The sequence below is a fragment of the Saccostrea cucullata genome, unplaced genomic scaffold (genome assembly GCF_032062105.1).
Source record: "Saccostrea cucullata isolate Sc308-1 unplaced genomic scaffold, CSIRO_AGI_Scuc_v1 ctg4085, whole genome shotgun sequence".
NCBI lineage: Eukaryota > Metazoa > Mollusca > Bivalvia > Ostreida > Ostreidae > Saccostrea > Saccostrea cuccullata.
Window position 1 is genome coordinate 1 of NW_026921411.1, and position 72,089 is coordinate 72,089.

Below are 72,089 nucleotides of genomic sequence, written 5' to 3' on the forward strand. Positions count from 1 at the left end.
ATTTCATCTTTCTTAACTGAATTAGTCAATGAAAATAAATTCAAAAAGGGAGATAATTTTAACTCATGAAAATAGAAAATTAGAAAATAAAAACAGTGAACTCACCACTCTTAGTGCAGATTTGACATGGTTGGGTAAATCAGCATGTTCTATTATTGTTTTGACATTGTACATAGAAACCCCATATCTGCAACAGAGATGAAAAAATCAGTTCACAATTCTCCAATAAATAAAGGTCTTGTCATAAGGAATAGCCAGATGAAATAAGAAAGCATTCACATCAGCTGTTTAAAAGTTCTAAATAACCAAGGTTTAAGTTTGTGTTGAAAAAAATTGACACTGAGATCAAAAACTACCTGGGTATATTGCCCCCCCCCCCCCCCATCTCCAAATATTGGGGCAAGAAATTCAACTTACTGGTATGTGTTGCATGTTTAAACTTATCAAAGAAAAATAATAACAGTTGACAAAATATTATTTTTCCAAACTGACAGTAATTATTTGTTTATCTAAGGAGTACATTACAATAACCCCTTCCCTTCCTGCCCCTTTTTGAGTTTCTGACCTTTGTTCTGAGGGGGAGATGTTGGAGTGTCCATCTGCCCCTTTCAGGACCTCATAGGCTGCTCTGATTCCCACCCTCCTTCTTAAAAGGTCAGACTGCATGGAGGTCTACAATAAAGAGTAATAAATAAGAACACTGTGAGTTATGTCTTCAAGATTGCGAAATTCTATGTGATGTATTTACTGACACTTTAAATTTTAATCCTTTCAACTTTGTTTACTATACAAAAGTAAAAAGGGATACAAATATTTTAAAGTTAAATAAGATTTTTCAGAATTTTAATTTGGAATTACATCTAATTGCCTTTTGAGGGCTTTTATTTTAGATTTACCTGGAAATACCCTCGGAACTGATTGTAAATGACAGCGAGAAGCATGTTCATAAAACAGTAGTTCCCTAAAAAGTCAGGAAAAGTGGATATGTCAGAATTTAAAATATTTAATGTATGCATTTAAAATACGATACATATGATACATACATGTATTTTTAAAGAGCAGTATTATAAGAAAAAAATGAACATTTACATGTGCATGTCTGAAATAAAAGTGATTCTTACCAATTAGGAGAAATAATATGAAATACAAAGAGTAAAATCTGTTTTGTTGGTAAACAGGCATCATTACTGTAAGGGAGAAAAAAGAGAAAAACTTTAATATACAATTTTCCTTTATCAATTCAAAATTTCTGATAAATTAGATATGTGTCACAAAAAATATTTCTAAGCTCACCATCAGGATTGTTGGCTGTTGTTAGTAGAACCAGGAGATTCATAAAGGAGTCCAGTAAACTACGGAAATATTTATCTCCCTCTCCTATCTTTAAAATATATCAAAATGTTAATAAATATGGCAGATGTTAATAAGCAAGACAATGCGGTTATTAGAATATAACTATCATTTGTAATACACAATTATCATAGTTTAGTCTGAGAAATGTCTACATTATAGTGGATTATGGTGCAAAGTGTTGAGCAAAATAATGTATGAAATTTAGTTTAATTACCACATTTGTTGAATTAGAGGGAGAGGGAGTGGTAATGTTAGACAGGAGGGCAGATAGTCCACCATCAGTGACATTGCGCATCTCATCATAGGGCTGAAAAAGTCAAAAATAGGAACATACATATCTACTTCATAAAGATGAAATGAGAGGTCCTTAATATAGTGGAGAAAATGGTGGTAGATCTTTAAAATGTCATTAGAGTAGGAAGTATATTTTACCTTAGGATTAGGAAATAATAACATTCCAATCAGAGAAAATATAAAGAGATGTAACCCCAGCAACAGGAGGACACTGAAAATAAACATATTATTTATTGTGACATGAATTATCTCCCTTTGGACTGTGCATGAGGCTAGGTCATTGATATATAGACCCTGACAACAGTAATTTGACATTTATAAGCCTTGATAGTTGTTACATGTAAATGATGATAAGTTACCTTATAACCTCAGGCAGCGTCCTCTGAAGACATTTGACAGTTTTCTTCATGATGCTGGAGTAGTTGATAACAAAAAATGGACGGATTATTCTACGAAATCTCGTAGCCTATAAGAGATACCAAGAATTATGAATCATTCTTCAATAACTTACTGTAAAATCACATTTTTTCGTTGTATCCAATTTTCATGGTTTGAGTAAAAACTCTTAATTTGTGAGGATTTAAATTCGTGGATGAAGACTTGTTGAATAATATGTTTTACTTTTCGTGAAGCACATGAATTCGTGGGTCTATTCATACCTCCAAAATTACAAAAATTAAACCTCCATGAAAATTTGTGATTTCACAGTATCTCAAATGAAGATAAATAATATTGGCCACTTTTACATGCTGTTCAACCCATATTTATTGTATACTTTTTATATCATGAATAAAATACTTTTTAAAATAAACTAATAACTTATGAAAATTTTTATCACTCATATAACATGACTACAATTTCTTTTACATGTATTACAAAATTTATAACATTATTTCAGACCTCACATTATTACAGACCTCATTACATAATGTACATTGTTTACAGAACTCATTATATTGATTACAGACCTCATTACATTTTATGACCCTCATTACATTGATTACAGAACTCATTACATTGATTAAAGACTTCGTTACATTATTATGACCCTCATTACATTGATTACGGACCTCATTACATTGATTACAGAACTCATTACATTGATTAAAGACTTCGTTACATTATTATGACCCTCATTACATTGATTATGGATCTCATTACATTGATTACAGACTTCGTTACATTATTATGACCCTCATTACATTGATTACGGACCTCATTACATTGATTACGGATCTCATTACATTGATTACAGACCTCATTACATTGATTTCAGAACTCAATACATTAATTACAGACCTCATTACATTTGAAGCTGATGCTGACACACCAGTCTATGAGGGAAATCCCCAGGACAAACACTGTAGCTACCATCCACTTCTTCTTACGGAACTGAGTGAAGCCAATCAACCAGTACTGAAAAATATTGTCATCAAATTACATCGACTGTGGTTAACCAAATACAGTTCATAAGTTTTAAAGCAACATTAAAAACAAAAAAACCCTTTGATAATGCTTTAAAAGGACAAAAAATAAACATTCTTCAAAATTATTGTGTGATTTTTTTTTTCCTATTTAGATTTCAATATCATATGTAATGTAAAATCAAGTTTCCCCAGTACAAGCTCAAAATAAAGATGACTAAGACTATCATTTCTTGTTTAAAAATGACTACTTTTAGAAATTGAGAATATACTTTTATGATGACATCCGTGACAAAGAAGAGTAGACAGATGAGTTCTATTCCCTCCGTGACTCCGCAGGGAACTTCCACTCTGTCTCCACGATTACGGATGTCTGACGTCCAGGTCAAAGAGGACGGGAACTCAAAGAATGCCAGGAAAAGGAGCACAAAAATAAAGGCATAACGGCTCCTGAAATATTCATGTTTGGAACTTATATGGAAAAACAGACTTGCAGACTTTTTTTCCTTTCATTTGTGTTATCTTTTGTGGAAAAATAATTCTTTTGTTAATTTGACAAAGTTCAATTTTAAAGTTGAGTTTGCTTGAGAGTGACATGAAAGATATAATCTCTACGGAATGACATGAAAGAAAAGTCTACCTTTGTAGAAAGTTTGAATGGTAGAGTCTGTAGATCTGCAGAGCTCTCTTGTCCACACGATGACAGATCTCCCGATACTGAAATATCCACACACTCAAATTAGTGTTTGTAAACAAAGAAATGAACTAAGACAGTAAAATTAGTGATTTTTTTTTTTAGTGAAGAGATGCAATGAATTAATCTCTCCAATTTGGAGATACTCTTTACTCACCCTAGCAGCATCTTCTATGAACACTGTGGCTTGTAAGAGATGAGTCCTTTCTGCAATCAGAAATTTCAAGATTATAATTGCACATATGCCTCCTTACATATTGATTAATCTAAATGTAACAGACCTTTGCACAAATGAAAATTTCCCTGCTTTTCCTTTATCTCTTTTATAAATTTTCTTTAAAATTCATTTGAGATGAATACAATAATTTACATAACCATATACATCTTTAATCAGAACTTGGTATGTGCAATAAATAGTCATCATGATTCATCGTATCTTAAAAATTTACAAACAAGAAGTAATTACAACAGTATATTTTGCCAATGTGAGTATAAATGTTACAGTGTGCATAACATAATTATGGGATGATGTTTGTGATATATAGTGATAATGTTATTTGAGGACAGACTTTAAATGATGGGGAATTACATTAACTTTGAGAAGTGCATTGCTTCATATCAATGAAACATTAATTGTACCTTATTTGTTCGGGAAAAGTGGGTGGGGGTAATACAGAGATCATGTTCCTGCTCAGGAATAATATTTATAGTAATTTGACAGTTTTAGTGAAGTCAATCAAAATAGAACAGGTGGATAAAGCATCCAACTATACCTGGGTGTGAGGGGTAAACTTCTAAAACTACATTACTGGGATTTACTGATATTCATTCTTTACCAGATATTTCTTTACAGAAAGACAGTTTTCTATCGTTGTTCACACATTGGTTAGTATGTGAGGAATTAATGGAATGAGCGATGTTTTTGCATTTTTCAGATGCATCCCGCACTAGAGAAGTAGAGAATGAGAAATCAAACTGTCCCTCTACACCTTCTGTGTGAACGTCACCTGGTGTCCCAGGGGGGATATTCCCGTAAATATCGGGATCTCCATCCATGTCTTCCGGCGGACTGATGCTGTCTTTGTAACTCATGATCAGCTAAACTGAATTGTACATCGGAGACTCCCTAATCCTGATTTTTCAAGCATTGTTTTCAATTATCAGCTGTTTACCATCTTTCTTTCATGTGATCTACCGGAAGTGCAAGAAAAAAAAGAGTTATCTTTCTTTTATTTATTAGACGCGTTCGATTTCTTAGGTTAACAGCTGGTTAACGTCGCGTTCGTTACAGTAACGTCAAACGCACGCTTAGTGTACGTTGTGTGGTTGTATTTTATTCCGTAATGTTGTCTTAAGTGCGTATTGAAAAAATAGTTTGAATCTGAACATTCAAGAAACATTTGTTAAAAACGCCATTTTGGTGATTAAACTTTGATTTATAATAAATTCTATTCTATTCTATAAAAATGATTTTTTTTAATCACGCTCTCTGTAATAGAATTAAAAGCCCCCCCCCTCCGGGGATTGCAAATAGTTCATGGCTTTTTCATGGCGGTGAAGGTCAAATTATTCATTTCCTAGACGACGGAGGACAATTTACTTATATTCTTCATCAATGAAAAAACTGACAAGAAAAACAGGAAAATTGCCAAATTCTTAATTATTTTTCGTCCTTTGTTTGTAGGGGTGCATGTGTGTGTGTGTGGGGGGGGGGGGGCAAATATGAACTATTTGCCCCCCCCCCCCCCCCCCACACACACACATGCACACATGTACATTGATTTTTCGTCCTGGGGTGTGAGGGTAGTAGGGCCAGCCAAGGACAGATTATTTATCGTCAGTTTAATGCGAATTAATTATTTCATCAGTTTCAAGGACATATTATAATTATGTCCACCCCCCCCCCCGGTCAATCAAATTGTCGTCCCCTTATCAAGTCAATATATTTGTTAAAAAACCTTTAAGTGAGAAAATAGTAAATACGATGCATGTATGGTTAAGGGACCAACGTTAACCAGGTTGAAGCTAGCAGCCAATAACAGCAGCCACTAAGCCCGTAGAAGCTAGCAGCCCATAAGGAAATTCATCAAAGAACTGAGAGTACTGAGAGGCAGTACTGTTTTTAATACTTTATTTTAGATAATTAAGGGTTAATGATTGGATAATTAATGCGAAAATTAATTATATAATAAATCAGACACTCGGAGGCAGTAAGGCTCACCTGAAAAAAATGTTCTTTTTTTGAAACTGAAAAAAAAAATAGAAATAAATTACCCAATCATCTTAGTCCACTTCATCAAACAAGCACTAAGACAGTCATGTTTAACTACTTCAAGAAGAATGCCTTTTCAACTCTTTCAGGGACCTCAAGAACATGACAGGGCCAATAAGCTAACCTGAAAATTGGTTACTCTATCGATTGTAAACTGAAAAATTACACAAGTGTAAGCTACGTTGAAGTATGTTTCGAACATTATAATCCGGGCAACTTTAAGGGTCTATAAGACTATTAATAACCGTTATCAGTAATAAGTGGTGGTGGTGCCACCAAGTGGTTCCAAGAGCATTTTTAATATAAGAGGCAGGTATTATACCCATGATTTATAAAGTGCCCACCATATCGTAACTAGGGCAAGGTAGAAGGGCCCCAGGACTTTTGTTTCCTGCTATAAGAACGGGTTTGTAGTGGTACCACCAGGTGGTGCCAAGTGCGTAGAGTATATTTCAAGCAATCAATTGTCATCAATTATTGGCCACTTGAACAAACTATCACTGGGGATGGATTAAGGGCCTTAGGAAGTATCCCTTGTCAACCTTTCAAAGGGTCCCAGGGACCACAAAGGGCTAGTAGGCAAACCTGGACGTTGGCTTTTACATTATATCCCGAAAAAACCCATTAGAGAACAGCTTTTCTTTGAAGTGTCAACCAATGATTATTGGGGCAAGGTAGAGGGCTTTTACGGATATCATTTCCCACTTTCAAAATGGGGCTGTAGTGGTACCACCAAGTGGTGCCAAGTGGCTGGGGCATATTTCAAGCATTCATTTGCCATGTATTATTGTGCACCTGGACAAACTATCACTGGTATGGGTTCAGGATCTTAGGGGGAATATCCTTTGACAGAGTTCTGTAGAGTCCCAGGGTCTGGAAAGGGCCAGCAAGCTTACCTGAACTTTGCTGTTTTTTTTATAATTGCATATTGAAAACAGAAAAAAGTCATATATTATACCCCTTATCTTTCAAGTGTTCACCAAATGATTATTGGGGCAAGGTAGAGGGGTTCTAGGGCTATCATTTCCCACCTTCAAAATGGGGCTGTAGTGGCACCACCAAGTGGTGCCAAGTGGCTGGGGCATATTTCAAGCATTCATTTGTCCTCCATTTCTGGGAATCTGAACCATCTTTCACTGGGGATGGGTTAAGGGTCTTAGGGGGTATCCCCTGACAAAGTTTCAAAAAGTCCCAGGGGCTGGGTAGGGTCGGTTAGCTAACCTGAACTTTGATATTTTTCATCATTGTATATTGTGAAACGGGAATAGGTCAGCTATTATACGCCTTATCTTTGAAGTGTTCACCAAATGATTATTGGGGCAAGGTAGAGGGGCCCTAGGACTATCATTTCCCACCTTCAAAATGGGGCTGTAGTGGCACCACCAAGTCGTGCCAAGTGCGTGGGGCATATTTCAAGCATTCATTTGTCCTCCATTTCTGTGAACCTGAACCATCATTCACTGGGGATGGTTTAAGGGTCTTAGGGGGTATATCCTGTCAAAAATTCAAAGGGTCTCAGGGGCTGGGAAAGGCCGGTCAGCTAACCTGAACTTTGATGTTTTTTCATCATTGCATATTGTGAAACGGGAAAAGGTCAGCTATTATACGCCTTATCTTTGAAGTGTTCACCAAATGATTATTGGGGTAAGGTAGAGGGGTCCTAGGGCTATCATTTCCCATTTTCAGAATGGGGCTGTAGTGGCACCACCAAGTGGTGCCAAGTGCGTGGGACATATTTCAAGCATTCATTTGTCCTCCATTTCTGGGAACCTGAACCATCTTTCACTGGGGATGGGTTAAGGGTCTTAGGGGGTATCTCCTGTCAAAGTTTCAAAGGGTCCCAAGGGCTGGGAAAGGCCGGTCAGCTAACCTGAACTTTGATGTTTTTTCATCATTGCATATTGTGAAACGGGAAAAAGTCAGCTATTATACGCCTTATCTTTGAAGTGTTCACCAAATGATTATTGGGGCAAGGTAGAGGGGTCCTAGGGCTATCATTTCCCACCTTCAAAATGGGGCTGAAGTGGCACCACCAAGTGGTGCCAAGTGCGTGGGGCATATTTCAAGCATTCATTTGTCCTCCATTTCTGGGAACCTGAACCATCTTTCACTGGGGATGGGTTAAGGGTCCTAGGGGGTATATCCTGTCAAAGTTTCAAAGGGTCCCAGGGGTTGGGAAAGGCCGGTCAGCTAACCTGAACTTTGATGTTTTTTCATCATTGCATATTGTGAAACGGGAAAAGGTCAGCTATCATACGCCTTATCTTTGAAGTGTTCACCAAATGATTATTGGGGCAAGGTAGAGAGGTCCTAGGGCTATCATTTCCCATCTTCAAAATGGGGTTGTAGTGGCACCACGATATGGTGCCAAGTGCGTGGGGCATATTTGAAGCATTCATTTGTCCTCCATTTCTGGGAACCTGAACCATCTTTCACTGGGGATGGGATAAGGGTCTTAGGAGGTATCTCCTGTCAAAGTTTCAAAGGGTCCCAGGGGCTGGGAAAGGCCGGTCAGCTAACCTGAACTTTGATGTTTTTTTCATCATTGCATATTGTGGAGCGGGAAAAGGTCAGCTATCATACGCCTTATCTTTGAAGTGTTCACCAAATGATTATTGGGGCAAGGTAGAGGAGCCCTAGGGCTATCATTTCAGATTTTCAGAATGGGGCTGTAGTGGCACCACTTGGTGGTGCCAATTGTGTGGGGCATATTTCCAGCATTCATATTTTATTCATTGTCGGCCTCCAGAACAAACTAACACTGGGGATGGGTAAGGGGCCTTAGGGGGTATCCCTTGACAGATTTCTGCAGGGTCCTAGGGGCTGGAAGGGTCCAGTTAGCTAACCTGAACTTTGATGTTCTTCATCATTGTACATTGGGAAAGGGGAAAAGGGCAGTTATTATACGCCTTATCCTTGAATTGTTCATCAAATGATTATTGGGACAAGGTAGAGGGGTCCTAGGGCTATCATTTCCCACTTTCAGAATGGGGCTGTAGTGGCACCACCAAGTGGTGCCAAGTGCGTGGGGCATATCTCAAGCATTCATTTGTCCTGCATTATTGGGCACGTGAACCAACTATCACCGGGGATGGGTTAAGGGTCCTAGGGGGTACCCCCTGTCAACGTTTCCATATGTCCCAGGGGCTGGGAAGGGCCTGTTATCTAACCTGAACTTTGAGGTTTTTCATCATTGTACATGTATATTGTGAAACGGAAAAAGGTCAGCTATTATACGCCTTATCTTTGAAGTTTTTACCAAATGATTACTGGGGCGATGTAGAGGGGCCCTAGGGCTATCATTTCCCACTTTCAAAATGGGGCTGTAGTGGTACCCCTAAGTGGTGCCAAGTGTGTGGGTATATTTCAAGCATTCATTTGTGCTGCTTTATTGGGCACCTAAACCAACTATCACCGAGGATGGGTTAAGGGTCTTAGAGGGTATCCCCTGTCAACGTTTCAAAATGTCCCAGGGGCTGGGATGGGCCGGTTAGCTAACCTGAACTTTGAGGTTTTTCATCATTGTATATTGTGAAACGGGAAAAGGTCAGCTATTATAGGCTTATTCTTATCTTATGTCACCTATAACTTCAACATTATCTGTCAAACTGAACGCGACATGTGTCGCAAATTTGTAAACAAAGTATAGACACGGCAGTTCTATTGTATCCTAGGCTTTCAATTATTAACTCGATCGTTCAAAGTTGAAACCAATCGAAATAATTTGTTTATACAGAAAATCTGCAATCTTATTATACACCAATCGTGTTTCTCAAAACTATTTAGTACGGATTACTGTCTTGTTCAGCCAGGAAGTTTGAACTCGTGACGTAGTGTCTAGAATGTATGCCTTTCAAGCAGAGTTCGATACCGGCTGGGTGCATTTTATATTTTTTTTTAATTATGCCCCCGGAAATGAAGTTTTGGGGGTATATAGGGGTGTCCGTCTGTCTGTCTCTCTGTCTCTCTGTTTGTCCGTCCGCAAAAACTTTATCCTTGTTCATAACTTTTGATTTAGTAGAGCTATGATATTCATATTCCACATGTGTATTTCTAGAGGAAAGACCTTATTTTGGGTACCACCAAATTTGACCTTTTGACCTTGATCTTGAGGTTTGACCCACTTTTACACAAAAATTTTGAATTTTTACTTTGGCCATATCTTTTGAACAGTATATACCAGGACATTTATACTTTACCTTTGTATTTTTTGTGGCAAGGCCTTTCATTGGATACCACAAAGCTTGACTTTTTGACCTAGACCTTGGATATTTACGTACTTATGAAAAAACTTTAAGCTTGGCTATAACTTTTGAACAGAAAGTGCTAGGGATTTCATACTTCACATATGTAATTCTTGTGAGAAAACGCTTCACTGGATTCCAAGAACCTTGATCCCTTGACCTTGGAGTTTGACCTACTTTAAAAATACAACTTTGAACATAATTTTTGAAGGGTTAGTACTAGGGCTTTCATACTTCACATATTTAATTCTTGTGAAAAGACCTCTCATTTGATACCAAAAACCTTGACATTTTGACCTTGACCCACTTTTACACAAAATTGCAATTTTTTACTTTTGGCCCTAAGTTTAAAACGTAGATACTGGGAATTTCATTTTTCAATTATAACTTTTTTTTGGTAGGACCTTTCATTTAAAACCAAGAATTTTGACCTTGACCTTTGAGATTTCCGGACGTATGAAAAAACGTCAACCTTGGAAATAACTTTCCAAGAGGAAGGGCTAGGGTTTTCATACTTTACATATGTAATTCTTGTTACAAGACCTTTCATTCAATACCAATAACCTTGACCTTCTGACCTTGATCTTGGAGTTTAACGTACATAAATATCTTTTTAACATTGGCCATAACTTTTGAATGGTGAGGGCTAGGGCTTCCATACTTCGAATATGTTATCTTTGTGGAAAGACCTTTCATTGGATACCAATAAACTTGACCTTCTGACCTTGATCTTGAAGATTTTTGTACTTATGAAAAAAATTAAGCCTGACCATAACTTGGGAACAAATGGTGACAGGACTTTCATGTTTTGCAATTTTATTTCCAGTTAGAAGACACTACTTTAGGTACCAATATATTAACTTTGCATCCCAGAAAAGTTTAATCTTCACTATATTGCCATACGGGGGAATCAGTGTTTCACAATCACATCTCTTTTTTTTTTGCTTGAGATTTTTTCACTTTAATGTTAGATATTTGTATACATCTTATGTTATATGATATTATTTACAAGTTCACATCAAGTTTAACGTTTGAAAAATCTCATCACCTCTAAAAAATGCAAAGTTTCGATGTTAAAAGTATGAGACCATCACAGAATCTTTATTACATATTGCCATTTTGCACCTCTTATTATGCCCCCTAAACGAAGTTTTGGGGGGGATATAGTTTTTGTCGTGTCCGTCCGTTCGTTCGGCTAGCTGTTTGTCTGTTTGTCCGCAAAAATTAAACCTTGTCCTTAATTTTTTTATTTAATGGAGCTATGACTTTCTTATTTCACGTGTGTACTCCTTGTGACAAGACCTTTCTTTGTGTACCACCAAATCTATCGTTTTGACCTTCGAGTTAAACACACTTTAACACAAAAATTCTATTTTTTTTACTTTGATCATATCTTTTGAACAGTAGGTACCAGGACATTTAAATGTGTATACTTCACAAATGCATTTTTTGTTGAAAGACCTTTTATTGGATACCAACAACCTTGACCCTTTGGCCTTGGAGATTTCTGTACTTGTTCAAAAGTCTTGTGACCTTGACTGTGACCTATATGCTAAATATATTTTTTTCTGCAAACTTTTACATTCGCCATAAATTTTGAACCATAAAAGATAGAGACTTCATATTTGGTACGCATACACCACTGGATAAGCTCTTTTAAATGCTACCATGGCCAATGACCTTGTGACCTTGACTGTGACCTACAGTGTATACGCTAAATACAGTTTTTTGTCGGCAATTTTAACCTTCGCCATAACTTTTGAACGAAGAAAGATAGAGACTTAATATTTGGAATATATACTTCACTAATGAAGCACATTCACATGCCACCAAGGCCAATGACCTTGTGACCTTGACTGTGTCCTATATGCTAAAAATAACTAGTTTGGAACATGAGAGATAAAAACTTCATATTTGGTATGCATGCTTCACTATTCAAGTTCTTTGTGACCTTGACTTTGATCTATATGCTATAAATATGTTTTTTTTTAACTTTGTTGTTTCCGGGCGCATAGTGTTTCAAAAAACGTATCTTGTTCATAAAGTACAAAAATCTCCATGGTCAAGGTCCAAAGGTCAAGGTAACTAGTATCCAATATAAGATCTTGTCACATAGAATACATATGTAAAGGATGGAAGTTTTGGCCTTTATCGTTCAAAAGTTATGGACAAGGCTAAAAAAAATTTGAAGTTGGTCAAACTCCAAGGTCATGGTCAGAAGGTCAATTTTGGTGGTACACAAAGAAAAGTCTTGTCACACGGAGTACACTCGTGAAATATGAAAGTCATAGCCCCATTAAATCAAAAGTTAAGGACAAGGTTAAAGTTTTTACGGACAAACAGACAGAGATGCAAACGGACGGACACAACATAAACTATATACCCCCAAAACTTAGTTTAAGGGGGCATAATGACGTGCAAACTGGCAATATGTGATAAAGATTCTGTGACGGTCTCATATTTTTAACATCGAAACTTTGCACTTTTTAGAGGTAATAAGATTTTCAAACGTTAAACTTATGATGTGAACTTGTAAATAATATTACCGGTATAATATAAAATGTATACATGTGCATATATTTTACATTAGAGTGAAAAAAAAAATCTTATGCAAAAATAAAAGAGAATACTAGCAATCATGATGTAAACTTGTAAATAATATTTAATATAATATTTATACATAAGCAAATGTTTCCCATTGAAGTGAAAAAATTCTTATGCACAAAAGAAAAAGAAAATACTGGTAATCTTATTGTTCCTGTGGCCTTTCAACCTTTAAAAGGACATTTGTGTTGAAGGAATAAGAAAAATGATGAAAAACATCAAAGTTCAGGTTAGCTAACTGGACCCTTCCAGCCCCTAGGACCCTGCAGAAATCTGTCAAGGGATACCCCCTAAGGCCCCTTACCCATCCCCAGTGTTAGTTTGTTCTGGAGGCCGACAATGAATAAAATATGAATGCTGGAAATATGCCCCAGGCACTTGGCACCACCAAGTGGTGCCACTACAGCCCCATTTTGAAAGTGGGAAATGATAGCCCTAGGGCCCCTCTACCTTGCCCCAGTAATCATTTGATGAACACTTCAAGGATAAGGCGTATAATAACTGCCCTTTTCCCGTTTCCCAACGTACAATGATGAAAAACATCAAAGTTCAGGTTAGCTAACTGGACCCTTCCAGCCCCTAGGACCCTGCAGAAATCTGTCAAGGGATACCCCCTAAGGCCCCTTACCCATCCCCAGTGTTAGTTTGTTCTGGAGGCCGACAATGAATAAAATATGAATGCTGGAAATATGCCCCAGGCACTTGGCACCACCAAGTGGTGCCACTACAGCCCCATTCTACTTGGTAGTGCCACTAGAGCCCTATTCTGAAAGTGGAAAATGATAGCCCAAGGGCCCCTCTACCTTGCCCTATTAATCATTTGGTGATCACTTTAAAGATAAGGCTTTTAATAGCTGATCTTTAATGGCGTTTTTGGTATATAATGCAAAACAGCCAAAGTTCAGAGTAGATAAATGGCCCTTTCCGGTCCCTGGGACCTCTTGAAACGTTGACAAGGGATTCTTCCTAAGACCCTTAACTCTTCCCCAATGAAAGTTAGTTAGTTCAAGTGTCCAATAATTGATGACGAATGATTGCTTGAAATATGCCCCTGCACTTGGCACCACCTGGTGGTACCGCTAAAGACCCTTCTGATAGCAGGAAATAATAATCCTTGGGCCGTTCTATCTTGCCCTAGTAATGTTGATCACTTTATAAATCATGGGTATAATACCTGCCTGTAATATCAAAAATGCTTTTGGAACCACTTGGTGGCACCACCACCACTTATTACTGATAGTGGTAATTTATAGTCTTATAGATTCATTAAGTTGTCCCAGTAATAATGTTCGAAACAAACTTCAACATCGTTTACACTTGTGCCATACCGGTATTTCGGTTTACAATCATTATATTAATCAAATTTCAGGTTAGCTAATTGGCCCTGACTTAATCTTAAGGTCCCTGAAGGAGTTGAAAAGGGATTCTTCCTGAAGGAGTTAACCATTTCTTAGTGCTTGTTTGTTCAATTGGATAAATATGATAAAGTAATTTATTTCTTATTTTTCAGTTTTAAAAAGAATAATTTTTTTGTTCAGGTGAGCCTTACTGCCTCTGAGTATCTGATTTATTATGTAATTAATTGTTGCATTAATTTTCTAATCATTAACCATTAATTATCTGAAATAAAGTATTTTAAAAACAGTACTGCGTCTGAGTACTCTCAGTTCTTTGATGAATTTCCTTATTGGCTGCTAGCTTCTACGCGCTTAGTGGCTGCTGTTATTGGCTGCTAGCTTCAGCCTGGTCCAACGTTAACCTTGAAAATTTTCAGAGATTGTCCACCTTGGCTGTACAACATATGACAATGCATGAATATGTCAATATATCAATGATGAAAATAAAAATTGGGTGGGGCGTTTAAAACCAACCAACGTTCAAAATTCATTTCTACCCAAATTTTTCATATTCTGACGACCTCTTTTAATCACATTTATTTTTAAATGAAAGCTACAATTTAAAGTTACTAGTATATTTTTCACTTTTCATACACCCAATACTCTTACAATTCGTTCACCCTTATCGCCAATAGGATGTAACATGGTCAATGTACAAGGTATACATACTCAATGAATACACATAAATTCGGTAGCGTATGCGGACATTGCATGAATGATCCTTGCACTAAACAGTGATACATAAATCTGGTCAGGTCCTGTACTATGGCGGATGTCCGACTTGTCACTACAGGAGTGAGGAGGCAGGGTCATTAACAGAACAGCATCCTCAGGTGCCACGTTGGTTACGAACCCAAACTTCTCTGAATTCCTTCCCTGTTTTATAGAAATTAAATTCAAGTAAGTGTGGATTTTTTTTTGGGGGGGGGGGGGTATTATTCAAAACAGCTGACAATTTGGTGCTGAGGATTATTAATCTGTTTTATTTCGATATTTTATGTTTCAGGAATTTAAACTTCAAAATGGGTTGCAACCAATCTAAGAATCAGGAGCCGACCACAGGGGAACTCTCCCAGACAACTGTACCATGCGAGGAAATCAAAGCTCTGGCCGAAAAGGTGTCGTATTTTGTTTTTTTTAATATAAATTTTCTCTAGATACTCTTACTCTGTTAGCGGTGTTCGGAACTTAAATTACATGTAGAACAAACTTGCAATCATTATCATTTTGATTCATTATTTGATATATTGTCGTCGTTTAAGGCGCGTACTTTATTATGATTCGAATGAAGATTTTATTCTTTTAATTGTAGTTTAAAGCTGATGTGGAAAAAGAACTTGGAAAGGAACTAGATACCTTTGACGCCGTCTCTTTCAGAAAACAAGTCGTAGCAGCGAATGTATATTTCATTAAGGTATGTTTTAAGTCTACAATCATCCGTTACAGGGGGGGGGGGGGTGTTAAGAAAAGATGAAATCAGCCTATCCAGATTAATTTTTAACCTGTATACACTAGTTTAATATTTATTTTGAGGGTTTGTACATACCATATATGATTGGAAAAATTTTTGTACCGTTTTACCAATATTACATACCTTTATATTCTTATATACATGGAAAAGGGAACATGTTAATTTCAAAGAGTGACCTGACACGGAAGTGCTTTCTTTTTATCCTTAAAATGACCATTCTGGCTGATTTTGGGTCATTGCCTAAAATTTTGTTCATATGGATCTTAAGAAGGATATTTCCTAAACAGACTTCTTAATTCCTTCTTGTTTAGATAATTGGGTAGAAGTTCCGTATGTCAATACAAGCTTAGCTTCCTTTACGAGTTGTAGCTAAGGATGCCAACCTCCCTTAAACCGTGCACATATCCTAGATTGAGAGGATGCAATTACGAAGTTGCAAGTTACTCTAATTAAATTTCAGCATACCTTGCAACTTGCAAGACAGATTTTTAAGTGAAAGGCCTGGTAACTTGATAATTTTATTAAGGAATAAACGGTCATTATTCCAGCAAGAGTTATCTCACTTATCAGAGGGGCAATGGGCCTTAATTTAGCTTAGTTAATCTCTGAGGCACATCTGTATTGATTATAGTTTTATTTGCTATCAGTAAAAGCAATATATTAATAAATAGCGTTTACTGGTCATTAAGATTAAGTGAAAGACAAAAAAGCTGTGGAGATAACGATGTACAGTAATCGATCTCAAAAACTTACTAACAACGCAAATCTGTAAACAAGGTCAAAACAGTATGGACCTCCGGAAATTCCAGATTTAGGATCAGGTGCCTCGGAGGGTTAAGCAGCCCCTGTTGTCCAATCACATTACAGTTTTGAAACATAACTATAATGCCAGAACTTTTACATTTTTAGGTTAAAGTCGGGGATGATTACGCACATATACGAATTTACGATCCCATTCCAAAAGCATCGGACAAAACAGCGTCTGAGAAAGGAGAGGGTTCCGAAGAGAGCAAAGGAGAGGACTCGGAGGAAAAGACAGAGACTGCTACAGAGACTCCAGGATCGTCAAAGGAAGAGGAGCAGAAACCAACAGCCAAGTTTGAGGGCGTGCAGAAAGGCAAGACACTGGAGGACGACATTGTTGAATTTCAAGAGCCTAGTCCTTGTGAAGAGGTCCAAGCAGCCGTAGAAGAAGCACCAGAACCACCCAAAGAGGAGCCGGAAAAGGAAGAACCCAAAGAGGAGCCGAAGGAAGAGGAGCCCAAAAAGGAAGAACCCGAGTCAAAGGAAGAAGGTGGTGGCCTCCTGGATACGGTGAAAGCAGGAGCTTCGAGCGTGCAAGTAAGGTTTTTTTTGACGTATCCAACGTAACTTTGCCCTCTAGTGTAAAATATGATCATATTTGTAAATTGGCATTCAATATCACAAACGATTTTGAGCACAAAAAGATTGACTTTTTTGTAGTTGAAACAAACAATTTACTGTAATAAAACTTGAACAATATTAGTCGATCGTCATTGTAAAAAAAATAATTCAGATAATCTACATATTTAATTTTTTTTAGGAGGAAGGAAGCAGTCTCTTAGATACGGCGAAGGCGGGGGCTGCGAGCGTGGGAGTGAGTTTTTGATGTGCGGCATATGTTACTTTGCCCTCTAGTTCAAAGTGTGACCTTATTTGTAAATTGACATTGAATACGAAATTTTCATTCATGTCACAAAAACTTACAGAAAAACCTTGTTAATTGTGCTCATTATACAAACAAAAAACAACAACAACAACAACAAAAACAAAGTTAAAGAACCTGCAATTACTATAGTTTACATTTGTTATATTAGAAACATTGTACATATACACGTGCGTAGTTTGTGAATTTCACATTATTTTTATGCATATACAAGAGATATTTTATACAAGATATTTTATTTACCAATCAAGGGCCCCGAGGAGAATTTCAACATACACAAATGTACAATTTAAACATTCTTTTCTTTTTTTTAACAACATATTTTTTTAACAGTTATATAAATGACCAGGTTACATAATGATATTGTTCTCAGTGTCAATGATCATACATAATACAACTGTCCAGAAGAAACAATACAAAAATGTGATGCTGTACATGTATAAATTTAAATGGCTTAAAGCATGCATAAACATGATGATAGAATCTAGGTAATTATACATTGGTTCTTTTACCATTTTCAGAAATAAATTTTCCAAGTAAGCATAAAATTTCTTTATTTTCATTATTCAATATCCATATAAGTTTTTCAGCAAGTGTCAAAGAAGAGAAGTTTGGGTTGATTTTTGATATTGTTTCCATATGTTCTTCCCTAACAAAAAAAAAACTATAGTTAACTATAGTTTACTATAGTATACTATAGTAAATCAAAGTGTCAAAGTTTTCGTTAAAGTTTTCAAAGTATCAAAGTTTTCGCCAAAGTTTTTCAAAGTGTCAAAGTTTTCGATAAAGTTTTTCAAAGTGGCAAAGTTTTTGATTAAATTTTGAAAGTGTCAAAGTTTTCGATAAACTTTTTCAAAGTGTCAAAGTTTTTGAGAAATTTTTTCCAAAGAGTCAAAATTTGTCAAAGTATCAAAGTTTACGATAAAAATTTTCATAGTGCCAAAGTTTTCGATAAAGATTTTTAAAGTGACAAAATTTTGGATAAACATTTTCAAAGTATCAAAGTTTTCGATAAAGTTTTTCAAAGTGTCAAAGTTTTCGCCAAAGATTTTCAAAGTGTCAAAGTTTTCGCCGAAGTTTCTCAAAGTGTCAAAGTTTTCGCCGAAGTTTTTCAAAGTGTCAAAGTTTTCGCCGAAGTTTTTCAAAGTGTCAAAGTTTTTGCCAAAGTTTTTCAAAGTGTCAAAGTTTTCGCCGAAGTTTCTCAAAGTGTCAAAGTTTTCGCCGAAGTTTTTCAAAGTGTCAAAGTTTTCGCCGAAGTTTTTCAAAGTGTCAAAGTTTTTGCCAAAGTTTTTCAAAGTGTCAAAGTTTTCGCCAAAGTTTTTCAAAGTGGCAAAGTTTTCGACAAATTTTTTTAAGTGGCAGAGTTTTCACCAAATTATATCAAAGTTTTCGATTAAATTTTTGAAAGTGTCAAAGTGTTCGATAAACTTTTTCAAAGTGCCAAAGTTTTTGAGAATTTTTTTCCAAAGAGTCAAAAATTTGTCAAAGTATCAAAGTTTATAATAAAAATTTTCAAAGTGTCAAGGTTTTCGATAAAGTTTTTTAAAATGACAAAGTTTTGGATAAACATTTTCAAAGTATCAAAGTTTTCGATAAAGTTTTTCAAAGTGTCAAAGTTTTCGCCAAAGTTTTTCAAAGTGTCAAAGTTTTCGCAAAAATTTCTCAAAGTGTCAAAGTTTTCGCCAAAGTTTTTCAAAGTGTCAAAGTTTTCGCCAAAGTTTTTCAAAGTGTCATAGTTTTCGATAAAGTTTTTGAAGGTGTCAAAGTTTTCACCAAATTATATCAAAGTTTTTGATTAAATTTTGAAAGTGTCAAAGTTTCGATAAAGTTTTTGAAAGTGTCAAAGTTTTCGATAAACTTTTTCAAAGTGTCAAAGTTTTTGAGAATTTTTTTCCAAAGAGTCAAAAATTTGTCAAAGTATCAAAGTTTACGATAAAAATTTTCAAAGTGTCAAAGTTTTCGATAAAGTTTTTCAAAGTGTCAAAGTTTTCGCCAAAGTTTTTCAAAGTGTCAAAGTTTTCGCCGAAGTTTTTCAAAATTTTTGTAAAATGTATAACAAACATCATTATATTATTATAAACTTTATTCACACATCATTATATTATTATAAACTTTATTCACACAGTGTAGTCCGATTCCGCAATGGTTATTTTGCCTAAAAAACCGTTTTCGAGTTTGTTATTTATAATGCGCATTACTTTTCCACTATATTCCTTTGAGGAAAGTGAGATTGAAATCAAAAGTGAACTCGCCTAAGTTTTATGGTCCCCAGGCCAGAACCCCTGACCCAGGGGCCATAAAATTCACAATTTTTGTTGAGGCATTCTCGTTCATTATAACTATGTACTTAGTTTGTTTGTTTAATCCCCAGGAGCAGAGAAGATCATCAAAGAATTAATGCATTTTCACAATATATTAGTAATCAATAGAGCCCCGCCCTAACACCAGAACCCCTGCCCCAAGGGCCATGAAATTCACAATTTTGGAAGAGACAGTCTTATCCAACATACATGTAACTTTGTACTTGGTTAGTTTATTTAATGCCAAGGAGCAGAGAAAAAGATTTTCAAATAACTAATGAATTTTTACTATATACTCTATTTAGCCCCGCCCTAGCACTAGAACCCCTGACCCTGGGGCCATGAATTTCACAATTTTGGTAGAAGACTCAATGCTGATTACAATCATGCCAACAGTTTGACTGCTTGATGGAAGGTTTTTAAAGATTGCACGATTTTTAGTGGTTTTGGCCACACCCCTCAGGCCCCTGGGGCATAGGGACCATGAAATTAATAATTTTTGTTCCGCTTTACCCACAAATGCTTTGTTTTAAATTTGGTTGAAATTGGTTGAGCAGTTGCAGAGAAGAAGCTAAAATGTTCGAATGTTAACGCACGACGGACAAAAACGGATAGCAATAGTTTACTCAAAAAAATCAAGGTTCGAAATTCATTTCTATCCAAATTATTCATGTTCATATCCCTTTGTAATCAGATTTATTTCAAAATTAAAGCTATCATTTTAAGCTATGTTTTCACGTTCTACACATCCATTGTTTGCTACAATTCGTTCACCCTAATCGCCAAATAGTATGTACAACATGGTCAATGTACAAGGTATACATACTACAATGAATACATATAACTTCGATACTGTATGCGGACATTGAATGATCCTTGCACTGTAATACGTCAAACTGGTCAGGTCCTGTACTACGGGCATGGCGGATGTCCGACTTGTCACTACAGGGCTACCAGAGTCATTAACAGCAAAGCTTCCCCAGGTGCCACGTTGGTAACGAACCCAAACTTCTCTGAATTTCGTTTCTGTTTTATAGGAAATTCAAGTAAGTGTAGAATTTTTTTTTTTTTTTTTTTGGGGGGGGGGGGGGGGGTATTATTCAAAACAGCTGACAATTTGGTCCCAAGGTTTGTTAATCTGTTTTATGTTGATATTTTATGTTTCAGGAATTTAAACTTCAAAATGGGTGGTAACCACCATTCTAAGAATCAGAAGCCCGGGGAACTCTCCCCGACAACTGTTCCAAGCGAGGAAATGAAAGCTCTAGCCGAAAAGGTGTCGTATTTTGTTTTTGTTTGTTTGTTTGTTTGTTTTGTTTTTTTTTTGTTTGTTTGTTTGTTTTTTTTTCTATATAAATTTTCTTTAGATACTCTGTTAGCGGTGTTCGGAACTTAAATTACATGTAGAACAAACTTGAAATCATTATCATTTTGATTTATTATTTGATATATTGTCGTCGTTTAAGGCGGGTACTTCATTATGATTCGAGTGTAGATTTTATTCTTTTATTGTAGTTTAAAGCTGATGTGGAAAGAGAATTGGGAAAGGAACTAGATACCTTTGACCCCGTCTCTTTCAGAAAACTAGTCGTACTAGCGGATGTATATTTCATTAAGGTATGTTTTAAGTCTACAATCATTCGTTACTGGGGGGTGGGGGGGGGGGGTGGTGAGAAAAGATGAAGTCAGCCTATCCAGATTAATTTTTAACCTGTATACACTAGTATAATATTTGTTTTGAGGGTTTTTATATACCATATATGATTTGAAAAGATTTTGTACCGTTTTACCAATATTACATACCTTTATATTCTTATATACATGGAAATTGGAACATATTAATTTCAAAGAGTGACCTGACACGGAAGTGCTTTCTTTGTATCCTCGAAATGACCATTCTGGCTGATTTTGGGTCATTGCTTAAAATTTTGTTCAAAGAAGGATATTTCCTAAACAGACTTCTTAATTCCTTCTTGTTTAGATAATTGGGTAGAAGTTCCGTATGTCAATACAAGCTTAGCTTCCTTTACGAGTTGTAGCTAAGGATGCCAACCTCCCCTAAACCGTGCACATATCCTAGATTGAGAGGATGCAATCACGAAGTTGCAAGTTACTCTAATTTAATACAAATGCACATTTCAGCATACCTCGCGATCGAGACAGATTTTTACGTGAAAGGCCTGGTAACTTGATGATTTTATAAAGGAATAAAGGCCATTATTCCAGCAAGAATTATCTCACTTATCAGAGGGGCAATGGGCCTTAATTTAGTTTACTTTATCTCTGAGACACATCTGTATTGATTATAGTTTTATTTGCTAGCAGTAAAAGCAATGTATCAATAAATTAAAATATTTTAAAAATAGCGTTTACTGGTCATTAAGTGAAAAAAAAGCTGTGGAGATAACGATGTACAGTAATCGATCTCAAAAACTTACTAACAACGCAAATCTGTAAACAAGGTCAAAACAGTATGGACCTCCGGAAATTCCAGATTTAGTATCAGGTGTCTAGGAGGGTTAAGCATCCCCTGTTGTCCAATCACATTACAGTTTTGAAACATAACTATAATGCCAGAAATTTTACATTTTTTAGGTTAAAATCGGGGATGAGTATGCACATGTACGAATTTACGATCCCTTTCCAAAAACAGCGTCAGAGAAAACCAAGTTTGAGGGCGTGCAGGAAGGCAAGACACTGGAGGACGACATTGTTGCATTTCAAGAGCGTGGTCCTTGTGAAGAGGTCGAGGGAGCTGTAGAAGAAGCGCCAGAACCACCCAAAGAGGAGCCCGAAAAAGAAGAACCCAAAGAGGAGCCGAAGGAAGAGGAGCCCAAAAAGGAAGAAGCCGAGTCAAAGGAAGAAGGTGGCGGCCTCCTGGACACCGTGAAGGCGGGGGCTTCCAGCGTGGAAGTAAGTTTTTTGACGTATCCAGCGTAACTTTGCCCTCCAGTGTAAAGTATGATCATACATGCATTTGTAAATTGGCATTCAATATCACAAACGATTTTGAGCACCAAAAGAATGTCTTGTAGTTGAAACAAACAATTTACTGTAATAAAACTTGAACAATATTAATATCGATCGTCATTGTACAAAATAATTTAGATAATCTACATATTTAATTTTTTTTAGGACAAAGGTAGCAGTCTCCTAGATACGGCGAAGGCGGGGGCTGCGAGCGTGGGAGTGAGTTTTTGATGTGCGGCCTAATTGTTACCATGCCCTTTAGTTCTAAGTGTGACCATATTTGTAAACTGACATTTAATATTTTTATTCATGTCAAAAAAGCATAAAGAAAAACCTTGTTGATGATGCAGAACAAAAATACTGTATTAATATATTGTTGTCATTATACAAAAAAGTTAAAGAACCTGCAAGACTAGTTTACTTTTCTGGGATTATTGTACATGCATGTGCATAGTTTGTGAATTTGGCATCCTACTATTTATTCTTAATGTTTAAACATTTTCTAATTCTGTAGTTGTTACCGGTAATTAAAAACACTGAATATTCTAGCTAATGTATATATAATTATGTAGGTTATAAAGAAAAAAAATAATTGAACATCACATTGTACAATGAATTTTGAAAAGTTCATTTTAAGAAACTTTTGTCAAATTAATAAAAGGAATAAACACATGCAGTTTATCACAGAGAGTTCTGTTCATCTCTTGGAAAAGTACATACATGTATCCAGCTTTTAAGATACTTTATACTTGAATTACATCCTAAAAATGCCTTTTTCCCCCGAGTCCACTTATGGTTATGGATCATAAGGAACCCCATCTGAACTAGTGGACCCGGGTAACCCCAAGCCCCTGATGTGAAAATGTATTACAGATGTACAGATTCTTGATACAGAAGCATTTCAAAAGATTAATTTTATTCATCAGTGCAAATCCTGTACATAGTGTGGGGAATTATTTATGTTGTCCTACTTCATGCTGAGTTTAATTAAAATTGGTTCAAACCTGAAGGTTAAGTCTACAGACTACTGTAAATTAATAAACAGGTACTTGCTTGAATGTACATAAAGAGTATTTTTCAAGACAAAAACTCTTGTGAATTTAGGACTATTCTCAGGTAAGCTTGGACTTTCAGTAAGGTGTGGCTTTCTCTATGTTACATAAATAGCATCTGAAATTTACACAGCTTTCATTCACTGTTGAAATATACATGATATACATGGGATAGAAATTAGGGCAAATGCCAATTAGTGTATAGAATAACTAATAACATTGTCTTGTCCGGCAAAGAGGTGGGGCTTAAGGACAGATGATACAAACAAATTTTTTCTTTGAAAAAGATCTAATATCATGTCACAAGTTTAGAAATGTGGTTGGTTCTTGGAATTTTTTCTCCTAAGAACTGGAATATGAAAAAGACTTGGTAAATATTATTAATATTTCAATGAAAAAACAAATATATACAAATGACATTCAGTAAAAGTTTACAGGTGAAAACAAATTTCAGAATATGCTAACATAGTGCTAATAGTGTAATATGAACATAAGAAAAATATACCAAGCCAGGTGAATTTTATTAAGAAAAGCTAAATGGTAAAAATCAGCCTATGTGATATTGCTAATTTTTTGTAATTTTGATCTTTCTCTTAAAATTCACCTTGCTTGGTATATTTTTCTTAAGTTTATATTACACTTTTAGCGCCAAGATAACATATTTTGAATTTAAATTTGTTTTTACCTGTAAACCTATACTGAATGTGTTTTGTTTATATTTGTTTTTCTACTGAAATATTACTAATATTTTCCAAGTCTATTTCATTTTTCAGTTCTTCGGAGAAAAAATTCTAAGAACCATCATCTTTTCTGAACTGATGACATGATATTAAATCTTTTTCAAAGAAAAAATTTGTTTGTATCATCTGTCCTTAAGTCATCTCATTGTTGTCAACAGCAATTTCAAGTTCCTGATGTTATTATTTTCTTAATCAATGAAAATCTATTTGCTATTTGACAGACACTAATTACGTAGCAACGAGAATGCCACCCCTTACTGAAAGTCCATGTGCAAGCTTACCTGAGAGTTGTTCTAAACTGGAATAGAGAAAACACAAAATTTCGGGTATTTTTATGTACATTTCTTTATTGCATCCTATCATTATAAAATATTTTTAACTTTTTAAAAAACTCAACAAATTTCACATAATATACAGTATGTGTTTTCGATGAAAGTCACAGGCAATGAGTTGAAAATAAGAAAAAAAGAGAGTCATTATATTATATGTAAACCTGATTTGAAATCATTTTCTTTCTTGCAAAAATAAAGCCATTAACTAATACATATAAACAAAGTAGAATAGGAAGATTATACACACATGTGCATGTATGTATTGAAAGATCTAGAGAGAGAGGAACACTGAAATAGAATAAAAAAAAGGTTTTTTTTCCCAAAATGACAGAGGAAAAGTTTTAAAATTACATGTAATTCCATCTCAAGCAAAATATGACAGAAACTATAAAAAAAATCAGCACTTTTACTATTTCAAGAGTAAAATAAAGCAGATATATGAACTGTTAATTAATTATATTACATACATTAAAAAGGAGTATAAATTATTTACAAATTTTAAAATGTAGCATATTTAAAATAATATCTTTTTCTTGAAAAAAAATTTTAAAATAAATAATCAATTGTCAAAACAAAGTTATAAACTTGCAGTTATCAAATTTAATAGTCTTTCTGGAAAACAAATGTTTTAATTTTTAATAGATTATTTGACATTTATTATAATTTAGATTAGGGTTAGGTTAAGATGCCAAGATTATATAAAATTGTACATGTATATATTCTACAGTATTTTCAATAAAAACTTCCTTAAGGTCAAGATCTAGTAAATGAAACAGAAAGGTGCCTACAGATTTCTCAAAATTGAGAAACAAATTCTTCTAATGATCCTTCACAAATGTAGCTTGGTGAAATAAGATGCATTGGAACTTAATTTTTAGGTAGACTCAATGGAAATACATAATATTATTTCAAACTTCCATTTTCAATTAAAAAAGTTCTTGCATAAATATGGGAGTTTTTATTTTTTAATCTCTGATGAAGTAAATGTATCAGTATTGCCTACAGTCTCGCAGAAAAGGGTTTAAAATGACATTAACAGAACACTGGTGGTTACTTTTGACATATTCTTTAATTGAATTCCACCAAAAGACTTCATTTTCTTCATTATTCTAAATTCTATTAATGCCTTAAAGGACAGGGAAAATTAAGTTTAAATCAATTATGGTGGCATAATGGAGCTAGCTGTAAAAAGATGTCTCCTTATTTACTAGATCTTGACCTTATTGAAGCTATCGTCTAGCATAAAGCACTAAAATCAAAACTTAGCTATATGTTCTATAACATCTGCTAATTATTCTTAAACTCAGCTATACTTAAACCTGACTCCATTAAAATTCTTAAAGAAACACACCATTTCGGAATCAGCTTTGTAAAAAATCATTCCCAAAATATACATGTATCCTCTTAGGACAAACACAGAGCTTGAGCTCACATTAAAAAACACAATCTAAAATAATATCTGGTATACAAATACTGCCTCCACATTTGAGGCAGTTTCAATATTGCTCTATCTCTACTTTGAATTCTATTAACATAAAATCCAACTTTCCATACTCTTCTCCAAAAAATTTCTATTACATTTGAAATATACCTCCAACCTGTAATTTAAACTGCAGTAAAAATCAACCTTTCTTATGACAAAATTTAATTTTCTATATCTTATTAAAAACAGCACTGTGTACTAGTGGACCTTGAGAATCAGGCTTTGCTAAAAATAACTTCATCTCACTAGTTCAAGACTAGTATATTTCTTCATCTGAGACATATATGTATTTGCCATTGTAGACATGAACACTTTTTTAATATATCAAGCTGCCAATTCAATGCATAATAAGTTCTGAGTTGGAGTGATCAAACAAGACGAACAAAATATATTATAAAAATGTAATAAAAAGATGCAGAATATTAATGATACAAAAAGAACTTGCTCTTTGAATTTTTTTTTTTTTTGAGGGGGGATAAAATTTTATAAAAAATCAAAGAATCAAATTTCATGTCTTTTCTTAACTGTTTACACAATTTAAGAGTCATTCTATATAAAATATGTGTACTTTACAGTCTAACTAGAATTATATATATAACGTGTAGTTCACCTCCCATACTCAGCTGTAACTACAAGTGAGTATAAAAGCAGATCTAACAAATTTGAATTAGATTGTTATACATGGATCAGTGCATTATTTTGATTTTGTTTTGTTTTGATATGTTAAAAACACTCACAAGTACTAAATGGGTTAGTTAAAAACTTGTTTAAGACCCCTTGTATCCTCAAACTGCAAGTTACATATTTTTGCATACCCTGTATCAAAAAATAGCACATAGAAAGGAAATGAAGGATTTGGAACTCGTGAAATAGCACTTGTAGTAAATAAATGTCATGTTTTTATGCATATAATTACACTTCTGAATTGGGCAAAAAACAGTATCAAATTTCTGGCTAAAACACATACATGAACAGTATTCTGATTCAAAGAGTTAACAGAGAGAAAAAAATCATTAATCTCTTATCAAATTTCAAAAATCCAGTACCACATATAACACTTTTGATTCATTAATTAAAACAAGAAGTCTCTGTCGAGACTGTAGCTCTATTGGTTTGTACTTATCAAAAACCATTGCACTATTTTATGTATCTTTGTGTAGTCTACTTGTGTGCCAAATTATTTTGAAATCAGACCAAAACTGTAGAAGGAGTAGTGTTTTAGGAATTTCACAGAGAATTCTATTTTTAGTAACCATGGCAACACCGTTCATCGAAATCAAAAACCGATGCACTATTCTATGTATCTTACTGTAGTCTACTTGTGTGCCAAGTTATATTGAAATCAGACCAAAACTGTAGAAGGAGTAGCGTTTTAAAGGAATTTCACAGAAAATTCTATTTTTTGTAACCATGGCAACACCGTTCATCGAAATCAAAAACCGATGCACTGTTCTATGTATCTTAGTGTAGTCTACTTGTGTACCAAGTTATATTGAAATCAGACAAAAACTGTAGAAGGAGTAGCGTTTTTAAGGAATTTCACAGAAAATTCTATTTTTGTAACCATGGCAACACCGTTCATCGAAATCAAAAACCGATGCACTATTCTATGTATCTTAGTGTAGTCTACTTGTGTGCCAAGTTATATTGAAATCAGACCAAAACTGTAGAAGGAGTAGCGTTTTTAAGGAATTTCACAGAAAATTCTATTTTTAGTAACCATGGCAACACCGTTCATCGAAATCAAAAACCGTTGCACTATTCTATGTATCTTAGTGTAGTCTACTTGTGTGCCAAGTTATATTGAAATCAGACCAAAACTGTAGAAGGAGTAGCGTTTTAAAGGAATTTCATAGAAAATTCTATTTTTTGTAACCATGGCAACACCGTTCATCGAAATCAAAACCGATGCACTATTCTATGTATCTTAGTGTAGTCTACTTGTGTGCCAAGTTATATTGAAATCAGACAAAAACTTTAGATGGAGTAGCGTTTTTAAGGAATTTCACAGAAAATTCTATTTTTAGTAACCATGGCAACACCGTTCATCGAAATCAAAAACTGATGCACTATTCTATGTATGTTAATGTAGTCTACTTGTGTGCCAAGTAATATTGAAATCAGACTAAAATTGTAGGAGGAGTAGCGTTTTGAAAAATTGTTTACAGACAGACGGACGGACGCCGGACGCATTACTATCGCATAAGCTCTTCTGGTCTCTGACCAGTAGAGCTAAAAAATGATAATACCATACATACATGTACATCAAGACTTTGGTTAGAGTTAAAAAAATTTGTTAAATTAAAACAAAATTCATAAAATCGTCTTGTAGTGTTTAAAAGAATAGCACTTTTTCCAATACACTCATATAAAAGTCACTTATCCTCATATTATATATTGCACACACTGTCCTAAGTACATATAGTTATTCAAGCTAAAGTTGCCATTCTTGTCACACATAATACTTGTATAAACAATATTTACATCCATTGAAGATTTATCATGAAAACCTCTTTCATCAATCAACAAACACTACTTGGGATTTATTTTAAGTCATATGTACAGATTTCTTATCCTTTGTGCTTATCAATCTGTGAAACATTTCACTCACATTATATGATTATTTTATACAGATATAAATGTTTTTCTTTGTTTGTTAGAATGAGAATTAATGTTGCAGCTATTGAAGAAAAAATGCATATACCCAGGTATGTACAGTGTATTTTATCTGCAAGAATTACAAATATTAATTCCTGTACTAACAAACAAGGTAATCACATTTTTGTTTAATCTAAGTATATATACATATATTTTCTATTGGTAATATACATATTTACAATTTGAAACAGCACTTATTTTCAGAGACATTACACACTTAATGGAAAAATAATTGGTAGAAAATACTTCCTAAACCAAAAGAAAAGTTTGCATTAGAAATATTTACATTATCAAGTATATAACAGCATTTCTGATGTAAAAACAAAACAAAACATCATAAAGGTCAAAAATAAAACTCACTGTGATCAATATTCCTTATTTTACAGTTTAGTTCATGCCAATATTTCAAACCACGCACTGTGCCATATTGATTGAGGAATCAGGATACAGTCAAACTGGACAACTATGATTATACAAAACTAAACATCAACTCTTTACAGTGGTTTTATTCTTGTCCCCATAAAGTTATAATCATGCGCTATTCCTCCTTTTATAGTAAAGACCATAAAAAAATTTGTTCTCACTAAATTGGAAACATAATTTCAGATAAGGCTATGTGAAATGATTTTGTCAAAATTTTGTTCAGAAATGCTGTCTATTCAGAAAAAAACTTACTTTCACAGAAAACGTACTTTAAGCCAAAATGGGCTATATTAATTTCAACAATATGAGTGATATCCTTTGATATGCACCAGTCTCAAGTACTGTAAATGTTAGTTGGGGTCAAGTTTGTGACATTTCAATGAATATGATATACAACATAATATGTACAAATATACAAGACTAACAGTACAGGTAGCAGCTGCCAAAATCACAGATCTACAGGATGCATAGTTTCTATGCAAAGGACATTGTGACTGTATCTTCAATAGGCTCCCTACATATGGGACACTTTTTCTCTGGCAGACTGTCCACACAACCCTGACATGAGATCAGGTGATTACAGGGGGTGAAGGAAACACGGATCTCTTCTACCCAACAGATCTTACACTTGGACCTGTGAGACTGGGCCATCAGTCGACGAATCTCTTCCTCCATCTCCCGCACCCTCCTTTGTAAGTCCCCTTCAGGAAGCTGCTGATTTCTCTCCTCTAACTTTCTTACCCTCTGTCTCTCCTGATCTAGGAGTCTGTCCTTCTGTTGACTGACTAGTCTTTCCTGATGTAAGGCTTGATCCCTCTGTTGTAAGGCCTGATCCCTCTGCTGTAAGGCCTGATCCCTCAGTAAGATGATCCTCTCCTTCTGTTGCAGCCTCTCTCTGAGTGAGGTGACCTTCTGTCGGGATTCCCTCACTTCCTGTGTGGTCTCCTCCACCACCCTCAGTGTCTCCTCCATCTCATGACGAGTCTCCTCCATCTCATGACGAGTCTCCTCCATCTCATGACGAGTCTCCTCCATCTCATGACGAGTCTCCTCCATTTCTCTCTTTGTGTCTACCACCTCCTTCTCCAGTTGAACTACAATTATTGCAGAAAATTTTTAAAACCATTCTTAATATGTTACCTTTGGGTCAAGACCTCATCCTTAAATGTTTATTAGACAGTCCATTCCTTATTCATTTACTTTTATATTTAATGTTTATTATTGTGTAATCATGTAAAAAAAACTATTTATAACATATCAAATAAGAACTAACAAAATGTTTTTTTATGTAAATGCATTACATCTTTAAAACGCATACAAAACTATTACCGGTACTATCATTTTTTTACCCTGGTAATTTACATCTGTGGAAAAAAGAAAATAATGCAATGAAGGATCAAACCATTCTTTACCTATACCTTTCTTGTTGTGGTGGATTTCAACAAACTCCTCAGGAGAGGGGAGGAAACCTAAATAATAGAAATTATATTCTCAGTAAGATTTACATATTTTAATGATTTTTGGATGAAATAAAATAACTTGTATACAAATCCTACCAATAACTTGTGATCATATTTTTACTATGGTTTATGCTTTAAATTCCAATTGTCTTATCATATTTCAAGGGGGACAACTTTTTGTCTTTGTGGTAACAATAAAAATAGCCATTGGCTGTTTTGCAATTTTCAGGTCTGGGACAATCACACTTACTGTTGTTCTCTAACCACTCCCCCAATACTCTCTCAAAGTCCTCAAAGGAATATCCGTTCTCATCTACCACAATGTGTCGGAGTTCCTCATATGTGTAATCCTGGGGAAGCCCAGAGTCATCCAGCCGTGACCTCTCTCTACCCATACTCCTGATATGGTCCACTGCATTTGTCAACTTCTCACCACTTTTTTGGGCAGTTATCCCTAAAAATTCAAGTCCAATTGTTGAGAAATTATTAGTGTAAATTCAATTTTCTAGACACCAAGCAAACTTTGAAGATGATAGAAAGCATAAATCATAATATTAAAGCAGTTTTCCACTGTGTTTTCTCTTAAAATGTAAATGCAGTTCTGAGGAGGTGGCACTCTTTGTTATTTAGAGTAAGATACCTTTTGTTATAATACTACTATATGATACTGTAGATTCCTAATTAAATGTGTGAAATTAATTATGGCATTATTTCGTGAGAATCACCACCCGTGAAATAAAATTTTATTTTTATTGTGCTGAAATATACGTAAAATCTCTTGATCAACTGTCCATTTGCCGCAAATTATGATTCTGACGTTGAAGAGCCAATTCGCGATAATAAGTACTCGAGAAAAAAATAAGGAATCTACAGTACATAAATTTATTTCAGAAGCAAGTGCCTGTGATAGAATTCTATAAATGAACCTCTTGAAAAATACAAATTTTCTCTTCTTATCCATGTATATTGAACAAACTTGCAGTTCAAAGAATCTTTTCGCAGTGAATGTCATACTTACCTCCCTTGAGTGTATTGAGGTACTGTATGGCCGTGACCAGCTCGTCCTGAGTTACCTCCCCCTCATCATACAGTTCCCTGAAGGCCTGCACATAACCCTCTGTCAGCTCCCTCTCAATATTCACCTCAGATTGAGGCTCTGAGGAGCAGGAGGAGGACAGGGAGAGGAGGTACCGGGGTATCCCCACCCCACAGCAGGAGGAGGCATTGCTCGTCTGATCCCTTTGTGTTACTGGGGACCCACCCACTGACTTGTCAGAGACTGGTACTTTTGGGGTCCCCACACATTTGTCCGAGACATTATTTGCCTTTGATTTACTCTGCAGCCAAAATGAGAGAAGAACAATGATGGCTGCAACTGCAATTCTACAGTTTTCAATGTTGATGGCAAAATTTTTCATGGAGTTGCTGTACATAATAGCCAATGCTGCTATGACCAGACAGATGTACACATCTTGTCTGATGTTCCTATTCCTCCATCGAGGGAGATAACTCTGGATCAGCCTCAGCAGGGACATCTCCAGGAAGCTGTGATTCTAGTCGATCAGAATCACGGCCAGGGAGGCAGACATGAAGGCGGACTCAGCGAGTATGGGGAAGACTGAGCTCAGGTGACTCAGGTCAGAGGTAATCTGGAAATAGAGACAGGCAGTTAGTTTTTATTGATGTTTTGGACATACATTCATATAAATGATCACAAAAGCTATTATACATGTAAGTTATAATTTTTATGTAAATGAAAAACATAGCAAATTATTCAAAGCATAACTTTATGCTTTAACTTTAATTTTACCGAGAAAATTAAATTTAAGAAATCTAATTAAATAGATGCATATTTAATCAATAATGACAGATATGCACTTTCGACCTAAATACTGTATGACTGGAAATTTTAGCGAGACGCAAATTTAGCGATTTGTCCTGAAAATTTGGTTATATATTTATAGCAATGTGTAATTTTAGCGATTTTAAATGCTCACTCAAGAAACTATTATAATTAAAATGCAATTAATTTTCAGCCATATTCGATTTTAGCAATTTCAACATCCTCGCTAATAATGCCAAAATACTAAACTCTCACTAAAAATTCTGCATGTACGGTAGGCCAAATCAAAAGCTCGGGAAAAATTTGTGATATATTTTCCTCAGTGTAAGCGGTACTTTTTCAAACAGCATAAAGGAATATTCTGAACTTTAAATCAATTGATTGATGAAGGATCAATACATAAAATTCTTACTCTGATTAACAAAGTGAATTGGTAAAGAAATTTAACCACAGAAGATAACTAAGCATTATTTCTACCCTGAACTAAATATTCTATAATGAACAATTTCTGAAATAAATGTTTCTGTATGCTTCTTCATTACATAAAGTGTATTTCTGTCTATTATAGAGCATACATGTACAGTGTTGTGACCCTGATAATGTTTTATAGTGATGTGGGGCCTATTAATGCTTGATACATGTACAATTAACAGTTCGAAATTCCTCGGATACAAATTTTCTGACATCGAGTTTTGTTCTCGGTAAATGTAAATACATAAATACCATACACTTTTCATATTCTTTTTTTAAAATACACCATATTATAAAAGATAAGAAATACATTATCTTGTCGTTTTTAACAATAACACGGTTAAAACTGAAGTGAAAGGGGGGGGGGGCGATATTGTGAGGTTTCAAGGGGTTCGTTTCAAGAACAGTATTGCACCTTGAACTTATATGATTGCAGAGTTGGTATAAATGTTTATAATTTCTTACCTTTGTTGATGAAGCAATTCCCTCGTAAAACACTTAACTTACTCAAAAATTAGAGAAATTTCCTTCGAGATAGCCTAAATATAAACAAAAAAGATGGCGGAATTCTGTTCCGAATGTAATTTTCAAGGAAAAAGCCCGAGAAAAAAATCCGCGAAATACGAAAACTGTCAAAACAATGACACGTGTTTTTGTTATTTCAAATGCGGCTTTATATAAGGTTTTTGTTTGTGTTACACGTCATAAAAGGATTCTGAACTTTAAAAAAAGAGAGACAAATGAAAAAAAAAAAAAAATAAGAGGCCCATGGGCCACATCGCTCACCTGAAAAGCTTTGACCATCTTGTTCTTTACCAGATTTCCCCCCTTGTTATGTATACATATTGTGACCCCTCCCTACCCCACTGATCACAATTTAGACAATTTGAAATCTACACTACCCCAGGATGCTTCCACATATTAAGTTTCAGATTTTCTGGCCCATTGGTTCTTGAGAAAAAGATTTTCAAAGATTTTTCCTATATATTTCTATGTAAAAATTTGATTCCCAATAGTGGCCCCGCCCTATCCCCAGGGGTCATGATTTGAACAATTTAGAATCTACGTTACCCCAGATGCTTCCACATAATTAAGTTTCAGTTTTTCTGGCCCAGTGAATCTTGAGAAGAAGATTTTCAAAGATTTTTCCTATACATTTCTATGTAAATAAAACTTTGATTCCCCATTGTGGCCCCGCCCTACCTCCGGGGGTCATGATTTGAACAATTTAGAATCTACTCTACCCCAGGATGCTTCCAAATAAGTTTCAGCTTTTCTGGCCCAGTGGTTCTTGAGAATAAGATTTTTAAAGATTTTTCCTGTATATTTCTATGTAAAATTTTGATTCCCCATTGTGGCCCCGCCCTATCCCCAGGCGTCATGATTTGACCAATTCAGAATCTACACTACCCAAGGATGCTTCCACATAAGTTTCAGCTTTTCTGGCCCAGTGGTTCTTGAGAAGAAGATTTTTTAATGACCCCACCCTATTTTTGTCTATTCTTGATTATCTCCCCTTTTGAGGAGACTTGGCCTTTCATTTTGACAATTTAAATTCCCCCTTACCCAAGAATGCTTTGTACCAAGTTTGGTCAAAATTGGCCCAGTGGTTCTTGAGAAGAAGTCGAAAATGTGCAAAGTTTACAGACGGACGGACGGACGGACGACGGACAAAATGTGATCAGAAAAGCACACTTGAGCCTTCGGCTCAGGTGAGCTTAAAAGTTTAGATAACGAGCAGCAAAAATCAATCACAAGAATATGCATATGGGAATTATCAAATTTATAATTTGTTAGGAGTGTGATATTTATACTTCACTATATATGTACATATACCTATAAAGAAAAGGATAGAGATATCAAGCGAAGTGCCAGGAGGGATAGACGAATGTATGTTGACAGTCTGGCACAAGAAGCTGAACAAGCTGCTACACATGGAGAAATGAGCACTGTTTACAAAATAACCAAAAAAGCTCTTGTGAAAGATAAAGATGGTCACCCACTGGCAACAGAACATGAACAAGCCAACCGCTGGGTACAATATTTCCAGGAAGTACTAAATTGCCCAGAACCCGATGAACCAGCGAGTCCAGACCCTGCAGTTGAAGACTTAGAAATAAACTTAGAACCACCAACCCTCGAAGAAGTCCAAAACTGTATTAAAACATTAAAGAATGGTAAATCCCCAGGCAATGACTGCATACATGCTGAAATCAGATACTAGTATTGCAACATCATCAAAAACGCTATTAGATCTATTTGTACATATCTGGGAAAATGAAACAATACCACACGACTGGAGTAAAGGACTCATTGTAAAGCTGCCAAAAAAGGGAGATCTCCAAATTTGTGATAGCTGGAGAGGCATAGCACTGCTCTCAGTCCCCAGCAAGGTGTTCTGTAAAATACTGCTGTACAGAATAGACAAATAAAAGTGATTGAAAAGAAATTAAGAGAGATACAATTAAGCTGGATTTAGAAGAGGGAGAGGGTGTAAAGACAAAGGTTTTGCCATTCGTAACATTATTTAACAGTGTATAGAATGGCGAATGCCACTGTACATTAATTTTATTGATTTTAAGAAAGCTTTTGACAGTGTGCACATGGAAACACTTTGGAAAATACATGTAGTTAGATCATATGGAATACCAGCAAAGATCTGCAACATCATAAAAAAATTAAAAAAAAAATAAAATTAAAAAAAAAAAAAAAAAACATTTACTACTTCGAGTGTAGTGTCATGGAATATCGGACTCCTTCAGTGTAAAATCTGGAGTACGGCAAGGATGCATACTATCACCCTTATGGTCATTGATTGGATCCAAAGAAACACCACACAAGACAAAAAGAGGGGTATCCAATGGACAATGTTCAGTCACCTAGAAGACCTGGACTTTGCAGACGATCTGGCAGAAGTATCAGGAAACATCACCCACCTACAAGAAAAGACTGATAAATTAAACTCCTTTGCCAAACAAACTGGGCTTAACATCAATGCTAAGAAGACCAAGGTCATGACAATCAATGCACCGGTAGAACCTGTCACATTAAATGGAGAGGCACTTGAGGAAGTTGAGGACTTCACTTACCTTGACAGTATCCTAAGTAAGGACAACGGCACTGGTAAAGACATAAAATCACGTCTCAGTAAATCATGGAAAGCATTCACCCAACTTCAGCCCATCTGGAAGTCCAGCAACTACAGTCTGAGAACCAAACTCCAACTTTACAACAGCAATGTCAAATCAGTTCTCCTGTATGGGTCTGAATGTTGGAGTGTTGTTGACAGCGACATGAGAAAAGTAGAGGCATTCCACAACAACTGTCTTCGAAAAATCCACCGTATCTTCTGGCCAAACAAGATCTCAAACAAAGACCTACACAAGAAAAGCAAAAGCAGGAGTATAACAACAGAAATCAAGCAAAGAAGAATGAGATGGCTGGGACATGTGATGAGAATGCCCCAGAACAGGATACCCAAAACAGCTTTACATTGGACACCATCTGGAAAGAGGAAACGAGGTAGACCACGAACAACATGGAGAAGAACTATAACATCAGAGTTAGAGGAAATGGGCTACTCTTGGGGGGCAGGCACGGTATGTGGCAAAGGATAAAGGAAGATGGAGACAGTTTGTTGAAGCCTTATGTCCCATCGGGACATATACTATCATTAGTTGATATGATATGGGACGTACTCCGACTTTTTATACACCCAGAATTGAAATTTGAAGATTCGGGATATATAGCGTTTGCCCTGTCCGTGCGTCAGTCTGCACGTCTGCATGTTTAATTGTTTGTCTCTTTGTCCGCAAAAACTTTAAAACCCTTGCCCAAAACTTTTGAGTGCCTGGGTGTGGCTGTGTGGCTGTGGCACTATAGTATTCTATTTCACAGATGTAATCCTTGTAACAAGAGACATTTCTTTGGATACCACCAATTTTGACCTCTTCAGACTTGATCTTGGAGTTTGACAGGTACCCACTTTTACAAAAAATACCACAGTTAAACCTAATTGGCTGTATACTCGTAACTTTTGAACACTTGGTGCTAAGGCTTTACTTCACATGTTTATTCATTGTTTGACCCTGACCTTAGAGTTTGACTCACTAAAAAAAACTTTAACCTTGGCCATAACTTAAGTTGTGAACAGTTAACACTCACGGCTTTAGTAATTTTTAAACATGCATGTACTTGTTGTTAAGACTTTCATAGTTTACATCTGTTCATTGTGACCTTTCAATTGGTAAAAACATTTTGACCTTGACCTCAGAGTTTGACTTACTTAAGGGCGGACCTATGTCCGAAAAGTCTTTGTGTGAAATTTTCAAAACTTTGACAATATTTTTTCTGACCACTTAACTGCTCTTAATTTTTAGGTATTAAAAACAATACCTTTATGCTTATTTTTACACAGGAGCAAGTGCAAAAACAGTGTGAAATGCTATTAATAGATTATTTTCAGACATTATTGTTCTAAGGCTTTCGTATTTCACAGGTGTATTCTAAGTGACAAGACGTTCCTTTGGACACCAACAATTTTGACCCTAACTGACCTTTGTCGACTTGCATCTGAGAAACTTCAACCCTCGCCAATAGCTACCATACGGGGACATCAATGCACTTTTTATGAAATACTGTTACAATACATACATATTCTTCAGTAGAGCTTATCGATCATCGGATGTGCACATTCATGTGAATAATTTTGTTTGATGGACTGTATTCGAAGTCCAAATGAATACTAGTACTATATAGTTTATATTCTTCAGTTTGTCCGGTTGGCCCTCGAATTAGAATATTCAACACTAAATCCACAGTCTCCGTTTTACTGGAAAATTCATTATAATTTTCATCAAAACTGTATTAAAAAAATAAAAAAAGAAAGAAAAGAAATAAACAATTTAAATATTCACATTTTCGCAGATATACACAAGAATATACTTAGGGGGTATTTTAGATCTAAGTTTTCAAATGGATTTACCAATAATTTTTCAATATGTTTATGCTCACAGCTGCATTGGTAGTTCCGTAAAATGTTTCCAATTGAATTCCATATATACCCTCATTTCCCATATCCGTTAGTAACGAGATGCCCCAAATATCATATCGCGATATATCACGATATCGATACCCCTCCCCCAAATATCACAATATTATGATATATTTACCAGCAATTTTTACAATAATTTTAATTGAATATTTATATGTTTTAGTCTCAGTATCAAGATACGTATCACGCAATTAAAAATCACGATATACCGGTATACATGTACCGATAAAATAGCACCTCATGTGCACTTCTTAATCATGTTAATATTGAAATCAATGTCCTCTGTTTTTAAAAATAATTCTAAAGCCTGTAGATGCAAGTGTAAAAGTTTTATGACCCCGGAACTTTAGTCGGTTGTCATGTAAAGTGCATCCTGAACTAAGCAATAGTTGATCAGTATTTCTTCAGTAACTAAGTTAATCAAATTAAGTTTTCTTAACATCACAATACAAAAATATGCCCATGCAGAACGCTGGCAATCTGATTAAAATCAGGCTTCTTAGATCCATGTCGTTTATACTCTGTGTAATATTTTTATTTTATTTTTTTTCAGAACAATTCATTTAAAACAAAATGTCCATTAATTATCTCTACTACAACAGAATTGTGTATATTTTGACTTTCGATCGATTGGTCGATCGATCGATCGATCGAGAGAGAGAGAGAGAGAGAGAGAGAGAGAGAGAGAGAGAGAGAGAGAGAGAGAGAAGGTTCAAGTTTTTGCGGACAGACAGAGATCTAGACATGCAGACAGCTGGACAGACTGCATGACGGACGTAAACGACAAAAGCTATAAACCCCCGAAACTTCGTTTACGGGGGCATAAAAAAGAGTATTTTTATTAAAAACAAAAAGTGCACAATTTTCTCTGTGTATTGTTCCCCGATTTCGCGAAAGCGAGGGGACATTAAATCTCATTCGTCTGTCCGTCTTTCCGTCCGTCAGACTGTCTAGCTGTCCGTCTGTCACAAAAACTTCAACCTTGCCCAAAACTTTTGCTTTAGTGGAGCTATGACTTTCATATTTCACATGTGTATTCCTTTTGACAAGCCCCTTCTTTGGATGGCACCAAATTTGACCTTTTGACCTTGACTTTAGAGTTTGACCCACTTTTACACAAAAATTTTAAATTTTTACTTTGGCCATAACTTTTGAACGGTAGATACTAGGACTTTCATATTTCACATATATATTCTTTGTGGCAAGTCCTTTCATCGATCAACTTTGACTTTTGACTTTGGAGATTTCTGTACTTATGAAAACACTTTAACCTTTGTCATAACTTTTAAACGTTAAAGGCTAGGGCTTTAATACTTCACATATTTAATTCTTGTGAAAAGACCTTTCATTGGATAACAAGAACTTTGACAATTTGACCTTGACCTTGGAGTTTTACCTACTTTTTAAAACCTTTAACCTTGGCCATAACTTTTGAGCAGTAAGGGCTAGGGCTTTCACATTTTATACATTTAATCCTTGTGACAAGAAATTCATTAAATAAAAGAACTTTAAACTTCTGACCTTGGCCTTGGAGTTTGACCTACTTCTTTTTAAAATTCTAACCCTGGCCATTACTTTTGAACAGTAAGGGCTAGGGCTTTCATACTTCACATACTTAATTCTTGTGACAAGACCTTCATTGGATAACAAGAACTTTGACCCTCTGACCTTGAAGTTTGACCTATGGTTTGAAAACTACAACCTTGGCCATAACTATTTAATGGTAAAGGCTAGGGCTTTCATACCTCACATATGTGATCCTTGTGACAAGACCTTTCTTAAGAAACTAACAACTTTGACCCTTTGACCTTGGAGTTTGAACTACATGTACCTTTCAAAAATTTATCCTTGGCCATAACTTTTAAACAGGTGGTGCTAGGGCTTTCATATTTCAAGATAGTATTTCTTTTGAGAAGACCCTACTCTGGGTAACAATATATTTAATTTGCATTTCAGAAAAGTTTAATCTTCACTATGTTGCCATATAGTGTCATTAGTGTTAAACAAACACATCTTGTTCATTATAACTTTTGATTGAGAAGAGGTAGGGCTGTCATATTTGACAAGTGCATTACCTGTGACAAGATATGTCTGAGCATGCTATGATTTCTGACTCCTTGACCTTGACTATTGACCATATTTTTATAGAAATTCAACTTCGGTGATAATTTCTAAATGACATATGATAGGGTGTTCATATTTGACACAATATGTCATAAAAAATGACAAATCACCCACAAAGACAATAAAAGCAGGGGACCACAATTCTTGGAAATTGCGTGTTTCTGCTGCTATCTCACAGTTTTTTGAACTGTGTGTTCCTGCCATATTCTTTTACTACCAGAACAGAACATTTCCATAAACCGTTGTTTTTTAGCCCTCCTGGGCATGAAATTGAGACTATTGAAAATTTCGCCTATTCAAACTGCAAGATAACAGTCTAGTGGGCTGTGAGCATGACTTGTACATACAGTTTAGCTTTGAAAGTAGTAAAAAAAATATGGTTAGAAATACATGGTTAGATACATATTGAAATATATTAACAGTATACCACGAAAATTAAGAGAGAAACAACACATTTTTTATGAAATAAATATACACTTTTTTCAATGGGAGGCACTGTAGGTCTTTGGTTGTCAATCCCAATTTTTCAGACTTCAAGCTAGTCATCAAGGACATACACATATATGCTGATGCCTAAGGTTGTATAAGTAAAAAAAAAAGTTCCAAAACTTTATATGTACCATTATTAGACTTAATTAATATCTTACTATAGTAGGTGGAAATAATTTACAAAAAAAACATCTGAGTGTAAAAAAAAAATCAAATTTATTGCACGATCATTACATCCAGTACATGTATACATATATCATTAATTTTAATACACATTTAAAAATGCTTACATATCAAACTATTGTTTCAATGAGACATGAATATTTTCTTTAGGTTTTGTTCTAATTTTGGTGTACATTTGTGTACATAATGTTTATGAGTTTCGGGTACTTCTGAATCCACTGTTATTTGATCACGGATTGTCTACTGAGGAATATGCTGTAGTGGCCTCCGTGTCCAATCAGAAGTAAGCTAGCTCGTCCTCGGCTGTCTTCCCTCGCTGTAAGTCGGACAGCTCCTTAGGTTGGTTGGTGTGAGGAAGAGGAGCAAAGATCCTCAGGTGTATGTGTTCATCACCAATGTTTACCTACAGGAAGGAACACTCAGCAAATTAATACATGACACTTTAAGCAGTTAGGCTTAAAAAAATATGTTTGTTTCCGCTTTCAGGCTGAAAAAATATAGGGTAGGTAGGTAGGCAAATTTTTTTTTTTTTGAAATTTTTTTTTTTTACTTCTTTAATCAAAACGTGTATAGAAGTAACATTAATGACAAAAGAAATGGTGTTTTCAAGCAATTCTGTGACTTAAACTTATAATAGAAAGGTGACTCAAACTTCTTTCTGTCTTGAAAAGCTTGCAAAGTTGGAGACTATAATTCCCTGGGTGAAATCTTGCACTTTATGGGTCAAAAGCATTAAAAAAAATTTTAGGGTCGGCACTATAAATTAGGGTCGGTCGGGAAAGCGGAAACAAACATATTTTTTTTCTAGGCCTTATTACAAATTATGAATTATTTAGGAACATTGAAAGACATAGACTCTCTCTTCCTCCTGTATATGATTTATGCACATCTTTTTCATGATTTTGATTTACACTATTTAACAATAGACTACAATCATTAAAAGTCTTTCATTGTTACCTTTACAAAGTAGTTGGTACCGGCCACCACCTGGGTTTTGTATGACACTGGTGTGTAGGTATCCAGCTTCCTTCCCACCTTGTCTTCTACTGCACCTTTTACCTACAATAAATCAAAGTAAGTGTTTATACATTATGAAGATATCATAAAATAATACAGATTAAAAGTATGTGCAAGTTCATCCTCCTCATTATTTTGTTCCTGCATCATCAGGATTCACCTTGATTGTTTATCATAAAGGATAATTAATCAGTAACAAATTTATTATCTAACCACAAGTCTTCTTATCATGGAGTTGTGTGCATAGATTATTTATTTTGAACACTGTTCAGATAAAAACTAGATTTTCATATGTATTTTATCATTTTGCAATGCATACCTTTTCCCTACGTATCCGGTTAAACATGTTAAATGGAAATTAATGAGTGGTTCAGGTAAAAACTAATGTAACATTAGATCACTGATCAAAGGTCACTCAGAAGAAAACATCCTTCTTTAACTTAGTTTAAACTATGAGTCAGAGTCTCATGATGATGACAGCACCTGCAGGGGTTTTTAGTTTTAATCAAGAACTTCCAAGACCAGCAGATACTTAATGCACTGTAAATATATATGACTTATTCAAATCAAATTTTGCTGACCAAAATGTCTAAATCATATAAATAGTAATTTCACACAAGTAAACAGCCAACAGCTGCTAAACCCCTTAGGCCAATGACCTATCATGAAAACCAATCTAAGACTCCAGGAAATAAATCATTGACAGTGGTTTGCACAAGAAATCATATTAAATATGTTAGTTTGTTACCTCATTGATGATCGACTGGATTTCAGCATCTGCTGGCTTACAATCTGAGGTTCCTCCACACTTCATCATTGCGACTGTTTACCTTTCAAGATTTCCCTCGAAATGAAAAAGCTCGTGACGCCTCGCGTCACTAATGCAAGAGAGATAACTCGTGTGCAAAAAATATTCCGGACTGATTTTTATATTTCACTGTATGGTTATGATTTTCGGGAGGGGGGGGGGGGCAGTGTTAAATTTTCACATAAAATACACAAAAACATATGTCACGAAATTCATTATCTAAATCTATTTTATCATTTTTTTAACGTATAATTTTTATCGGATAAAACATATCTAACTGTACTTGTTCAATTTTATATTTTACTTTCTTATTTGTTTTCGTATACCTTATTTTACAAGATTTTAAAAATATTATATTCTTCAACTTTCGAAATCAATTTTTCGTATGAATGCTTCTATCATTTTTATCCATAATTATCTGCCTTTAATAAAAAGAAGAAAAACATATTCCCATCATTTTAGACTAGCTCTACTTGTGACGTCCCGCGGGATATCCAATGAGCTCTTACCTTCCCTGGCAACGTTTGTCTATGGACACCTCTTGCAGTGAAATGCATTAATGGCGAGTAAATAACATGCATAATGTTGCACTTTGAAGTTTGTTTGTGATATACAGATACAGAGAATAATGTCGGATCCAATGCAAGGGATATTGGCCGAGGCCAAGTCGAACAAATATTCTTTAATTAAGGATAAACTTTCAGAAGACGGTAAGATATAAAGACGTGTGTTTGAACTTTTTATAGGGCAAATATGACACAAGAAGATATATTTATCATGTATTCGCATCACGTATGCCATAGGAACATTCTTTACAGTACACACGATGGGGGATGACTCTTGTACTCAACAAGACAACATATCATAACTGAAATCAGAAATAATAAAACTTATTTCTTAAACTCTTATTTGCATGTATGATAGTGAACTTTTTGATTATGACGGTAGTTCTAATCGATTGAATCATAAGAAGCTACTAACATAATAATAATAATAATTGTTTTTATATAGCGCTTTTCTAGCATAAATGCTACTCAAAGCGCTTTACAATACATTATGATACAGGTGTAGCAATAAGAAAAAAAATGAAAAGACAGACTGATAAATTAGAAACATTGTCACACTTGTTGAATGTGCTTCGTCTGGTATAGCTTCTTGTTATTGGATGTATGCTGAATCATATCATGTAACTGCATTACTATTGTTTATTATTATGCTTCCTGTCAGTTTGTCTCTATATAACCCATACCCTACTATTCTCGCATAGTGGTCTAAGGATTTATATAGCGTAAGCATACTATGCCGAAATAGTGCACGGCTTTATTTATTGAATAAAATTCTTTCGTACACACGCCGGGGATCGAACTCACGACCATGAGGTTGTCAGTCCGATGCCTTATCGATTACGCCACAGAGACGTTCAATGATTGTTTGAAATTTATTAAATGTATAAACTTAATTTATACAATTGACACAAGAAGGAGAAAATAGACAAATATTATTTGAAAACAGTTATGTTATTCTAAAGAACTTTAGATTAATGTGTACAACAAACTTTCAAACTAATTACATACAGATCGTTAGATGAACTGATTTCATAGAGTCATTAAAACGCTTTTTTATATTACGCTTGATTGAAGGATGTAAAAGAAAATTATCAATGAGAATCGACGTCTGCAAACAAATAAGGCTTACTTAGTTACTAACAAAACAGAAAATAAAGATGAGTTGCTTTGGGACAGAAAATCCCGACATTTTTAGAGAAAATACTAGTAACCAAAATAACTAAGCATGCAAATAATTTTAGCATGAAGATTTTGAATGAGTTCTTGCAAGTGCGCTGTGTAAGCACCGATATTTTCAGGAAAAAGTCAAATAGATTGCCGCATAAATAATTACAACAGTCAGCATAATAATAACAATAGTGTTGCCTCCGGCTCGTGCACCATGTGTCAAACCCTGCCTACTATTTAGGCATAGTACATGCATAATGCAACACTATTATATAATCAGTAAATGCTTTTTGTAAGCTTTCTCAGTGAATAAAAGAATTAATTAAACTATATTATACTTATGACATCAAACAAGCTGTTTACATTACAATGTACCTTGATGTCATATACCTGATGCCATATAAGTAAACTTAAGGTTAAATCCTTGCATACATCCAAAACTGACATTTTTAATAATTAAGTTGATTAATTTTAAGTTGTCTTTATTTCTTTCTTCTTGTCTCTGGTGAAGTCATCAAATATACATGGACAAATAAGCATGATTAGCAATCAAACCTTACAATAACTACTATATGTGTAACAGCAGCATCCATTGCAAATTTTTCAAAATATTTGCACAAAAAGCATGAAGCAAAATGATTTTACCTATTTGAAAACAAAGGATCTTTGCATTTCATGAACATATAACTTATAATTTGTAAAAGCTTGAAATATGTGCACAAAGTTTCTCAAAGATACAACTTTTAAAATTGATTTAATTAAAAAAAAAACTTTATTTGTCCTCTGCAGTATTTAATCATTTTTAAACCAATGTATGCTACTGACATATAAATTGAAGTTACATGGATTGTATCTTGCTGAAATAGCAAATTGAATTTTGCTCTTTAGATTGATATGGGAATTAAGTAACTTGAAGTGCATGTACTGATTTTATCAGATATCAAATGAATCAATCTTTTGAGATTTATTTTGTTTTTTGACATTTGGCAAATATTGGCATCTTTTAGTTGTAATTTGTTGGTGTTAAAATTTTTTACTGAAAAAATTTTATCTTCTGTTCATTTTAGGATTCATTTTAATCTTTTTAAATCAATTTTTTTTCTTAGATATTTTCCTTGCTTTTATTCAAGTTGAGTTTCAATATTTTTTGTAGATGTTGCCAGTGTGTGGGAAAATCTCTCCAATTTTATTGAAAAACACATGTCCCAGCAGAAGGTAAATATAGAGAGTTATGTGTATCTCAGAAACATGTTTTATATATAAAGTTTTCTGAAATGCCTTATTGATTTAGGATATTATAAAATAACCACTTATCTAGAAATCTATGCATCCCCCTTGCATTATGGATTACTGAAGGGGGATGCCAATTTGTATGCACAGTACTTTCTTTCCATTATAAATATGCCATGTAAACCTAAATAAACATTTATTGTTTTATGATATGATTATCATGGTTATGTTATTCTATGTAATTTTAAATCCTTTTTTACAGGGTGTCAGTATCCCTATGCTGGGAACATTTACCTTCACACAGAAAAAGCTGGATATAGGAAACAACAAATTTATTATGATGCAGAGACCAATCTTTATGTTGTCAGAAAAATTTGCGCAGACCCATGGTCTCCAGTCAGTGAAATATCATGTCCCAGGTATGACTTAAGACCCATGGTCTCCAGTCAGTGAAATATCATGTCCCAGGTATGACTTAAGACCCATGGTCTCCAGTCAGTGAAATATCATGTCCCAGGTATGACTTAAGACCCATGGTCTCCAGTCAGTGAAATATCATGTCCCAGGTATGACTTAAGACCCATGGTCTCCAGTCAGTGAAATATCATGTCCCAGGTATGACTTAAGACCCATGGTCTCCAGTCAGTGAAATATCATGTCCCAGGTATGACTTAAGACCCATGGTCTCTAGCTCCAATTATTGAAATATCATGTCCAAGGTAGGACATAAGACCAATGGTTTCCAGTCAGTGAAATATGACTTAAGCAAGAATCAAATGTGATTTGAAAGTGTAGTGGATATTTTGATGGGTTATGAATTTGCACTTGGGCACCATTGAACTGACATTTTTGAGTTTTGTTATTCTAGAAAATTAAACCTTAGGAATAATTAAGTTGACAGTCTCCAAAAAAAATGAAAACAAATATCAGGAAAAAAGGCTCTTCTCAGCAAACATTTTTCATAAATTAATTATGTTGAATAATTATTTTTCTGTGAATAAAGAACAATTTCAGTAGACTTTGAAAGTTAATATAGTTATCAACTTTATATGTACTTTTGACACTCAATTTTCAAATCTCTCTGACATAACCTTAAAAGGTGTATTACCTATCTTTGGAAATATTGACCCAAATGCTCAATTTGACCCATACACAATAGACTTCTACTTATCTGGTACAAAGAGAGTGAATTCTAAAAGCGTCGCTAGGATTTAAATGGCATTGACTAGCCGTCTCTGACCGGTATCTACCAATGTAAACTGTCCTTATAATAATTACTTTATAAAAGTAAATAAGGTAAATAATGATTGAAGTTAAATCTCCCCAATACACAACCAGGAACATTAGTCAGGAGCTCAATTTGAGATATGTTGTTTGTATGTAAGAGAGTATTGTCTGATTTTTTTCTTAAAATGATAAAATTATTGTTGAATTCATATCAAGTCTAGATTCTTAGCATACTTCTTAGTAGACTATTGTTTACACAATACAATTTTTCATTTTACTTCTGTAAATTGTGTCAAGCAGTCTAACTTATGAAAGCTCCACCAGACTTCTCATTTTAGGAGAATGTAAAATGATTTGTGTACAAGAAGTATAAATTGCAAACATGTACCTGGTATTAAAAATGCACAGAAGAAGATTAACTTGCAGATTTGTAATTGAATTTAGGTGCAGTACAATGAACTTAAGCTCTTTAGATTTCAGTTAAAATAATTGTTGATGCTCAATCTGATTGAACACTTGGTCTGCTTTCTAATAAATCTTTAAATCCTTTAAATGCTTTTTTACAAGGCTTACAGGGTTGATGTCTTACTCTGTAGACTAAGTCAATAATAATTTGATTCAAGAGTGAAGAAAGATTTTAAGAGAATATATTTCAAAATTATCAAAAAGGTATAAAGTTGTAAAATCAAAGTAGATTTCCTGTGTTAATAAATATATTACCGGTAAAAGCTTCAAACTTCAGTTATAGTCTAACAATTTAGTTGACATTTCTGATGATAACTTTACAATAAGCAGTAATGATTGTAAGAACATTTACCTTATTTTTAGTCAGTTTACACCCTTTGTCTGTCTGTCTGTCTGTTTGACTCTTACTGTCCTACATGCCACCCCTAATCATTTTGGATGTTAAATGTCAAAAGATAATTGGTTATGTAGAAAATCATCAACATTTTTAAAAAATCAATTCAGTTTATAAGTTAAATTTCAGTCTACGCGAAAGTTGAAAATTGTTACCAGACAAAATGTCTGGTAAAAATAAAATTTTTACCAGACCAAGCAATTTTTTACCAGACCGACTTTTTTTCCTTTAAATCCATACATCATGATACTGAGATTGAGAGAGAGGGTGGTGGGATGGGGTTAATTCTCACTGTGAAATTTAACCTTATTGTTAAATGAATTCAGAGTGAAATGGACATGTTAAATATTTATAATTTTCCTTTGTTAAAGGTATCTATACAATTGCATGTATTTTTTCCTTCATATTTGACTTGTACAACATACACTGTATCAAAAAAAATTCTTAAATCTAATATGCTCTTTCAATGCATATTTATTTTTCCTGAAACAACTCATTATGGTTACTCAAGTTTGATGATCATTTGAAAAAAAATTCCCAACTAAATCTACGTATGAGCTATCTAAATATTTTCCCAACCAAATCTACGTATGAGCTATCTAAAGATCTCTAACCCTTGACAGAGGAAATTCGAATTAGAATAAAAACGATCATGACAGGGTTGTAATATATAAAAATTAATCAGTTATTACTGCTAAATTAGTCAAATAAAGGACATTTGTGGGGAATTTGACCATGTTTACCTCTTAATTTAGATTTATTTGGCCTTATTTTTTACCGGACATTCGGTCCTGTAAACTGATTTTTTTTACCGACCCGACCTAAATTTTACCGGTAAAAACCGACGGTCCGGTGACTTTCGCATAGACTGAAATTTAGAAATTTCTCATATATTAAGTTTTACCATAATTATTTCATGTAATATTTTTGATGTCTTTGACCCGTAACATATTTATGTTATATGTCCAAAATGTTTATATTTTAAAAGACTGGCAGTTATATTTCTTCAATAATTGCATGAGCAATGATTTGAAATCTCTGTATAAATATTGTATATGGGGTTATTTTCACCCTTTGTTTTTTTTTTTTTTTTTTGCCCTTTCACACTTGCAGAGAATTTTGCCCTGTTTTAAATTTGCCCAGTCATGGTTTTATTTAAGAATTTATACTATATTCTTTGAATTTGTCCAAAGTCAGGATAGAACAAAAGGGGCGAAAATAAAACAGGGCGAAAATTTCTCTGTATACAGTAGTATATATGTTATTTATTAGCGAGTAGACATTTTCTATAGGACTGACGGGCACTCAACAGTTGGAGAACTCTTTATAACTTTGGAACTGATTTTTTTGCAGGAAACATACCAGTAATACAGCTGAACTTTGCGGCGTTGTCGTTTGAGAGTCCGTTTGACAGAGACACGGTGGAGACCTGTATACGGGAGATCCTCAGCACTGTGTCCCGGGCCGTCAGCGCCAAAAAGAATGTGGAGCTGACCTTCACAGGAATCGGCCGCCTGACCGTCAGGGATGCACGGGTCAAAATGAGGTTCTACAAGGAGTTCATCAATCAGATGGATGGCACTGGGAAACTCCTTGACTCCATGCAAAATGTAAGGGTGACCTATTTGTAAGTTAATGAACAACAAAAAGATCAGTGTGAAGCAAGTAATCATGACTTCTTTGATTGTACTTTAATCATGACTGACTATACTGCTAGATTTACAGAGGTAAATATGAATGTGCTGTTTTTCTAATTAGGTAGATGGAAAAGATGGAATCAAGTAATTTAAACACTTTATCATGTTTATGTAGTAAAATGATTAATGTATCATGATATCATTATCATGATATCATTCTACGTAAAAATATTTCTTTTTTTAAGAGTAATGCAAAAAACAAAAAAAAATGAAAAACATCAAGAATATGCAGTATTATCTAAATCTTTATTTTATATAATCATTTTTTTTTTTTATAAAGAGACAATGTAATAATACCAAGACAAATCTGTAAAATTAATTTGATAGATATCTATTTAAGAGATGCCAAAGAGCATTCCATTATTCCTTGTGCAAACATGAGTTGCTTATATATTTGAAATTCAAACATCAAATAATTCTACAGGTAAACATTGAACATCATAATGTTCCCTTGATGTACAAACCCATGACCTAGCTTATATTTTCTCTGTGTGGTGTATGGCAACAAAGTAAAATGCTCCCTTACTCTGTTTGTCAGATGGTGAATGGTACAAAACTATATTGATCTGATTTAAAAGCTTTTGAATGAACATAAAATGTCAACTTCAAGCATTAAACACAATGTTTGATAACTCAGATTGTCTGGGCATTGCCTTGAGTGTCTCATTTTAAAGGTTTCCTTCTGGATATTTTTTTATAGGAAAGGATGTTGTAACATTAATCACAAACTGTCACTTTGAAATTGATGTCTTTGATCAGCTCAACTTGTGAAGAATATATAAAATCAATTTTTTTGTTATATAATATTAAGATACATTAACAATTTTTGCAGAAAATTGAAAATCAATCAAAGGAAGTAAGTTCTCAGATAAATTAGTTCTATATACATGTAATGGTGTAGGATGGTATCTTTAAGATGGTTACAGAAGATATAGATGGTGCATAGGCTAGATTTATACTTCAGTAGATATTACAGCTTGAATTGACAAAGTCACATTTTTTACTTGGGAATAATTGTCAGTCTTCCATAATTATCTATTACAAATGATAATCAAATTATCTCTGCTTTTTTGTGGGATTTAAACTGTATGTTATGTATTGTATTTTCAGAGACCGGGAACAGTGGATTCTGTGATGTCAGACAGAATCCCCTCAAGACCTGCCTCCAGTACAACAGTCATCCTGCCAAAGTAAATCAATAATACAGACAGACAGACAGATAGGCACATAGCTAGACAGGCAAACGGAGGGACAATAGACTCTGTGATGTCAGCTATAGTGTCCTCCAGACATGATTCCTGTACCCAAAAATATAGTTATACTTAGTCATGTGTGTCATTTCTCAGAATCAAATGCATGTGGCACCTATTTATTATAATAAATTTGTCTAAACCTGTAGTAACTATAAAGGTTTACCAATTCATGTTCTCTTGAAGCCAGGTACATACTATAACCATGTTCTAATGTAGTTAGGTTTAGTATAACTGCATTTATAGCTGTATCTGTACAAAGATTTCCTATTCATGGTCTGACTCTTTGCCCTCCTAATTCCAGAATCTCCAGTACCAGTCTGGCACCAGGGGGCCCCGGGGCACTAGCCCCTGTAGCAGAACAAGATGAAGGGGCCTTTCAGATGGCCCCAGCTGATGTCATGGAGATCAACAGAGGTCCTGTAGAGTTAGAACCTTTTGAAATGGTCCCTCAACAGACTGATGATATACCTACCTATCCCTCCCAGGACCTGTACAAACAAGAGGGAATGGAGGGGCCAGAAACTGGTAATATGGCCACTGATGAAGCTATCCGTCACATTGAGGACAGAGGTTTACCAATCACAGAGGAGACTCTTAATCCAATCAATGCTCCTGTTGCAGGAGAATTGGAGGGACACACAGCCAATGAGGGTAGGTGTTACATTGTTTGAATGTTTCAAACACACTGAGTTAGTAACAGATAACATTAATAGAAGCATTGAGTCACATTTTTCACTTTTGAACTTTGAGAATTACGGATTAAGGCATTACACAGAGATCTGTATATAAAAGGTTTAGGTAAATGTGTTTAGATTCACAATGACTGAATGATTTAAAAAAAAAAAAACCCTTTGAGGATCTATCTTAATCCAGTGATACTGTATATTTTTTTGTATTTCAAAAAGCTATGCCTTTTAAGATGAAGGCTGTAATTTGGATTCAAGCAAAAAATTTAATAATTTCTTAAATAAATTAATTAGAAAATCCTAAGATCGAGATGACATACAAGTATATATAATCTCTAGTCAGCTCATGCAATTATACATCTCTGATTTTCAGAAATGGTATGGGTTTGGATGAGAACTTAGAGATTATTGTATTTTTTGACAGTTATGACTGAAGCAATTGATTTTAAAATCTAGTTCATAAATCATTTTCATTGATTTTCTTCATTACAGCCTTGAAAAAAATACAGTCTTTGATCTATTTCTCACATTATGTAGTTCTCAAGGATTGTTCTTTGATAAAAGACCTTGTATAAGTGGGGGAAAAGACTAGCTATCACATTCATTTGATCATTGACTTAGAGAAACCAATTAAAATTTATTGATAATGGATTTGATTATAAACATTGTTGAAGGTTTTGCTTTAGGATTGCAATAAAACTAAACACTCAATTAGGAAAAATATACATTTAATAAAGACAACCTTTCAGGTAGAAAACCAGGAAAACAGATATATGGTTGGTTACTGATGTTTCAGCTAGTTCAACCCTAAAAAAAAATTATTTACATGATATTATATTCAATAGTTGAAGAAAAGTCAGAGAGGTTTAAGTTTTGATTGTTTTTTTTTCTTACACGTTATATGTTTTTACACTGACATATTAAAAAAGCATTTTTCATTTAATATTTTTGAAAATATAACACTTTTATTCAAATGAGACTCTTAAATTCAAAATTTTATTTTTCTCTTGCATATATGTATATGTTCAAATGACTTCTTTTTGACCTTGATAATACAAGAGTAAACATGAATGACCTTGAAAAATAAAAGAATTGCTAATCTTTGGGACTTGTAGGTAAAGATCAGAGAAATTATTTTCAAGTTTTTAATTGTCTATTTTTTTTGGCTATCTAGTCCCCAGGAGGGACTATTTTGACACAGAGAGAATTTTACCGGCCATAGGAGAAGATTGTGAGTAATGTTTGCTGAATGTCGAGTCCTTTGTCTCAACTAATACATTGATTACAGCCAAGTCTTTATTATTAGATATTTTAAAAAGGGGTGGGGGAGATTTAATGAATTACAATTCACATTAAACTGAAATAAAAAATCCTCATGGAGTGAATGGAGATAATTTTTGTGTGACAAGTATATCAATCATTTACTGATGAAAATTAAACACTTTCGTGAGTAATGGAATAAAAAAAGCTTAATATTTATTCAATAAAAAGTTGAATTATATAAATAATTGTCCCATATAATATATTTATTGAATCCTTATGACCAGACTTTCCATAGGTTGGAAAATGTACACGTAGTCTTGAAAAAATATACAGAAATTTAAACAGATTGATGTTTCAAAGAAGAACAGAATTAGGAACCATGAATAGAACACATTTCACTATTTTTTCTAAACAAGCAATATTACCATATATATCATATGCTTTAAATGCTGTTTAATGTCACAGCTTTGCTTTGTTTTTGACATTAAAACTTTATTGACAGTTTCTTATTTTCACTATCACATTAACACTACTAACAAATATTTCATAAGTGTAAACACTATATACACTGGAGTGTACAATGAAAGACTGAGTTGATTTTCAACTTTTTTAAAAATTTTTTTCAATTATTAAATATTTATTACTAAGAAAATACTAAAATTGCTTAATGGAACATTATTTAAGAATTGAAAACTGTGCAGACAAATAAAAAGTACATGCAACTGTTGATGTGTTGGATACAGAATTCTCTTTTTTTTAGCCTTGTTTGTTAAATTAGAAGCGTCTACATAATTAATGCTTCTGCCTTCCTTTGATGGGTGTTTTTTATCGTAATTACTTCCATTTTGTCCTATTATCTTTACCTGATAAATAAGTAATGCCCCCTTAGTTCACTCGTTCTTTAATGCAACATACCCATGCTCCGTAAAAACAAATACAGTTCCATGACAACAGTCTTTGAATGTTTTGGTCAATCCCAGCGGAATTGGAAATTCATTTATAATTGATGTCAATAGAATGCCTGCAGTTTGTTTGATAACTTTTATCTTAAATCCACATCATAAATTGTGGATTTGAGAGAAAAATTGAAATATTTATTGTTAATTACCGCACTCTGACTAATAATGCGAAAAACTTCCTAAATGTCTTAATTATCAAAAAAAAAAAAAAAAAAAAAGAAAAAAATTATGAAATAAATTTTTTTTGAAATATTTGTATGTCAAATTCTTGAGAAAATATTAAAATGAAAAAGAATCTTCATCTGATAAAAGAAATTAATTTTCTATCATCCATTTGAACCAATGAGATCAAGAGTCAATGTAGCGTTAAAGCTGACTCAGTATTACCGCCTGACTTTCTGACTGCGGGGTTTTGTCTAATGGCTGAATGGGTGATGATGGGATTGCTATGGTAGCATTAATTAGTAATAAGTAACCAAGGCACTTAGTACCCAGAAACTCGAAAGGAAGTGATACAGAGATAATTTTTATAAGGAATAATATTACAAAAAATTGACCTTAAATAATTAGAAATGTTTGGATTAAGTTTATTCAATGGGTGGAATAGTTACACTGGGAGAAATGCTAATTTGGACAGGGTAACCCTGGGACCTAAAAGTGACGAAGGTAATAAAGCAATTAACATTATATGACTTGATTCTTGTCACCTGTAGTATACAAGATCACGATATACTTCAAATAAGGGTTAAAATTATATAATATTGCGACTCAAATCTGTTAAAGTTGTTAACAACATTGTTATGTACCAGTGTAATTGCATTATTGTGTACCTATAGGTGTAATATATTGTTACTTTACCACATGTATGACCAAACAGCTTTATTTACATTTAAGAAAGACTTTATATGATCTTATAATTGTAATAAAATTTGATCAACACTGCTAGCATTTAGTCAATGGTTTATCATTTCACGTTCAGCATTCCCTCTATAATACTTATAGCCAATCTTACAATCCTCACTTCCATTTACTTTACAGATACGAAGAAGCCACCTGTGGCGCCTAGTCGTTCTGGGTCCCGCCTGGCCATGCCGATGGCTCACGCTACTGGTGTCAGTCTCCTGGATGATTTGATGCCCTCCAACCTGACCCCCAAATCTGCCCCCTCCCCAGGGCTGCTCCACAAGTCCTCCCCTGCCCCATTCAGAGACCTGGCAGATGGGTAAGTGTTTTATAGCATTTCTAATTTTAAAAAATTAAAGCATAAATGTAAATTAATATACATAATAATAAATATACATAAATATTCAGAATGATGTTTTCTAATTGGACCTTAAATTTTCAAGTGTTACTGGTCTAGTATATATCATAGCAACTGTGCATAGCCTGAACATGGAAATTGTACTTTAGCTGTTTATGCAAGAGAAGAATTTGCTTTTGCAAGAGGATTTAGCCAGAAGATCTTAAATTTATTAGTCTACATTTCATCCATACCAATAGATTTTTTGGTAAAGAGAAACATTTGACATCTAGTTTAGTCTTGTAGTTTAAAGGACTGACAGGTTGTAAGAGAAAGCTGAGTATTTTAAATATTGCAGACTAAGGAAATATATATTATTTTTTACTCCTGTGTCTGTTTTCTGCAGAAATACACAGAAATCAAAGAGAAAAGCTTAACTATTAAATTAAAGGTACATGTAGAAGGATCAGAGGATAAAAAACTGATTGAGAATAAGTTCGACTCAAAATTACAAATTATTATTAGCCTACCCCATCTCAGTTTGGTACAAGAAGCTTAAAAAATTAATTGTGATGGCTAGCTTATGGGCAAAATTTTCAGTTTCATATTTTAACATTGCTTCTACCTGGGGATGTTCCACTTTCCAGCACTGTTATGAATATTTCTTCATCCTTATCTTACATGGCAAAATTTTTCTTTTTCTAAGACATATATTGCAAAAAAGAAGGAAATTCAATATTTACAAAGCATATGGTTAAACAATTATTTTCAGATCTATATCAACATCATTAGTCAGGGCTGCAACATTTACTTATCATGATTTAAGAAAATCAAACAAATTCCTTACCCCTCTACCTGCTTCACATAAGGACAGGTATTAAAGTATTTTGCATTGGAATGGAGGGACATGCCACACAGCTTCCAAGTTTTTAAAATTTTGTATAGCCATAATTTTTTGAGCTGATGAATGTACATGTATCATGGCACAATTAAAGTCAGTGTTACATGGTGATAGAGCAGTAGTTATTCCTCATTTTGAGGTTCATTTGAATATACCAGTAGGTGATGGAAAAAATGTACTGGTAAATGGTTTTTGGTTTAATTTGCATACCCCTAGAAGATGCACAATTTGGAGGATATATAAAATCATTTGAGAGGTTGAAAATTTTTAAACATTCATTTTTAGGTCCACATCTGGAACACCTTATAAAGTATTCAAGTAGTATTAAATAATCATATTTAATGGTATATGTAAATGAATTTTCAGACTTTAGTTGTGTAAATTAAAAAGTATGTAATATCAGTATTTCATAATATTATAATTTTTGGAAGAGGAAGGGGTCGGGGGGGGGGGGGGGCACTAAGGTGCACAAGAAAGGCAGTTTTAAAATTCAAAAATGCTGGCAGAAAATTGATTATTTTCATTATCTCTGTAAATTCACACCAGCAATCCCCTGATCATTGTAGCTTGTTATATGTACCTGCAAGGTTGATTCAAATTTCTATTTGTAATATAAACCATTAGCGTGATAACTGTTAACTTTATCTATTAGGAATGAGACAATTGACAGCGTGTCATAATAAGAAGAATGGGAAATGCTTTTACAGGAAATTTCAATCACCATCACCATAAATGTTTATTGATCATTGTTTAATATTTAATGTTGACAAGTGTAAAATTTCTGACATACAAGTCCTGCATTCCCTTTGACAAGAATTTAAATACTGTGTCATTGATTTTCTTCAATACACAAAATTCTATCAGTGATGCACATGGTAATCTTTAAGTTAATATATAAGCCAACTGGTGTATAGGGTTAAGTTGGCATGTCAGCACCATAAATAATTCGCACGCAAAAAGGATCTCACCACTTTGTACAAAATGTGTAAGGGGGATGCATGGATGAGGGAGAAGGATGACAAGAAAAATCACAAAAAAAATTTATTTCATCTGTAGCATTTGCTTTTAGAGAAAATGTGTTTATCATAATTATTACTTAATTAATCACATAAAATCTTTGCTGTAGCTTGCCCCAGAGGAAGTCTGTTTCTCCTAAGTTAACTCCCCTCCAGAGGTCTCAGAGCTGTAATGCCCTGGACCAGGAGAAGCCCCCCAGCCCTCCCCAGTCTGCGTGCGGCCACCCTAACGCCGGTCAGGAGCTGTGTTACCTGTGTCATCAGAGGTCCAGGAGAAACATCCCCGTGTCGTTCACCGAGGAGCGACGTCGCCGCGAGGCGGAGGAGGATAAACTCCTACAACAGTTCCAGTACATGAAGGACGCTGAGGAAACACTGAAGGACCAGGTACGACAGAGATATTTCTATAAACAGAGAAAGATAGGGATGTTTTGTTAAAGTTAATCATTAAAACTTAAAAATTACAAAATGTTCAGAAGAATGAGGCTGCATCCAATGTAATGAATCTTTTGAGGTATAAAGGATTAATTCTTTTTTTGCATTGGAATGTCAGGAAAAAAATTTAGTGAGCAATTGGCATCATTATACTTGCTGATCTTCCTGTGATATTAAACAGTGCTAAATATAATGTTATAATGAAATTTCTTAACAGGAGGGTATGCTGGCTAAGCGTCATGATCTACAGAAGATGGCGGCATTTAACCTTGGAGTCGCAGAGGGCATTAATCATAAGAGGAAGACCAGAGACCTGGATTTCCATGTAAGACATGAAAAAAGACAATATAGATCCCATATAATTAGATTTAAAAAAAAATTGCATAAAATATTTTCTTTGTACGTTTACAGAAATCATACATTTTCCAAAAGCGTCCCCTAACTCCACCCAGAATACTGAAGCAGAGAGAGTATGCAAGTGACCTAGCAGGACAGGTGAGCATCAGAATCAAGAGTTATCTCTCTTGGTACAAATTTTTAAATTAAATTGTACATGTTAAGAAAGTGCTATGTCAAATATCACTTATATACTTTAATATAATTTTAGGTAACTGTGAAGGATACAGTGAAGCAAAAGAAGAAAGCTGATGAGGAATTCTTGGAGAGACTGGAGCAAGTTCAGTTGGCTGAGGAGTAAGTATGGAGGATAGATTATAAGACTTAATGTGGAGCTTACAAAAGATTTAGCAAATTCTCTCCCACAGCAAATTAGACTCTGTTTTCTGCTACAATAAATTTCAATTCTTAATCAGGATTAATCTAACGTGGCAATTCTGTATTTCTTTTCTTTTATGAAATATTATTTCCTTCCTTTGATGGATAAAAGACACCACCAAAGAGATATATGTTTTCCTTTTGCCCTTATAGTTTAGCAGCACAGAGAGAACAGTTTATAAGAGACAAGTATGAACAACAGGATATGTACAAGAATGCTCTAGAGGCCCAGGTAGGGAACCAGTTTATAAACTACCAGACCAATACTAATCCTTTAGTGTTCATATATTACTTTCACTCTTCATTTCTCTGAATGTTGCTAATACTACCATTCTGTTCAAAGCATGTACATTACACTAAATCATGGGATTATATAAAAAAGTAATTTTTCTTTCTTGAAGTGTTATATTTTAAGCCATTTCATTAATAACTGTAATGTGCATGCTTTGAAATTTCTATTTAGCTACTTACAAAAGTAAAAGTGTGCTTTTTTAATAGCAGCAATAATAACCAAGCAATTTGTAAATCTTTATAAAGTACACCATAACAATTTATCCTTTGATGTCTTCAGATTAACACATACCCTTTTAACTGATGTAAATAAAATCTAATATGGACCACTTTTTACTTGAAAGTTGGTATTTGAAAAGTGATCTGTGATGAATATTAATACTTGTGATAAGTATTTAGTTTTCTGTTTATAAACTAGGCATCAATATTTATTAGTTCTAAATTATATGCATTTAATAAAAGTTTTTAAAGTTTAAGCATTGTTAATAGGAAAAATATTAATATCTTGTAATTAACAAAAAAAATTAATATTTTGATGGACAAAGTGTGATTTTTTCTATTCTTCAAATTTGATTCAGTCTTCCAGATCTGTTTTATGATTTCCTACTCATTGTTACCATTGATCAGTTTTTGTAGTAGCTAGTGGACTCACAGATCATTTTTCATATCTATTACTGTGGAATCATTTCATTTGTTGGGGTCAATGTTCATGTGCAACCAAAGTTTAACAGGTTTCTGAGGAATGTATATTTGTATGTATCTAAATTATGGAGAAGATACAATGAAACTGCACATTGACATAAGTATCCTTAGTGAAGATGTAAATTTGTATGTGAATGGTGTCCTTTGAAATCCACGAACATTGGTCCCCATGAAAAAAATGTCATTCCACAGTAGCAGGGGCCCACTTTGCAAAGAAATAAAAAGACTGTCAGTTACCATTAAGTCCAAAATTTAATTTGTCATAACTTTTCATATTTACATTAAATTGAAAATGGTTTGAAATTTAATAAAAAAAATGCAGAAAAATACTTTAATGCTTGAAATTTTAAGAAGACTCTTTAATTTTACAAAACAAGTTTTTGGTCTCATTTTAAAGTTCTTTTGTAAAAAGGGCCCCTGCATGGCTTATACAAAATCATCCTTTAATTTTTCAGCCTCAGCTTTTTAACAGTTTGTTGTGAAATTGTATACTAATCTTCTGCTTGCTTCATTGCTTGGCTAGATTAAAATTAGAGATCGTTTCCGTAAAAGTGACGGTCTTGTTCGCACCCCCGAACCCCCATCCATGCTCCTGCCACGTCGATTGCTCACTGCAGACCAAACCCAATTATCCTCTGCCCGCCCCAAGCTCAGCAGCAGCAATTTCTCTCTTCCCATGATCACCAAAATCCTGACACCTTTCGGGAACATGGAACCAGAGAGGATGAATGAGAGACTGAAGTCACCAAGCTTTAAATCACGGGTATACTATTTTACAGAATCCTACGGGTCAATATGCCATAACACAATAAAACAAGGATAATGCAAGAATTCATATAATTCAACCATCATTAAATATTATTTGTGATGAACTAGAATTCGTGTTTTATTTACAATATATTTATATAATATTTATATTATCTCATATCATTAGCATAAATGTCATGTACTTTCATCCGAAAAATATTTCTTTGTTGCACTTATAGTTTCTACAGTGTAATGTAGTTTGGCTTGAGCTTCGTAGTTTGCACACACTTCATCTAACAGTGACTAACAAAACTATTTTTCTAACCTGAGACACATACAATTGTACTTGAATCATTAACATGGTGACTGCTGTATGATTAAGTTAATAAGTTTTATTTGTTTTTTATGCTTCAATCCATTAAGCAGATAATATATTTCTGCAGACAGGGTTCTTATGAGAGCAATGCACCGAGTGCTATTTTTAATCAGCTTTTACATGTACATTGTATGTAGACAGAGAGATCAGTCTAAATCTTATTGGAGGAAGATTAAAGGAAAAAAAATACATTTCAAATTACATCAGGAAATTTAAAGTTTTTTTTATGAGATATCACCTGGAACTTTATAGTGTACATACCGATTCTCTCCAAGGGTACCTAATCAATACTTATAATCAATACCACTTTCAATACAATCCTAAATTTTAAACAACTCCTGTTGAAAACTTTTATTTTGACTGAAGTTTAAAGGGATCCATTTTACTACACACATTATTGATAAATTCGGTAATCCTTTTCATTAATCCAGGTGCTATTTATTACAATAGAACTAATTTATTCTCATAAGGCGCGGTAAAATCTATTTGAAGCTGTTCTATGACTTCGTACAAAGCCCACAGTAGGGTACTGTTTAAACATTGAAATGCTGCATGTTTTCAGCTGAAGTTTAAACCATTACAAGTTCCACCTCGAGAACCTGACAGCGAGGTGTTCGGTAAGAATGATATGAACAACGAGAAAATGGCCGACAGGAGAAGAAGGGCATATGAACTATTCAGAGAACAGCAGGAACTGGTGGCACAGAAGAAGAGGGAAGATATCCTCAGGAGGTTGATGGAACAGCGAGAGGAGGAAGATGTTCTGGATAGGACCAAGAAAGAGTGAGTTATTGTCTGGAGAGAGAAAGAATGAGAGAGAGATGGGAGAGAGAGAGAGATAACAAAAAGAGAGAGAGATAACAAATTTTTGGAATTTGTGTCCAATCCCTTTGACACATTGTCAATAAAATATGTTTAAATCAATCAAATCAACATAGCATGTTCATTATGGGCCAGGGGATGTATAAATTATTCATGATGTATAAATTATGATTATTTGAAAGATATATTTAATTGAATTTTGAATAACAAACATTTTTATTGTTTCTATAGATTGACAGAGGATAGATCTACTAGATTCCAACGTAGGGCCTTTGTCCGCAGACGCCTTGAGGAGGATTGGGCTGAGTCCTCCAAGCGGAAACGTGAACGAGAGATGGAGGAACGTCTCCACCAGCTGGCGCCAGGGTCGCTGCTACACGAACAGTGTGATAAGTATAATCGATGTAAGCAGTGCAAGAGGAAACTGAACAATTGTGGCGAGTCTAATATCTGGAGAGAGTCACGGTACATTCCCGGATCAAGACTGATGGTCTAACGTGCTATATCTAGAAAACTTTATAAGTTATAATTACTATTATACTAAATGAATTGCTCATGTCATATGTCAATGCGATTTTATACACTTCTATATCATCAGTATTACTTTCTGGGTTTTATTATGCATTTTATTTTACTGTTTTTTTACATCTAGAAGGAAAGAATATTTATATAAATCCCCAAAACAATCATGTCTTGATTTTTCTTAAGTCTGTAAAAATCTTTTAAGGCTGTTATTGGTTGATGTGAAATATATTTTACTACTGTCTTTTGGAATACTATATATTCACATCCTTTATAAAATGTTATTCTTTGTAGCGATGTCTGTGTTCAGTCCAATGTTTTCTGTTTTCTGTTATGTTCAAAACCCTGTAAAACTGTATGAGTATTTCATGTGTATGGGAAATTAGATTTTAATATTTGAAGAAAAAAATATTTATTTCTGAAGCATTTGTTAAATGTTGAATACCTCCTCAGGTAGAATAAACCCTGTAGATTCATCTTAATACAACAACTGCTTGGTTTGTTTGTATGCAATGGTTTGAGAATTGTGATATCCTATAGCTGCTAATGATTGACTGTGATATTTTATATATACCATCATTTACTGTTAGATAATATTCAGTTAAGACTTTGTCATTTTGAGTACAACACAAAGAAATATGTTTATTTATGTGTCAACTGCTTTTGTGAATAGTCATTTCAAATAAAAATTTGGATGATTAAAAGTTTTTGTCTTTTACCAGAATACTATAGTAGTTAAAACAATGAAGGAGTTATCTACAGTAGTTAAAACAATGAAGGAATTTCTTCATTGTGCTGTTTAAGGCTACTAGACGTACACAATTGCTGAAACAAAAGTGAAATGGACAATCAAAAGTGAATGAAATACAGTATAAGCTATTAGTTCAAGCCCTCAGTGTTACCATTGTGAAAATTTACAAAACTCAAAGTTGTTAATGTTGTATTAGACATCGATTATCTTTTGAAAATCCTACTTGCACTGTTAAAGTTTCCATGTAAACGAGGATATTTTTTTCAAAATTACTTTACAGCTTTCAGTTCTTTGAGTATTCTATTAAACGCAATCGAATCTGATTTACCGCAGCTACACTACCTTCAAAACTTAAAAACACCCCCTTAAATCAAAGGTACCAGTACATTACAGGATCCAGTAAATGTCTCTTTATCTTAAACCCTCACAAAACATTAACTGCTGTGGAGAACTACAGAATAATCGAAAAGTGTTTTTTTCGATTCTTATAAACTCCAATAAAGCATTTTGAAATTGAATTAATCCCTTGGAAAAAAAACACCAGAACGAAAGACTTCACAAAGCAATAAAAGATAAACTTCAGGAGTACCGTACAACAATACAATGTATATATGAAAAGCGATTTCAGTCGGGTGCGGATTTTTAAAAAGTCCAAGGAACTTTCAAAAATTTGAATTCACAAGCTTTCACCAAAATCGATTATTATTGCAATAAAACATACATCAAAATATAAATATGATTGAAATTGGAACTTGTAATAATTTACCTAGTCGTTGGTCATTTGCGAATTGTAGAAAAAAAAATTGTACACAAAATTACTCCAAAGTTGAACTAAAAAAGACGACTGATTTTCTTATTGATAAATGTAATACATGTATCTATGTATTTTTGAGAGACTAGGTCTTGCAAAAAATTCCCAGGGTAATATCGGCGCCCCATTTTAGGAGATATATTTTTGTTTTTACATGGAGCAGAATTTATATAAACACGTTTTCATAAAAATAAATATCTGCTGAGATCTTCAGTTCAACATATTAAGACACCGGTATATCGACGACATTTTATCTATTAACAATACTTATTTGCATTCCTACGTTGATTCACAATATCCATGTGAACTCAAAATAACAAAAATACCACTTAAGGGTCATTGATACTCTGATAAGAGAGATAACTCTTAATGACATAAATGACTATTATTCCTTTATAGATTTGCCAAGTTGAAGTGTCTTTTTTGTCCAGTTTGCCCCGCAAGCTATGATTAAATTGTCAGTATTTTGCTTATAAAATACATTTCTTTTGGAAAATCATTGAGGTTCAAGCAACATTTTATATGAGTGAGCAGAGGGTTTATGAACCTTAATCTGACTTTTCTGATTTATATTTTAATACTCTGACTGTATATGCGTTTACGAGAAAGAGAAAATAATGATAACCAAAGACCAAATATTTATGTTAGGCGTGTTGACTTCAACTTTACTATCATCAACTTCACTTATTTATGTGTCAATATATGCTTTTTATTAGCTCACCTGAGCCGAAGGCTCAAGTGAGCTTTTCTGATCAAATTTGTCCGTCGTCTGTCGTTGTCGTCGTTGTCGTTGTTGTCGTCGTTGTCGTTGTAAACTTTTCACATTTTCATCTTCTTCTCAAGAACCACTGGGCCAATTTCAACCAAACTTGGCACAAAGTATTCTTGGGTGAAGGGGATTCAAATTTGTTCAAACGAAGGGCCACGCCCTTTTCCAAGGGGAGATAATCATGAATTTGTTAAAAATTAGTGGCATTTTTAAAAAATCTTCTTCTCCAGAACCGCTGGGCCAGGAAAGATGAAACTCATGTGGAAGCATCCTCAGGTAGTGTAGATTCAAGTTTGTTCAAATCATGACCCCCGGGGCAAGGGTGGGGCCAAAATGGCCGACCCAAGTTTTACATAGGAATATATAGGAAAAATCTTTAAAAATCTTCTTCTCCAGAACCACTGGGCCAGGAAAGATGAAACTCATGTGGAATCATCCTCAGGTAGTGTAGATTCAAGTTTGTTCAAATCATGACCCCTGGGGCAAGGATGGGGCCAAAATGGCCGAACCAAGTTTTACATAGGAATATATAGGAAAAATCTTTAAAAATCTTCTTCTCCAGAACCACTGAGCCAGGAAAGATGAAACTCATGTGGAATCATCCTTAGGTAGTGTAGATTCAAGTTTGTTCAAATCAAGACCCCCGGGGCAAGGATGGGGCCAAAATGGCCGACCCAAGTTTTACATAGGAATATATAGGAAAAATCTTTAAAAATCTTCTTCTCCAGAACCACTGAGCCAGGAAAGATGAAACTCATGTGGAAGCATCCTCAGGTAGTGTAGATTCAATTTTGTTCAAATCATGACCCCCGGGGCAAGGGTGGGGCCAAAATGGCCGACCCAAGTTTTACATAGGAATATATAGGAAAAATCTATAAAAATCTTCTCCAGAACCACCGGGCCAGGAAAGATGAAACTTATGTGGAGTCATCCTCAGGTAGTGTAGATTCAAATTTGTTCAAATCATGACCCCCGGGGCAAGGATAGGGCCAAAATGGCCGACCCTAGTTTTACATAGGAATATATAAGAAAAATCTTTAAACATCTTCTTCTCAAGAACCACTAGGACAGAAAAGATGAAACTCATGTGCAATTATCCTCAGGTAGTGTAGATTCAAATTTGTTCAAATCATGACCCCCGGGGCAAGGGTGGGGCCAAAATGGCCGACCCAATTTTTTCATAGGAATATATAGGAAAAATCTTTAAAAATCATCTTCTCCAGAACCACTGAGCCTGGAAAGATGAAATTCATGTGGAATCATCCTCAGGTAGTGTAGATTCAAGTTTGTTCAAATCATGACCCCCGGGGCAAGGATGGGGCCAAAATGGCCGAACCAAGTTTTACATAGGAATATATAGGAAAAATCTTTAAAAATCTTCTTCTCCAGAACCACTGGGCCAGGAAAGATGAAACTCATGTGGAATCATCCTTAGGTAGTGAAGATTCAAGTTTGTTCAAATCAAGACCCCCGGGGCAAGGATGGGGCCAAAATGGCCGACCCAAGTTTTACATAGGAATATATAGGAAAAATCTTTAAAAATCTTCTTCTCCAGAACCACTGAGCCAGGAAAGATGAAACTCATGTGGAATCATCCTCAGGTAGTGTAGATTCAAGTTTGTTCAAATCATGACCCCCGGGGCAAGGGTGGGTCCAAAATGGCCGACCCAAGTTTTACATAGGAATATATAAGAAAAATCTTTAAAAATCTTCTCCAGAACCACTGGGCCAGGAAAGATGAAACTTATGTGGAGTCATCCTCAGGTAGTATAGATTCAAGTTTGTTCAAATCATGACCCCCGGGGCAAGGATAGGGCCAAAATGGCCGACCCTAGTTTTACATAGGAATATATAAGAAAAATCTTTAAACATCTTCTTCTCAAGAACCACTAGGACAGAAAAGATGAAACTCATGTGGAATTATCCTCAGGTAGTGTAGATTCAAGTTTGTTCAAATCATGACCCCCGGGGCAAGGGTGGGGCCAAAATGGCCGACCCAATTTTTTCATAGGAATATATAGGAAAAATCTTTAAAAATCATCTTCTCCAGAACCACTGAGCCAGGAAAGATGAAATTCATGTGGAATCATCCTCAGGTAGTGTAGATTCAAGTTTGTTCAAATCATGACCCCCGGGGCAAGGATGGGGCCAAAATGGCCGAACCAAGTTTTACATAGGAATATATAGGAAAAATCTTTAAAAATCTTCTTCTCAAGAACCACTGGGCCAGGAAAGATGAAACTCATGTGGAATCATCCTTAGGTAGTGAAGATTCAAGTTTGTTCAAATCAAGACCCCCGGGCAAGGATGGGGCCAAAATGGCCGACCCAAGTTTTACATAGGAATATATAGGAAAAATCTTTAAAAATCTTCTTCTCCAGAACCACTGAGCCAGGAAAGATGAAATTCATGTGGAATCATCCTCAGGTAGTGTAGATTCAAGTTTGTTCAAATCATGACCCCCGGGCAAGGGTGGGGCCAAAATGGCCGACCCAATTTTTTCATAGGAATATATAGGAAAAATCTTTAAAAATCATTTTCTCCAGAACCACTGAGCCTGGAAAGATGAAATTCATGTGGAATCATCCTCAGGTAGTGTAGATTCAAGTTTGTTCAAATCATGACCCCCGGGGCAAGGATGGGGCCAAAATGGCCGAACCAAGTTTTACATAGGAATATATAGGAAAAATCTTTAAAAATCTTCTTCTCAAGAACCACTGGGCCAGGAAAGATGAAACTCATGTGGAATCATCCTTAGGTAGTGTAGATTCAAGTTTGTTCAAATCAAGACCCCCGGGGCAAGGATGGGGCCAAAACGGCCGACCCAAGTTTTACATAGGAATATATAGGAAAAATCTTTAAAAATCTTCTTCTCAAGAACCACTGGGCCTGGAAAGATGAAACTCATGTGGAATCATCCTCAGGTATTGTAGATTCAAGTTTTTTAAATCATGACCCCCGGCCCTGGGGATAGGGAGGGGCCAAAATGGCCGACCCAAGTTTTACATAGGGATATATAGGGAAACCTTTTAAAATCTTCAAGTACTTCAAAGCTATGATTAGTGATACCCGGGGTATTTATATGGAATCATCCTCAGGTAGTGTAGATTCTAGTTTGTTCAAATGATGAACGCCTGGAAGGGGGGAGTAAATTCAAGCCCGATATGCTCAGGTGAGCGCTGTGGCCCCTGGGCCTCTTGTTTGTATATAGAGTTTATATTTTTCCCAATTGATTTAATACACAAGAGCATGTTAAACGTTTAATAATTTCTAAAACCATACAAGCTATTGACAAACAAGCTGATGAAACAAGGATATCAAAGGTCTTGTTTAAAGTGAACAATTTTCATTTTTTATGTTCGATATCACGATTGCGTCAACAAATATATTCTACAGCACATGTATCATTACGTCGAATGCTGACTGACGTTTTTTCATGTTGATTGTAGGTCATTATTAGATCTGAATTATCTTCTGATTTCCCTTTCCCCAGTTTTCCCGATCATGACAAAGAGCAAATGACAAGTGTGACCGGTCGACGGGGAAAGCTTACTCCTTCATGTTACCTGATTCAACCTATGATTTTTTTTCAAATGTACCTATTTACTTTATTTCCAATCAGTTTTGTTTTGCTGGACCCTTATTACATCAGTTAAGCAAATTATTTTGTAGTCATATCTAATATAAAAACAAAGGGCTAACATTGATGTTAAACATGACAGTCAAAACACGAATCAATGATACATACGCTTTATCATAGTAAAAGAAGACGCAACATTTTTTTTTTAATAGTCAAGAAATACTTCATCGATATATCTCAGGCGCGTAGCCAGCATGGAAACAAAGTGTACGCAGAAAACGGTCGGGGGTCTGGGGGCCGCCCTGAGGCCCCCAGTGGGTCCAGGGCGAAGCCCTGGTGGGGGCCCAGGGGGCGAAGCCCCCGGAAGCTTCTGGATTTTACGAAATTTTTCAGTCATTTTCTCGCAAAAGAAATCACGATGTCACTTTTCTCGAGCAAAAACTTAGCTAAGTTATACCCTCCATTGATACATGTACTTCGGGTAGAGAACGATAATTTATCAAATTAATTTACGCATATATTGGTATTGGAAAAAAGTTTCCAAGTGTATCAAGATAAAACAGAGTAGCAATTTCAATATCGTTATCATTGGAGTTTAAATATTTCAAAATATAAACGGGGTGTTATTGTCTTTGGATTACTTTCATATTTGATAGCTGAAACGATTCAAGAATGCTTCAATTATAATATAATTCTTTAAATTGGTAACATCAGTAAAAGAAGCTATATTATTATTTATTTTGTTCACCATAATTTAAATTGTTGAACGACATTTATTCATTACCTCTACGGAAATAAAAAATCTTGTATAGCCGTCCAAGACCTTTTTTCCTCAATAATGTTGAAAGATGTTTTAAATTGATTTTATAAAGGACTAAATTTGAATGTGCAGACATGCTGAACAAAATTTGAATCGAAACAATAAGACGCAAAATAATTTGAAACACGGGTAGTGCCTCTTTTTCCCCGAATAATTTTCTCTTTCTTTTTTTCCTTCTTTTCTTTTATCCCTCTTTCTTTCTTTCTTTTTTTTTTGGAAAATGATGTGTACGCACTTGCGTACTTGCGTATAGGCAGCTACGCGCCTGTATCTGAAGGGCATAAGATGTGTTATCTTCTCTATTAGGATTTTTAAATGAATTCTGCTTCACAGGATATTTACAAACAGGTCGGCTCAGAAAGAGGTACAATATGTGGCCATTAGAATTACAACATTTTTTTTTATATATAGAAGAAATGGTCTCCAAGAGTTGCATGAAAATTGTCAATCGTCATTTAAATATCAATTTCAGAGTACTTGTGTGCCGAATAAAAGTGATGTTTAAAAAAGTAGCTTTGTTGATAACCAACTTACAAGACATAATTTTTTAGCTCCATTCTTTTTAAAGAATCAGTTGTTTATTATATCAAAAAGCATCGTTATTAATTTAATATCTTGAGGAAAAGTCGTTTAAAGTGAAGCGTTTCTATGTAGTTTTTAGTATCTAGATCTTTTAACAATCCCTATTTGATCGAGTCCCAGTTGGCGACAGCTTCTTGATTAACTGACATGATTTTCATGTAAGAAGAATTATTTTTAAAAAGTCCTCTTAAGATGCAACACCCTAGTATTTTGTAAGCTCGAATTCAGAGATACCACAGAGTTTGCCTCATCAGTTCAATAGTTGAATATTTTAATGACTATAAACGTTAGTGGAAGACTGATAGCTATACTTGATGAAAAACTAGTTAAATTTTACGAAAGCCCAGAAGGCTCATTCGAGATTCGAGTTTCCAAATACGAGATTCGAAATTCGAGATTCAAAATTCGAAATTCGAGATTCAAAATTCGAGTTTCGAGATTCAAGATCCAAACGAACCAATCAAAAGCGGGTTCAAGATTTGATTACTTCCCTTTATTATGTTTTTACTATCAAGAAATAGTTCAATATAATTATATCAAATGGTTCATTTGATTAAATTACAATGCAAGAAAAAGTGTTATATATATTAGACGTAAATTTAAATAATTAATGGAATTTTGATTAGCAAAAAATATTTTAATTTATATCATAGATTCTTAAATATTAAATAGATTTCACATATCAGGGGTATATACATTTTTGAATTGTCTACTAAGCGTAATTTTTATGAATTTCTTCTGTTAGGAAAACTACAGGTACTTGTGGGCGGGACACCCCCCCCCCCCCCACCCCACACACACACTCTCTTTATATTCAACCCAAGGGCTTATTGGAAATTTTTTTCATAAGATATATTTCTTAAACTTATTCATCATGTATACAATAACAAAAAAATGTAAAATCCCCAGAATATTCGCTCAACATCCCCCCAAATACCCACAATACATTAGAAGAGAAAGATATGCCACTCCAGTCTGTTTACGTTGTACCCCCTCTGGTATTAAATGCATTTATTTTGTTTTAACTTTAAATGTCGATTCACACTACAGGCGCAGATTCAGAAATTTTTCAAAGGGGGGGGGTTTGAAGTATTTTTCAAAAGCGGGGGTTGAAGGCGAAAACAGTTAAAACGTACGTTGTACACATACATATAGTTAAATAACTCAATAGAATATCGATACAGGGTGGTGTATGGTTTTTGAAAGTGGGACGTTGATCAATCTGGGAAAAAGTACTTGTATACATTACCAGAAAGTTTTTGAAAAAGAAAGGGAAATAAATCTCCGAACCTGAAAATCCTATTTTGTAAAAGGGGGGAGGAGGGTTTTATTTTGTTTTTACAACCGAATTTCTTTATATAATACAACATTAGCCTTTCACCTTACATTTCCTATAGTAAAAACACAACGAAAAAATTGGAACTTTCTTATTTCTCTTTCTCTTATATTGCAAATCCAAAGGGGGGGGGGTTACAACCCCCGTAACCCCCCCCCCCCTCTGGATCCGCCACTGCACTGTCTCTAAATATACAATGTATTTCTGTCTTAGTCCCTGCTATCGGACTGACTCTGCATCACGTAATAATCCCACATTTTCTCCGTAAACAGCATTCTTTCTTGTAAAGTGGGGTAATAAATTGTGTTTTTTTTTGTTTTTTTTGTTTTTTTTTTGTTTTTTTTTTTTGGTTGAGCGATTATTCTGGGGGTTTTACGCCAGCGATTTTTTCGTATTGTAAGATTATACATAACAGAGAAATAAGCCCTGGGGTTCAATATCAAGGGGATGGGGGTGGGGGGGGGTCTTGTCCACACGTACTGTGTTTTTCTAAAAATTAAGACAAGAAACATAAATTATATTGACGCAAGCGTCAAAAATCGGCCGCAAACCAATTAATTGTTCCTTTTATGGTCCCTCTAGATCCGCCACTACATTTCTTCTCTTTGAGTTGTAGCGGGAAAATTCTTGGCACATTGTAAAACGTGCATTATCCTCGTCTGCTAAGGGCCAAATCTTGTAATATTCTGTAGCCTGCTAAGTCTTTTAATGAATTAACATTTAAACATATGTTTCAAAATGTTTATATATGTACATATGTACACGTCATTTTAAAATAAATACGTACAACAAATCCCGTTTGAATGGAGAAAGTAAAATTGCGTAATATACATAACGCGGTCTTTGCTTTAGACTACGCCCAACAGATGTCATAATTTTCTCCGCACCTCAAACATGTCTAAGTTCATAAATAGGATTGGATGAAATATTTACCTCATTCTTCTTAAGAATTTTTAAGTTTATATTTATGATGCGTTCTTCTTGAACCTTTAGACGCTCTTTTTAATATACTACTATATTTATGTTAAATATTTTTTATTTAAATTGTTTTAACTCCGCAAAAACGCATAGTGACTTCGAACTTTCATATCATAGAGCTGACCGCCTCCTGGCCGGTAATTAGTTGACGATACAAAAATATATATACTCCTGATATATGTAATCTATTTAATATTTAAGAATCTATAATATAAATTGATATGTTTTTTGCTGATCAAAAATCCATTAATTATTTAAATTTACGTCTAATATATATAACACTTTTTCTTGCATTGTAATTTAATCAAATGAACCATTTGATATAATTATATTGAATTATTTCTTGATAGTAAGAACATAATAAAGGGGAGTAATCAAATGTTGATCTCGCTTTTGATTGGTTCGTTTGGATATTGAATCTCGAAACTCGAATTTTGAATCTTGAATTTCGAATTTTGAATCTCGAATTTCGAATCTCGTACTTGGAAACTCGAATCTCGAATGAGCCTTCTGGGCTTTCGTAAAATTTAGTCGGGTGAAACACAATATAGGGCGCATTTAGAATACCACATTATTATACATGATTTTAAGAAATGTTATTTTCTTTACATTTAATTTATTGTAATTCATTTATAGGAATACTTATAAAGGACGTGTGTGCAAAATTTTGTTGATCTAGCCTTAACAGAATTTAAGTAAATGCAAAAAATGTACCCCAAAAATGACTATTTTTCAGCGTTATGCGGTTTCGCTTTGAAATTACAGCATTTTTCAATTGCAATAATTGTGAAATATTATACATTTTCATGCCAATGATCATTATTGGACTTTAGAATTTATTTTACAAATTATTTTGGTGCTTGAATTTTCAGAATTGAATACC

General features: G+C 34.5%; 6 protein-coding genes across 8 annotated transcripts; 3 read left to right on the forward strand and 3 right to left on the reverse strand.

Moving 5' to 3' along the window:
- Positions 1–105: 105 nt before the first annotated feature.
- On the reverse strand, positions 106–4,987 carry LOC134259884 (two pore channel protein 2-like; the record flags this gene model as incomplete). Its single annotated transcript, XM_062742482.1, has 13 exons — positions 4,773–4,987; positions 3,923–3,972; positions 3,712–3,788; positions 3,344–3,521; positions 2,947–3,063; positions 2,007–2,113; positions 1,786–1,858; positions 1,568–1,660; positions 1,294–1,381; positions 1,122–1,187; positions 897–961; positions 566–672; positions 106–187 (listed from the first exon to the last, which is right to left on the reverse strand). Coding segments are annotated over exons 1-13 (1,188 nt in total), but the record flags the coding sequence as incomplete, so codon positions are not given.
- Positions 4,988–15,294: 10,307 nt separating this feature from the next.
- On the forward strand, positions 15,295–17,391 carry LOC134259885 (protein TonB-like). Its single transcript, XM_062742483.1, has 4 exons — positions 15,295–15,400; positions 15,595–15,696; positions 16,663–17,094; positions 17,318–17,391. The coding sequence occupies exons 1-4, from the start codon at positions 15,305–15,307 to the stop codon at positions 17,381–17,383; spliced, it is 696 nt and encodes a 231-aa protein (XP_062598467.1). The 5' UTR covers positions 15,295–15,304; the 3' UTR covers positions 17,384–17,391.
- A 3,323-nt stretch (positions 17,392–20,714) lies between these two features.
- On the forward strand, positions 20,715–22,977 carry LOC134259886 (uncharacterized). The gene is made up of 5 exons (XM_062742485.1): positions 20,715–20,786; positions 20,908–21,016; positions 21,256–21,357; positions 22,336–22,653; positions 22,876–22,977. Exons 2-5 carry the CDS (start codon positions 20,924–20,926, stop codon positions 22,939–22,941), a joined length of 579 nt encoding a protein of 192 aa, XP_062598469.1. The 5' UTR covers positions 20,715–20,786; positions 20,908–20,923; the 3' UTR covers positions 22,942–22,977.
- A 6,225-nt stretch (positions 22,978–29,202) lies between these two features.
- On the reverse strand, positions 29,203–33,738 carry LOC134259887 (golgin subfamily A member 6-like protein 25). The gene is made up of 5 exons (XM_062742486.1): positions 33,638–33,738; positions 31,877–32,507; positions 31,109–31,312; positions 30,811–30,867; positions 29,203–30,492 (listed from the first exon to the last, which is right to left on the reverse strand). Exons 2-5 carry the CDS (start codon positions 32,391–32,393, stop codon positions 29,873–29,875), a joined length of 1,398 nt encoding a protein of 465 aa, XP_062598470.1. The 5' UTR covers positions 32,394–32,507; positions 33,638–33,738; the 3' UTR covers positions 29,203–29,872.
- A 7,293-nt stretch (positions 33,739–41,031) lies between these two features.
- LOC134259888 (cystatin-B-like) lies at positions 41,032–42,917 on the reverse strand. The gene is made up of 3 exons (XM_062742487.1): positions 42,787–42,917; positions 41,979–42,080; positions 41,032–41,424 (listed from the first exon to the last, which is right to left on the reverse strand). The coding sequence occupies exons 1-3, from the start codon at positions 42,853–42,855 to the stop codon at positions 41,299–41,301; spliced, it is 297 nt and encodes a 98-aa protein (XP_062598471.1). The 5' UTR covers positions 42,856–42,917; the 3' UTR covers positions 41,032–41,298.
- A 431-nt stretch (positions 42,918–43,348) lies between these two features.
- Positions 43,349–62,283, forward strand: LOC134259899 (coiled-coil domain-containing protein 81-like). 3 transcript variants are annotated; one of them, XM_062742495.1, is made up of 16 exons: positions 43,349–43,556; positions 45,733–45,794; positions 46,072–46,228; positions 49,249–49,505; positions 50,703–50,782; positions 51,147–51,496; positions 52,706–52,762; positions 54,792–54,975; positions 57,021–57,297; positions 57,563–57,670; positions 57,757–57,840; positions 57,953–58,038; positions 58,273–58,351; positions 59,636–59,875; positions 60,798–61,018; positions 61,289–62,283. In XM_062742495.1, the coding sequence occupies exons 1-16, from the start codon at positions 43,475–43,477 to the stop codon at positions 61,551–61,553; spliced, it is 2,589 nt and encodes an 862-aa protein (XP_062598479.1). In that variant the 5' UTR covers positions 43,349–43,474; the 3' UTR covers positions 61,554–62,283. The 3 variants fall into 3 exon arrangements, with proteins under 3 accessions (XP_062598479.1, XP_062598481.1, XP_062598480.1); XM_062742497.1 differs by lacking the exon at positions 59,636–59,875; XM_062742496.1 differs by lacking the exon at positions 52,706–52,762 and having other exon boundaries at positions 43,350–43,556.
- Positions 62,284–72,089: the final 9,806 nt, after the last annotated feature.

Bases quoted from the DNA above. Each gene is read 5' to 3' on its own strand.
- LOC134259885 (XM_062742483.1), top strand. From the start codon at position 15,305: ATGGGTTGCAACCAATCTAAGAATCAGGAGCCGACCACAGGGGAACTC. The intron at 15,697-16,662 runs GTATGTTTTAAG...TTACATTTTTAG, and splicing joins CGAATGTATATTTCATTAAG to GTTAAAGTCGGGGATGATTA. The intron at 17,095-17,317 runs GTAAGGTTTTTT...AATTTTTTTTAG, and splicing joins CAGGAGCTTCGAGCGTGCAA to GAGGAAGGAAGCAGTCTCTT.
- LOC134259886 (XM_062742485.1), top strand. From the start codon at position 20,924: ATGGGTGGTAACCACCATTCTAAGAATCAGAAGCCCGGGGAACTCTCC. The intron at 21,017-21,255 runs GTGTCGTATTTT...CTTTTATTGTAG, and splicing joins TGAAAGCTCTAGCCGAAAAG to TTTAAAGCTGATGTGGAAAG. The intron at 21,358-22,335 runs GTATGTTTTAAG...TACATTTTTTAG, and splicing joins CGGATGTATATTTCATTAAG to GTTAAAATCGGGGATGAGTA.
- LOC134259887 (XM_062742486.1), bottom strand. From the start codon at position 32,393: ATGTCCCTGCTGAGGCTGATCCAGAGTTATCTCCCTCGATGGAGGAAT. The intron at 30,868-31,108 runs GTAAGTGTGATT...TCTATTATTTAG, and splicing joins GGAGTGGTTAGAGAACAACA to GTTTCCTCCCCTCTCCTGAG. The intron at 30,493-30,810 runs GTAAAGAATGGT...CAATAATTGTAG, and splicing joins CCACAACAAGAAAGGTATAG to TTCAACTGGAGAAGGAGGTG.
- LOC134259888 (XM_062742487.1), bottom strand. From the start codon at position 42,855: ATGATGAAGTGTGGAGGAACCTCAGATTGTAAGCCAGCAGATGCTGAA. The intron at 42,081-42,786 runs GTAACAAACTAA...GATTTATTGTAG, and splicing joins TCCAGTCGATCATCAATGAG to GTAAAAGGTGCAGTAGAAGA. The intron at 41,425-41,978 runs GTAACAATGAAA...TCCTTCCTGTAG, and splicing joins GTACCAACTACTTTGTAAAG to GTAAACATTGGTGATGAACA.
- LOC134259899 (XM_062742495.1), top strand. From the start codon at position 43,475: ATGTCGGATCCAATGCAAGGGATATTGGCCGAGGCCAAGTCGAACAAA. The intron at 43,557-45,732 runs GTAAGATATAAA...TATTTTTTGTAG, and splicing joins GGATAAACTTTCAGAAGACG to ATGTTGCCAGTGTGTGGGAA. The intron at 58,352-59,635 runs GTAGGGAACCAG...TTGCTTGGCTAG, and splicing joins AGAATGCTCTAGAGGCCCAG to ATTAAAATTAGAGATCGTTT.